At 47.5% G+C, this 71,634-nt stretch overlaps 2 protein-coding genes and 1 long non-coding RNA gene across 9 annotated transcripts in view; 2 read left to right on the top strand and 1 right to left on the bottom strand.

The window, feature by feature from the left end:
* The window catches only part of LOC147093701 (uncharacterized), a 50,538-nt gene extending 48,926 nt beyond the window's left edge, over window positions 1-1,612 (top strand). The window contains exon 3 of one of the 2 annotated variants that reach the window (XR_015074719.1): window positions 1,149-1,612. This is a non-coding gene — a long non-coding RNA (uncharacterized LOC147093701). The remainder of the gene's footprint in view (window positions 1-1,148) is intronic. The other variant, XR_015074718.1, reaches the window with a different exon arrangement.
* Window positions 1,613-8,584: 6,972 nt separating this feature from the next.
* LOC147093700 (uncharacterized) lies at window positions 8,585-30,937 on the top strand. Its single transcript, XM_085974347.1, has 4 exons — window positions 8,585-8,664; window positions 8,769-8,815; window positions 8,917-9,362; window positions 28,945-30,937. Exon 4 carries the CDS (start codon window positions 29,054-29,056, stop codon window positions 30,281-30,283), a length of 1,230 nt encoding a protein of 409 aa, XP_085830473.1. The 5' UTR covers window positions 8,585-8,664; window positions 8,769-8,815; window positions 8,917-9,362; window positions 28,945-29,053; the 3' UTR covers window positions 30,284-30,937.
* Window positions 30,938-37,672: 6,735 nt separating this feature from the next.
* On the bottom strand, window positions 37,673-63,495 carry LOC147093699 (uncharacterized). 6 transcript variants are annotated; one of them, XM_085974343.1, is made up of 3 exons: window positions 63,431-63,488; window positions 42,234-42,643; window positions 37,673-41,962 (listed from the first exon to the last, which is right to left on the bottom strand). In XM_085974343.1, the coding sequence occupies exon 3, from the start codon at window positions 41,778-41,780 to the stop codon at window positions 38,577-38,579; it is 3,204 nt and encodes a 1,067-aa protein (XP_085830469.1). In that variant the 5' UTR covers window positions 41,781-41,962; window positions 42,234-42,643; window positions 63,431-63,488; the 3' UTR covers window positions 37,673-38,576. The 6 variants fall into 6 exon arrangements, with proteins under 6 accessions (XP_085830469.1, XP_085830468.1, XP_085830472.1 ...); XM_085974342.1 differs by lacking the exon at window positions 63,431-63,488 and adding an exon at window positions 54,724-54,806; XM_085974346.1 differs by lacking the exon at window positions 42,234-42,643 and having other exon boundaries at window positions 63,431-63,495.
* Window positions 63,496-71,634: the final 8,139 nt, after the last annotated feature.

Raw genomic sequence — 71,634 nt, 5'->3', positions numbered from 1 at the left:
CTAACTTCCTCAGGATCAACTATTAAGAATGCCGAGCAAATCAATAATCTTTTAAAGGCTCTAGTGTGCCCCACTAAGATTTCAGTTATTAAATGTCAGGCTCATACAGACAGTCAGGATCAGATATCCTTGGGTAACGAGCGATCAGATAGAGCTGCTAAATCAGCCGCTCTGTCAGATACAGGGCCACTGGTCTCAGCCTTTGTTTTGCGTCAACAGAAATCAGATAATGACCCACCTTCTATTAATGATGTTTTAGCCTTTCAGCCACAGGCTAACCCGGACGAAGTGTTAGCTTGGGCAAGGGATTTTTGCTTTAAAACGCCTGAAGGAGTATGGGTTCACCATGACGGCCGCATGGTGGCTCCAAAATCTTTACTTCCATGGATTGCCCGATGCGTTCATGTGTTCACGCATGCGGACAAAGGGGGGATGGCAGACTATATTAATCAAACATGGTATGCACCAGGTATTTCGGCAATTGCAAAACAAATCAGTGAAAGGTGCACCATTTGCCAGGAAATGAATCCAGGCAAGACAGAGAAGGTACAAGCTGCCTCCCACCCAAATCCACCAGGCCCTTTCGTACATTTACAAATGGATTTTATTGAATTACCTCCATGTTTAGGATTTAAGTATGTGTTAGTAATTATAGGTATGTTTTCAAGATGGGTTGAAGCTTTCCCATGTAAAAAGAATGATGCTGTAACAGTAGCAAAGTGCTTGTTAAAAGAAGTCATACCCAGGTTTGGAATACCTATGCAGCTTTCAAGCGACAGAGGATCGCATTTCACTGGAGCAATTATAAAAGAACTATGTAAAGCTTTGCAGATTAACCAGCATTTTCACTGCAGTTATCATCCACAATCCGCAGGACTGGTGGAAAGACATAATGGAGTGCTGAAGAATAAACTTTCTAAACTTTGCAATGAAACTGGACTTAAATGGGTCGAACTATTACCCTTAGCATTGATGATAATGCGAGCAGCAACTAACAGGACAAATGGACTGTCTCCATATGAGATTGTTATGGGACGACCCCTAAGGCTGCCATTCTCAGCACCATTTACGGTGAAACAAATGGACATTCATAAAATGGACGAGACTATGCTAAACTATTGCATTGCATTAACTAAATGTATTTCCAGCTTTCACCAACAGGTAAAAGAAGCTCAAACGAGTCCAGCAGAGGGAAAGTGCCACGACTTGAAACCAGGAGATGACGTCTACGTGAAGGTTTTTAAAAGGAAGAACGGTCTACAACCACGCTTCGAAGGACCATATCAAGTGCTCCTGACTACAAACACAGCCGTAAAAGTCAAGGAAAGATCTTCCTGGATTCACGCATCCCACTGCAAGAAGGCACCGAATAGAGACAATTGAATTTTGAAAGACTCTAACAATGAAGATGTTACTTATATTTTGTATACTAATCAGACTACTGAGTCTAATATGCCAAGGAGATGGGGAAAGATCCCGAAAGAAACGAGAATTACACGTGAATACCTACCTGTATTGATGGTTGACCTTGTCTAAGATCGTCTTTCGTTTTTGTTTATTCTTAGTGTTTGGGCGTGTATTCTTGTAGGGGTTGAATTGTGTTTGATTGGATTTCAGGTTTATGTCTTTGTGAAGTTCTGCAGCTTATGTTAGCCTGCAGTGTTCTAATTTCCCTGCAGGCTAATATAAGCTGCAGAACTTCACAAAGACATAAACCTGAAATCAAATCAAACACAATTCAACCCCTACAAGAATACACGCCCAAACACTAAGAATAAACAAAAACGAAAGACGATCTTAGATAAGGCCAACCATCAGTACAGGTATATCTCGAGGGTGGTTCAAAACAGAAGTCGGTATCCTTGGCTAAAATCTAAATTTGGTATGAGGACCGAAAAAAAAAAAGGGTTAATTTCAGTTATGTTGTCCTTGTAAGGACAAAAGGGAAGAATGTGGAAGTACAGTTTCTCACTTAGACACAAAATGGCTTCCTGGGCATAGACTAAAAACTGAAATGGCCGACAGCATGATTCACTAACCAGTCTCTAGGGGATGAGACAAGTTAGGAATGCTACATTCGTACTCCTTATCTATTATAAGCTTACAAAGAGCCTCATTCACCAAACAATTAGCCAAGGACATGATAAGGTAAACATCGGCCTACAGGTCCAGCTGGTATAGTGAGAGAACAGAAGGAACAGAGGGATCCCATAATAAAGGATTAGTTAATCTTATCCCGAGGTATTTCTGTTTGCTATTCTAACGCAGCCCGGAATACGCTGTTTCAATAATTCGCAAGGTCTGTGCCTTTGTAATCAGGTATGATTCCATACTATGTCATGTAGCATAGAAAGCTTGGTTTGTTTCTATACTGTATAAATATGAACAACTTCTTTATTTCTTTGAAGAGGTCTGATGTAGCCCTTGACTACACAACTCTTCCCTTGCAAGCAAATAAAGCCTGTCTTTAATGATACTTTGTGTTTAAAGAGTCTTACTTGGCAGTCGAGACTTCGACACCCCCAGTCTCTCTCTCTCTCTCTCTTCCCCCCAGTCTCTCTCTCTCACTCCCCCATCTCTCTCTTCCCCCCAGTCTCTCTCTCTCTCTCTTCCCCCCAGTCTCTCTCTCTGTCTTCCCCCCAGTCTCTCCCTCCCCAGTCTCTCTCTCTCTCTCTCCCCCCGAGTCGCTCTCTCTCTCTCCCCCCGTCTCTCTCTCTCTCCCCCGTCTCTCTCTCTCCCCCCATCTCTCTCTCTCTCTCTCTCTCCCCCCCCAGTGTCTCTCTCTCTCCCCCCAATCTCTCTCTCTCTCTCTCCCCCCCAGTCTCTCTCTCTCTTCCCCCCAGTCTCTCTCTCTCTCTTCCCCCCCCGGTCTCTCTCTCTCTCTTCCCCCCCAGTCTCTCTCTCCCCCCCACTCTCTCGCTCTGTCTTCCCCCCAGTCTCTCCCTCCCCAGTCTCTCTCTCTCTCTCCCCCCCGAGTCGCTCTCTCTCTCCCCGTCTCTCTCTCTCTCCCCGTCTCTCTCTCTCCCCCATCTCTCTCTCTCTCTCTCTCTCTCTCCCCCCCCCCCCCCAGTGTCTCTCTCTCTCCCCCCAGTCTCTCTCTCTCTCTCTTCCCCCCAGTCTCTCTCTCTCTCTTCCCCCCCGGTCTCTCTCTCTCTCCCCCCCCCCCGGTCTCTCTCTCCCCCCCCCCAGTCTCTCTCTCTCTCTCTTTCCCCAGTCTCTCTCTCTCTCTCCCCCCCATCTCTCTCTCGCTCTCTCCCCCCCGGTCTCTCTCTCTCTTCCCCCCCCGGTCTCTCTCTCTCTCTTCCCCCCGGTCTCTCTCTCTCTCTTCCCCCCAGTCTCTCTCTCTCTCTCTCCCCCCCTGTCTCTCTCTCTCTCTCTCCCCCCGGTCTCTCTCTCTCTCTCTCTCTCTCTCTTTCCCCCAGCTCTCTCTCTCTCTCCCCCCCTGCCTCTCTCTCTCTCTCCCCCCCCCCAGTCTCTCTCCTCTCTCTCTCCCCCCCCCAGTCTCTCTCTCTCTCTCTCTCTCTTCCCCCCCGGTCTCTCTCTCTCTCTTCCCCCCAGTCTCTCTCTCTCTCTCTCTCCCCCCCTGTCTCTCTCTCTCTCTCTCCCCCCGGTCTCTCTCTCTCTCTCTCTCTCTCTCCTCTTCCCCAGTCTCTCTCTCTCTCTCCCCCCCCTGCCTCTCTCTCTCTCTCCCCCCCCCAGTCTCTCTCTCTCTCTCTCCCCCCCCCAGTCTCTCTCTCTCTCTCTCTCTCTTCCCCCCGGTCTCTCTCTCTCTCTTCCCCCCAGTCTCTCTCTCTCTCTCTCCCCCCCTGTCTCTCTCTCTCTCTCTCCCCCGGTCTCTCTCTCTCTCTCTCCCCCCCCCCAGTCTCTCTCTCTCTCTCCCCCCCATCTCTCTCTCGCTCTCTCCCCCCAGTCTCTCTCTCTCTCTCTCTCTCTCCCCCAGTCTCTCTCTCTCTCTCTCTCCCCCCCAGTCTCTCTCTCTCTCCCCCCCAGTCTCTCTCTCTCTCCCCCCCAGTCTCTCTCTCTCTGCCCCCCAGTCTCTCTCTCTCTCTCTCTCCCCCCCCCCCTGTCTCTCTCTACTCCCCCCAGTCTCTCTCTCTCTCTCTTCAACAACAACATGCCCTCAAAGAACCTCGGCACCGCTTGGCACTCCAGCTAGTTTGTAATAAAACAGTACTAGCAAAATTAATGGGACTAAAAGTCGATAAATCCCAAGGACCGGATGACCTACATCCTAGGGTTTTGAAAGAGGTGGCCATTGGGATAGTGGACGCATTGGCTGTCATCTTCCAAAATTCTATAGCTTCTGGAACGGTTCCTGCAGATTGGAGGATAGCAAATGTAACCCCGCTATTTAAGAAAGGAGGGAGAGAGAAAACGGGGAACTGTAGACCTGTTAGCCTCACATCAGTAGTTGGGAAAATGCAGGAATCTATTACAAAGGATGCAATAACTGGGCACTTAGAAACTAATAGTAAGATTGGGCAGAGTCAAACTGGATTTATGAAAGGGAAATCCTGTTGACAAACCTATTGGAGTTCTTTGAGGATGTAACTAGTGAGTAGACAAAGGGGAACTGGTAGATGTGATGTTTTTGGATTTTCAGAAGGCCTTCAATAAGGTCCCACACAGAGGTTGGTGAACAAAATTAGGGCACTTTGAATTGGGGGGTAATATACTAGCATGATTGAGAACTGGTTAACAGACAAAAAACAAAGAGTAGGGATAAACGGATCTTTTTCAGGATGACAGGCTGTGACTAGTGGGGTACCACGGGGATTGGTGCTTGGGCCCCAGCTATTCACAATCTATATAAATGATTTGGATGAGGGGACTAAATGTAACATTTCAAAATTTGCTGATGATACAAAGCTAGGTGGCAGTGTCAGTTGTGACAGAGGATGTGAAGAGGCTTCAAGGGGATCTCGACAGGCTCAGTGAGTGGGCGAGAACATGGCAGATGGAATATAATGTGGATAAATTTGAAGTTATTCACTTTGGTAGAAAAAACAGAAAGGCAGAATATTTCCTAAATGGTGAACAATTGGGGAATGCAGATGATCAAAGGGACCTGGGTGTCCTTGTACATTAGTCACTGAAAGTGAATGTGCAGGTGCAGCAAGCCATTAGGAAGGCAAATGGTATGCTGGCCTTCATTACAAGAGGATTTGAGTACAGGAGTAAAGAAGTCTTACTCCAATTATATAGGGCCTTGGTGAGACCACACCTGGAGTACTGTGTACAATTTTGGTCTCCTTACCTAAGGAAGGATATACTTGCCATAGAGGGAGTGCAACGAAGGTTCATGAGATTGATTCCTGGGATGGCAGGACTGTCGCATGAGAAGAGATTGAGTAAACTAGGCCTGTATTCTCTTGAATTCAGAAGAATGAGAGGGGATCTCATTGAAGCATACAAAATTATTACAGGGATAGGGATGGATGCTGGGAGAATGTTTCCCTTGGCTGGTGTGTCTAGAACCAGGGGCCAGAGCCTCAGGATAAAGGGTAGGCCATTCAGGACTGAGGTGAGAAGACATTTCTTCACACAGATGGTGGTGAATCTTTGGAATTCTCTACCCCAGAGGGCTGTGGAGGCTCAGTCATTGGGTATATTCAAAACAGAAGTCAATAGATTTCTGACTAGTAAGGGCATCAAGGGATATGGTGATACGGGCCGGTGAATGGAGTTGAGGCAGAAGATCAGCCATGATCTCATTGAATGTCGGAGCAGGCTCGAAGGGCCGAATGGCCTACTCCTGCTCCTGTTTCTTATGTTCTTAAACCCTTATAAATCACTGGTTACGCACCAGCTGGAGTATTGTGTCCAGTTCTGGGAACCACACTTTAGGAAGGATGTCAAGGCCTTGGAGAGGGTGTAGAGGAGATTTACCAGGATGGTTCCAGGGATGAGGGACTTCAGTTATGTGGAAAGACTGGAGAAGCTGGGATTGTTATCCTTAGAGCAGAAGGTTAAGTAGAGATTTAATAGAGGCGTTCAAAATCATGAAGGGTTTCGATAGAGTAAATAAAGAGAAACCGTTTCCAGCGGCAGGAGGGTCGGTAACCAGAGGACACAGAGATAAGGTCATTGACAAAAGAACCAGAGGCGAGGTGAGGAGAATGTTTATTACGCAGCGAGTTGTTGTGATCTGGAATGCGCTGCCTGAAAGGGCGGTGGAAGCAGATTCAATAGTAACTTTCAAAAGAGAATTGGATCGATACTTTAAGGGGAAAAATTTGCAGGGATATGAGGGGAGTGGGATTAATTGGAGAGCTCCTTCAAAGACTCCAAGGGTTAAGTTACGAGGAGGGATTACACAAACTAGGGTTGTATTCCCTAGAATTTAGAAGGTTAAGGGGCGATCTGATCGAAGTTTGAGAGATATTAAGGGGAACAGATAGGGTAGATAGAGAGAAACTATTTCCTCTGGTTAGGGATTCTAGGACTGGGGGCAGAGTCTAAAAATTAGAGCCAGACCTTTCAGGAGTGAAATTAGGAAACACTTCTACACACAAAGGGTGGTAGAAGTTTCGAACTCTCTTCCGCAAACGGCAATTGATGCTCGATCAATTGTTAATTTTAAATCGGAGACTGAGTGATTTTTGTTAACCAAAGGTATTAAGGGATATGGGCCAAAGGCGGGTGTATGGAGTGAGGTTGCAGACCAGCCATGATCTTATTGAATGGCGGAGCAGGCTCGAGGGACTGAATGGCCTCCTCCTGCACTGTATAGAAACATAGAAGATAGGAGCAGGAGTAAGCCATTCGGCCCCTCGAGCCTGCTCCACCATTCAATGAGATCATGGCTGATCATCCAAACTCAGTACCCGGTCCCTGCCTTCTCCCCATATCCCTTGATCCCTTTAGCCTTAAGAAATATATCTAACTCCTTCTTGAATATATTTAATGAATTGGCCTCTACTGCCTTCTGTGGTAGAGAATTCCACAGGTTCACCACTCTCTGGGTGAAGAAATTCCTCCTCATTTCTGTCCTAAATGGCTTACCCCTTATCCTTAGACCGTGACCCCAGGTTCTGGATTTCCCGACCATCGGGAACATCCTTCCTGCATTTAGTCTGTCCAGTCCTGTCAGAATTTTATAAGTTTCAATGAGATCCCCTCTCATTCTTCTAAATTCCAGCGAGTACAAGCCCAAATCGACCCAATCTCTCCTCATACGTCATTCCTGCCATCCCAGGTATCAGTCTGGCGAATCTTCGCTGCACTCCCTCCATGGCAAGAACATCCTTCCTCAGATAAGGTGACCAAAACTGCACACAATACTCAAGGTGCGGTCTCACCAAGGCCCTGTACAACTGCAGCAAGACATCCTTGTTCCTGTACTCAAACCCTCTCGCTACAAAGGCCAACATACCATTTGCCTTCTTAACCGCCTGCTGCACCTTCATGCTTACCTTCAGCGACTGGTGCACAAGAACACCCAGGTCTCGTTGCACTTCCCCTTCTCCCAATCTATTGCCGTTCAGATAATAATCCGACTTCCTGTTTTTGCCACCAAAGTGGATAACCTCGCATTTATCCACATTATACTGCATCTGCCCAATCCTCCAACCTGTCCAAATCATACTGGAGTTTCTCGGCATCCTCCTCACAGCACACACGCCCACCCAGCTTTGTGTCATCTGCAAACTTGGAGATATTACATCTAGTTCTCTCGTCTAGATCATTAATATATATTGTGAGTAGCAGGGGTCCAAGGACCGATCCCTGCGATATCGCTCTATAATTCTTTAAAATAGGCTTTGCTGACTCAGGAAACCTTACTTGCTTTGCTGTTTTTTGGCTGACTAAAATAAAAGTTTTTTTTTGGCTGCATGCAGGTATTTAATTGAGTTAGTTCAGGCTTGCTGTCAGTCCTGGCCCTGGTCCCGCCCCTTCCTGCACGTCATTGGCTGAGACCGCTGTCAATCGACACCACGAGGGGGAGGGGAGGGTGATTGACAGATGACGATTGCTAGAAGCGCCTGCCCGCGCTGTGATTGGTGCAGGGGAAGGGAAGTGGGCGTGTCCGGGCGCGGCCCACGTGGGGGAGGCAAAGGCTGGCTGGAGCGCATGCGCAGCCCGCCTCGCACCGTTCGGAAGCTTTTCAAATTTTTTTTTCCGAAACAAATTGAAAACTCATTAATTCCCCCAACCTCCTCCCCTCTAAAGTGCGATCATTATTATTCTTGTTTTTCCTCATTTGTGTGGGGTATCTTTTTTTTACCTTTCGGTGGCGTGCGCCGATCCAACCGACCCCTGGGCGTTGCGTGCTAGCGTCAGCGCGTAAGCGGAGGGGGGGGGTTTGTATTGACGCGAGGCACTCACCAATCAGGAGCGCGCAAAACGCTGGGAGAACCGGGCGGGCTGACGGTCCTCCAAGCAATGGCGGCGCGAGAGGGGAGCGGGACCTCGGTGGGCTGCGCGCGCCGATCCAACCGACCACTGGGCGTTGCATGCATGCGTCAGCTCGTAAGCGGTGGGGGGTTGATTGACGCGAGCCGCCCGCCAATCAGGAGCGCGGAAAACGCTGGGAGGGCCGGACGGGCTGACGGTCCTCCAAGCAATGGCGGCGAGGGAGGGGGGCGGGACCTCGGTAGGCTGCAGGCCGCGTTCCTGCTTTCATTTCCTATTTATTTTATTTCCTTTCCAGTTTGAAAAAGGGTTAGTCCCGAAACGTCACTCTAATTTCTCTCCACGGATGTTGCCTGGCCTGCTGAATTTTTCCAGCATTTTCTGTTGTTATTTCCTGCTTTCATTGTCTGCAGGAGCTGTTAAAGGGAAGGGGAGGAGGAGGTGGATAAAAACCCAGCTTGTGAGTGTTTATTCCTTTGCATTACCTTTATTGCAAGGCTATTCATCAATTGAATTCATTTAAAAATAAGTGAACCTTTTCTCTTTTTCCCTTTTATCCAGAACAAAGAGCCCTGGTGCTGTGAACATTTTGGTGGGCAGCCACTTTTAAAGAGACAAAGACCAGCATCTTCCTCCTCTCTCTCTCTCTCTCTCTCTCTCTTGTGAGTATTTGTGGTGGGTGGGGGGGTGAGTCAAAGGGGACTGCGGCCCCTTTTCAACAAAAACAATTGCTTGGCCATTTAAAGGGGAAAGGGTGCCCCCCCAGGTATTTAAAGGGGCAGTGCCTCTCTCTGTATCATGTAAGAGCAGGGAGGTTCTGCTTGAACTGTACAAAAACACCAGTTAGGCCACCGGCTAGTCGGCTGCGTGCAGTTCTGCTCGCCCCATTGCAGGAAAGATGTGAATGCTCAAGACAGGAGATTTACGAGGATGTCCAAAAGATGTAATAGCAGAGCACTTGGAAAACAGTGACCGGATCGGACAAAGTCAACATGGATTTACAAAAGGTAAATCGTGCTTGACTAATCTACTGGAATTTTTTGAGGATGTAACTGGTAAAATAGATAAGGGAGAACCAGTGGATGTGGTGTATTTGGACTTTCAAAAGGCTTTTGATAAAGTCATGCATAAGAGATTAGCGTGTAAAGTTAAGGCACATGGGATTGGGGGCAAGGTATTGACTTGGATAGAGAACTGGTTGGCAGACATAAAGCAAAGAGTTGGAATAAACGGGTCTTTTTCCGAGTGGCAGGCAGTGACTAGTGGGGCACCGCAGGGATCGGTCCTTGGACCTCAGCTATTCACAATATTTATTAATGATCCGGACGAGGGAACTAGATGTAATATCTCCAAGTTTGCAGACGACACAAAGCTGGGTGGGCATGTGTGCTGTGAGGAGGATGCCGAGAAACTCCAGTATGATTTGGATAGGTTGGGTGATTGGGCAGAAGCATGGCAGATGCAATATAACGTGGATAAATGCGAGGTTATCCACTTTGGTGTCAAAAACAGGAAGGCAGATTATTATCTGAATGGCAATAGATTGGGAGAAGGGGAAGTGCAACGAGACCTGGGTGTCCTTGTGCACCAGTCGCTGAAGGTAAGCATGCAGGTGCAGCAGGCGGTTAAGAAGGCAAATGGTATGTTGGCCTTCGTAGCGAGAGGGTTTGAGTACAGGAACAAGGATGTCTTGCTGCAGTTGTACAGGGCCTTGGTGAGACCACATCTTGAGTATTGTGTGCAGTTTTGGTCACCTTATCTGAGGAAGGATGTTCTTGCCATGGAAGGAGTGCAGCGAAGATTCACCAGGCTGATACCTGGGATGGCAGGAATGACGTATGAGGAGAGATTGGGTTGATTGGGCTTGTACTCGCTGGAGTTTAGAAGAATGAGAGGGGATCTCATTGAAACTTATAAAATTCTAAGAGGACTACACCGACTAGATGCAGGAAGGATGTTCCCGATGGTCGGGGAGTCCAGAACCGGGGGTCACAGTTTAAGGATAAGGCGTAAGCCATTTAGGTCTGAGATGAGGAGGAATTTCTTCACCCAGAGAGTGGTGAACCTGTGGAATTCTCTACCACAGAAGGCAGTGGAGGCCAATTCATTAAATATATTCAAGAAGGAGTTAGATATATTTCTTAAGGCTAAAGGGATCAAGGGATATGGAGAGAAGGCAGGGACAGGGTACTGAATTTGGATGATCAGCCATGATCTCGTTGAATGGCGGAGCAGGCTCGAGGGGCCGAATGGCCTACTCCTGCTCCTATCTTCTATGTTTCCATGTGTCCCCAGGTATTTAAAGGGGCAGTGCCTCTCTTTCTGTATCATGTAAGAGCAGGGAGTTTCTGCTTGAACTGTACAAAAACACCAGTTAGGCCACCGCGTGCAGTTCTGGTCGTCCCCATTGCAGGAAAGATGTGACTGCTCGAGACGGGAGATTTACGAGGATGTTGCCAGGACTAGAGAATTTCAGCTGCAAGGAAAGATTGAATACATTCTCTGGGTGAAGAAATTCCTCCTCCATTTCTGTCCTAAATGGCTTACCCCTTATCTTTAGACTGTGACCCCTGGTTCTGGACGCCCCGACCATTGGGAACATCCTTCCTGCATCTAGTCTGTCCAGTCCTGTCAGAATTTTATAAGTTTCAATGAGATCCCCTCTCATTCTTCTAAACTTCAGCGAGTATAAGCCCAATCAACCCAATCTCTCCTCATACGTCATTCCTGCCATCCCAGGTATCAGCCTGGTGAATCTTCGCTGCACTCCCTCCATGGCAAGAACATCCTTCCTCAGATAAGGCGACCAAAACCGCACACAATACTCAAGGTGCGGTCTCACCAAGGCCCTGTACAACTGCAGCAAGACATCCTTGTTCCTGTACTCGAACCCTCTCTATTAGTCTGTCTATATCCTCTTGAAGTCTATCTCTATCATCCTCACTGTTCACTATACTTCCAAGTTTTGTGTCATCTGCAAATTTTGAAATAGTGCCCTGTACACCCACGTCCAAGTCATTGATATATATCAACAACAACTTGTATTTCTATAGCGCCTTTAACATAGTAAAACGTCCCAAGACGCTTCACAGGAGGATTTTAAGACAAAAAATTTGACACCGAGCCACATAAGGAGAAATTAGGACAGGTGACCTAAAGCTTGGTCAAAGAGGTAGGTTTTAAGGAGCGTCTTCAAGGAGGAAAGAGAGGTAGCGAGGTGGAGAGGTTTAGGGAGGGAATTCCAGAGCTTAGGGCCCCGGCAACAGAAGGCACGGCCACCAATGGTTGAGTGATTATAATCAGGGATGCTCAAGAGGGCAGAATTAGAGGAGCGCAGATATCTTGGGGGATTGTGGGGCTGGAGGAGATTACAGAGATAGGGAGGGGCGAGGCCACAGTGGGATTTGAAAACAAGGATGAGAATTTTGAAATCGAGGCGTTGCTTAACCAGGAGCCAATGTAGGTCAGCGAGCAGGGGTGATGGGTGAACGGGACTTGGTGCGAGTTAGGACACGGGCAGCAGAGTTTTGGATGACCTCAAGTTTACGTGGGATGGAACGTGGGAGGCCAGCCAGGAGTGCGTTGGAATAGTCAAGTCTAGAGGGAACAAAGGCCCGGATGTGGGTTTCAGCAGCGGATGAGCTGAGGCGATGTTACGGAGCGATGTTACCGAGGTGGAAGTAGGCGGTCTTTGTTATGCTGTGGATATGTGGTCAGAAGCTCATTTCAGGGTCAAATATGACACCAAGGTTGCGAACAGTGTGGTTCAGCCGCAGACAGATGTTAGAGAGAGGGATGGAGTCAGTGGCTAGGGAATGGAGTTTGTGGTGGGGACCGAAAACAATGGCTTCGGTCTTCCCAATATTTAATTGGAGAAAATATTTGCTCATCCAGAACATATCAAGAAAAGCAGTGGTCCTAGAACCAACACCTGGGGAACGCCACTGTGTACCTTCCTCCAGTCCGAAAAACAACCGTTCACCACTACTCTCTCTTTCCTGTCACTAGGCCAATTTCATATCCATGCTGCCACTGTCCCTTTTAGTAATGGGCTTGCCAGAAAAGTTGAAGCCCATGGCTGTGGCACTTTATCAAATGCCTTTTGGAAGTCCAGGTACACCACATCATAGAAACATAGAAGATAGGAGCAGGAGTAGGCCATTCGGCCCCTTGAGCCTGCTCCGGCACTCAATGAGGTCATGGCTGTTTATCCAATTTCAGTACCCTGTCCCTGCTTTCTCCCCATACCCCTTGATCCTTTTAGCCTTAAGAAATATATCTAACTCCTTCTTGAATATATTTAATGAATTGGCCTCAACTGCCTTCTGTGGTCGAGAATTCCACAGGTTCACCACTCTCTGGGTGAAGAAATTCCTCCTCATCTCTGTCCTAAATGGCTTATGCCTTATCCTTAAACTGTGACCCCTGGTTCTGGATTCCCCCGCCATCGGGAACATCCTTCCTGCATCTAGTCTGTCTCGTCCTGCTATAATTTTATGAGTTTCAATGAGATCCCCCCTCATTCTTCTAAACTCCAGCGTGTATAAGCCCAATCGACCCAATCTCTCCTCATATGTCATTCCTGCCATCCCAGGTTTCAGTCTGGTGAATCTTAGCTGCACTCCCTCCATGGGAAGAACATCCTTGTTCAGATAAGGCGACCAAAACTGCACACAATACTCAAGGTGTGTTCTCACCAAGGCCCTGTACAACTGCAGCAAGACTTCCTTGTTCCTGTACTCAAACCCTTTCGCTATGAAGGCCAACATACCATTTGCCTTCTTAACCGCCTGCTGCACCTGCATGCTTACCTTCAGCGACTGGTGCACAAGGACACCCAGGTCTTGTTGAACTTGCCCTTTTCCCAATCTATTGCCATTCAGATAATAATCTGTCTTCCTGTTTTTGCCACCAAAGTGGATAATCTCACATTTATCCACATTGGGCAGATGCATGGCAAATGCAGTATAATCACCCAACCTTTCCAAGTCATACTGGAGTTTCTTGGCATCCTCCTCACAGCACACACGCCCACTTAGCTTTGTGTCGTCTGCAAACTTGGAGATATTACATCTAGTTCCCTCGTCTAGATCATTAATATATATTGTGAATAGCTGGGGTCCAAGGACCGATCGCTGCGGTACCCCACTAGTCACTGCCTGCCACTCGGAAAAAGACCCATTCATTCCAACTCTTTGCTTCCTGTCTGCCAACCAGTTCTCTATCCAAGACAGTACCTTGCCCCCAATCCCGTGTGCTTTAACTTTGCACGCTAATCTCTTATGCGGGATGTTATCGAAAGCCTTCTGAAAGTCCAAATACACCACATCCACTGGTTCTCCCTTATCTATTCTACCAGTTACATCCTCAAAAAATTCCAGTAGATTAGTCAAGCACGATTTACCTTTTGTAAATCCATGTTGACTTTGTCCGATCCTGTCACTGTTTTCCAAGTGCTCTGCTATTACATCTTTTATAATGGACTCTAGCATTTCCCCCACTACCGATGTCAGACTTACATCAACCGCATTGTCCTCATCAACCCTCTCCGTTACATCATCAAAAAACTCAATCAAGTTGGTTAAACACGATTTGCCTTTAACAAATCCGTGCTGGCTTCCCTTAATTAATTCACACTTATCCAAGTGACTGTTAATTTTGTCCCGGATTATCGTTTCTAAACGCTTCCCCACTACCAAGGTTAAACTGACTGGCCTGTAGTTGCTGGGTTTATCCTTACACCCTTTCTTGAACAAGGGTGTAACATTTGCAATTCTCCAGTCCTCTGGCACCACCCCCGTATCCAAGGAGGATTGGAAGATTATGGTCGGTACCTCTGCAATTTCCACCTTTTACTTCCCTCAGCATCCTAGGATGCATCCCATCCAGTCATGGTCACTTATCTACTTTAAGTACAGCCAGCGTTTCTAGTACCTCCTCTTTATCAAAATTTAGCCCATCCAGTATCTCCTCTACCTCCTCCTTCACTATGTCTATGGCAGCATCTTCTTCCTTGGTGAAGTCAGATACAAAGTACTGATTTAGTACCTCAGCCTTACCCTCTGCCTCCATGCGTAGGTCTCCTTTTCGGTCCCTAATCGGTCCCACCCCTCCTCTTACTACCCGTTTACTATTTATATGCTTATAGAAGACTTTCAGATTTCTTTTTATGTTAGCTGCCAGTCTATTCTCATACTCTCTTTGTCCTTATTTCCTTTTTCACTTCCCCTCTGAACTTTCTGTATTCAGCCTGGTTCTCACTTGTGCAAGGGTCAAGGATGTCTCCGAGCGGCTGCAGAACATCTTGGAAGGGGAGGGTGAACAGCCAGTTGTCGTGGTGCATATAGGTACCAACGATGTAGGTAAAAAGCGGGATGAGGTCCTAAAAGTGGAATATAGGGAGTTAGGAGGTCAATTAAAAAACAGGACCTCAAAGGTAGTAATCTCAGGATTGCTACCAGTGCTACGTGCTATTCAGAGTAGAAATAGAAGGATACTTCAGATGAATACGTGGCTAGAGGAATGGTGCCAGGGGGAGGGATTCAAGTTCCTGGGACATTGGAACCGGTTCTGGGGGAGGTGGGACCAGTTCAAACCGGACGGTCTACACCTGGGCAGGGCTGGAACCGATGTCCTAGGGGGTTTGTTTGTTAGTGCTGTGGGGGAGGGTTTAAACTAAAATGGAAGGGGGTTGGGAACCTGAGCAGGGAGACAGAGGCAAGGGAAACAAGGATAAAAGCAAAAGATAGGAAGGAGAAAAACAAAAGTGGCAGCCAGAGAAATCAACGGTTTAAATCAAACGTGGCCACAGTAAATAATAATTCTAATAGGTCTAAGAGCGTTAAAAAAACAAGCCTGAAGGCTTTGTGTCTTAATGCGAGGAGCATTTGTAATAAGGTGGATGAATTGGCTGCACAAATAGAGGTAAATGAATATGATTTGGTTGGGATAATGGAAACGTGGCTCAAGGAAGGCCAAGACTGGGAACTCAACATCCAGGGGTATTCGATATTCAGGAAAGATAGGCAAAAAGGAAAGGGAGGTGGGGTAGCCTTACTGGTTAAAGAAGGGATATTAGCTCTGATGATGTGGAATCTGTATGGGTAGAATTGAGAAATACTAAGGGGAAAAAAACATTAGTGGGAGTGGTATATAGACCTCCAAACAGTAAGGCGGAGGTTAGGGATGGCATTAAAAGGGAAATTAAAGAAGCGTGCAATAAGGACACAGCAGTCATCATGGGTGACTAATCTACATATAGATTGAGCTAACCAAATTGGTAACAATACTGTGGAGGAGGAATTCTTGGAGTGTTTACGGGATGGTTTCCTGGACCAATATGTCGAGGAACCAACCAGAGATCAGGCCATCTTAGACTGGGTATTATGTAACGAGAAAGGATTAATTAGCAATCTTGTTGTACGAGGCCCCTTGGGTCGGAGCGATCATAATATGATCGAATTCTTCATTAAGATGGAGAATGAAGTAGTTGACTCAGAAACAAGGGTCCTCAATTTAAATAAAGGAAACTACGATGGTCTGAGGAGCGAGTTGGGTAGGATTGATTGGGGAATGGCACTCAAAGGGTTGACGGTGGATAGGCAATGGCAAACATTCAAAGACCGAATGGATGAACTACCGAAGTTGTTCATCCCAGTTTGGCATAAAAATAAAACAATAAAGGTGACTCAACCATGGGTAACAAGGGAAATTAGGGATAGCATAAGATCCAAGGAGAGGACATACAAATTGGCCAGAAAAAGCAATAATCCTGAGGATTGGGAGCAGTTCAGGATTCAACAAAGGAGGACAAAGGGATTAATTAAAAAAGGGAAAATAGAATATGAGAGTAAGCTTGCAGGGAACATAAAAACTGACTGTAAAAGCTTTTATAGATATGTGAAGAGTAAAAGATTGGTGAAGTCAAGCGTAGGTCCCTTGCAGTCAGAATCGGGGGAATTTATAATGGGGAACAAAGAAATGGCAGACCAACTAAATACATATTTTGGTTCTGTCTTCACAAAGGAGGACACAAATAACCTCCCAGAAATACCGGGAAACATAGGGTCTGATGAAAGGGTGGAACTGAAAGAAATCAGTATTTGTAGGGAAATGGTGTTAGGAAAATTGATGGGACTGAAGGCCGATATATCCCCAGGGCCTGATAATCTACATCCCAGGGTACTTAAGGAAGTGGCCCTAGAAATAGTAGATGCAATGCTGGTCATCTTCCAGAACTCGATAGACTCTGGAACAGTACCCATGGATTGGAGGGTAGCTAATGTTACCCCACTATTCAAAAAAGGTGGCAGAGAAAAAGCGGGGAATTATAGACCGGTAAGCCTGACATCGGTAGTGGGGAAAATGCTAGAGTCCATGATAAAAGATGTAATAGCAGAGCACTTGGAAAACGGTGACAGGATCGGACAAAGTCAACATGGATTTACAAAAGGTAAATCATGCTTGACTAATCTACTGGAATTTTTTGAGGATGTAACTGGTAAAATAGATAAGGGAGAACCAGTGGATGTGGTGTATTTGGACTTTCAGAAGGCTTTCGATAAGGTCCCGCATAAGAGATTAGCGTGCAAAATTAAGGCACATGGGATTGGGGGCAAGGTATTGACTTGGATAGAGAACTGGTTGGCGGACAGAAAGCAAAGAGTTGGAATAAACGGGTCGTTTTCCATGTGGCAGGCAGTGACTAGTGGGGTACCGATCGGTCCTAGGACCCCAGCTGTTCACAATATATATTAATGATCTGGATGAGGGAATTGGATGTAATATCTCCAAATTTGCAGACGACACAAAGCTGGGTTGGAGGGTATGCTGCGAGGAGGATGTCATGAAACTCCAGTACGATTTGGACAGGTTAGGTGATTGGGCAGAAACATGGCAAATGCACTATAATGTGGATAAATGTGAGGTTATCCACTTTGGTGGCAAAAACAGGAAGGCACATTATTATTTGAATGGCAATAGATTGGGAGAAGGGGAAGTGCAAAGAGACCTGGGTGTTCTTGTGCACCAGTCGCTGAAGGTAAGCATGCAGGTGCAGCAGACGGTTAAGAAGGCAAATGGTATGTTGGCCTTCGTAGCAAGAGGGTTCGAGTACAGGAACAAGGATGTCTTGCTACAGTTGTACAGGGCCTTGGTGAGACCGCACCTTGAGTATTGTGTGCAGTATTGGTCGCCTTATCTGAGGAAGGACGTTCTTGCCATGGAAGGAGTGCAGCGGAGATTCACCAGGCTGATACCTGGGACGGCAGGAATGACGTATGAGGAGAGATTGTGTCGATTGGGCTTATACTCACTGGCGTTTAGAAGATTGAGAGGGGATCTCATCGAAACCTATAAAATTCTGTCAGGCCTAGACAGACTAGATGCTGGAAGGATGTTCCCGATGGTCGGGGAGTCCAGAACCAGGGGTCATAGTCTAAGGATAAGGGGTAGGACATTTAGGACTGAAATGAGGAGGAATTTCTTCACCCAGAGAGTGGTGAACCTGTGGAATTCTCTGCCACAGAGGGCGGTGGAGGCCAGTTCATTAAATATATTCAAGAAAGAGTTGGATATATTTCTTAAGGCTTAAGGGATCAAGGGATATGGGGAGAAGGCAGGGACAGGATACTGAATTTGAATGATCAGCCATGATCTCATTGAATGGCGGAGCAGGATCGAAGGGCCGAATGGCCTACTCCTGCTCCTATCTTCTATGTATTCTCAACCTGACATCTGTCATACGCCCCCTTTTTTCTGCTTTCTTACTCTATGCCTTTTGTCACCCAGGGAGCTCTGGTTTTATTTGCCCTACCTTTCCCCGTCGTGGGAATGTACCTCGACTGTACCTGAATCATCTCATCTTTAAAGGCAGCCTATTGTTCGATTACAGTTTTGCCTGACAATCATTGATTCCAATTTACCCGGGCCAGCTCTGTTCTCATCCCACTGAAATTGCCCCCCCTCCTCCAGTTAAGTATTTTGACTCTAGATTGCTCCCTGTCCTTTTCCAGAGCTAACCTAAACCTTATGATATTATGATCACTCTTCCCTAAATATTCCCCTACTGAAACTTGATTCACCTGATGCACCTCATTCCCCAGAACCAGATCCAGCAATGCCTCCTTCCTCGTTGGGCCGGAAACGTACTGATCAAGAAAGTTCTCCTGAACACACTTCAGAAATTCTTCCCACTGTCTGCCCTTTACACTATTACTATCCCAGTCTATATTAGGATAATTGAAGTCCCCCATTATCACTATTCTATTGTTCTTGCATCTCTCTGTAATTTCCCTGCAAATGTGCTCCTCCATATTGTCCCCACTAGTCGGTAGCCTATAGAATACACCTAGTAGTGTAATGGCACCTCTATTGTTTCTTAACTCAAACCAAATAGATTCTGTCCTTGATCTCTCCAGGACATCCTCTCTCTCCAGCACTGTAATATTCTCCTTCTTCCTTCTTAGGCAGTCCCTCGGAACCGAGGATGACTTGTTTCCACATTAAAAATGAGTTCTCAGGTGACTGATGAGTCCAGTGTGGGACCGACAGTCTCTGTCACAGGTGGGGCAGACGGTGGTTGAAGGGGCGGGTGGGTGGGGTGCTTGGGTTGACGTGCGCTGCCTGCGCTTGGCTTCCGGCGAAGAGACTCGGTGTTCGGCGCCTTCCCGGATGCTTCTCCTCCACTTTGTGCGGTCTTGGGCCAGGGATTCCCAGGTGTCGGTGGGGATGCTGCACCTTTTCAAGGAGGCTTTTTCAAGGAGCACTGTAATATACTCCTTTAATCAATACTGCCACACCACCACAACCTTTCTTTCCTTCCCTATCTTTCCTGAACACCTGATATCCAGGAATTTTTAATACCTAATCCTGCCCTTTTTTGAGCCAGGTCTCCGTTATCACCACATCACATTCCCATGTGGCTATTAGTGCCTGCAGCTCACCAACCTTACTTACTACACTTTGTGCGTTTAAATACATGCACTGTAAAATTCTTGTATTGTAGGAATTGTCAAATTCCTAACGAAAGTACTGAGATCGAGACTATCAGCTAACCAAATGAGGTTTAATGCAAACTGGTAAAAGTTTCAAACAAAAACGCAGGAGAAACTCTAAACAGGTCTGTACTCAAACTGGTTCCACGAGGACAGAGAGAGACCGCCTCCCCCCTCTGATGTCATCACGTTTCCCGCCATTGGGAACGTCACGTGACCTGCGTGATGACGTCATCGCGCTGGATCGACATTTTACCGAACCTGCGCTATTTATACAAAGCAAACAATTAAAGGTAACGAACCCGTGTTAAAAGCAATTATATACATTACTGCAAGAGTCTCTTGGTGGCTCTGCCACAGTATTCTCTTAGACTGACCCCACCTAATACCGTACTATTTCTTACTCTAGTGCTCTTTGTATCTCCCACTCTTTTGTGCACCATGTTTGTCCTGGCTAATGCTACATCACAGAATCACAAAAACCCCACAGTGCAGATAGAGGCCATTTCGGCCCATCGAGCCTGCACCGACACATATCCCACCCGATCCCTGTAACCCCTACACCAACACATATCTCACCCTATCCCCGTAACCCCACGTATTTAATCCCCCTAACACTAAGGGTCAATTTATCATAGCCATCCTGGTGCCCATCCCCCTGCTCAATTGGTTTAAACCCTCCCCAACAGCACCAGCAAACCCCCCAGTGAGGATATTGGTCCCGGCTCTGTTGAGGTGTAACCCGTGTAGGGGGTTTCTCTTGCTTGCTCTGGTCTCCTGCCAGGCTTCTTGCAATAATTACCCGTGAGTGGTTCGACCCACTTGCCCCTACGGTTCTAGACCTTGGACTTAGGTGCAGGGAGCTGTAGTGCAGAAAAACTCAATAGACCAGGTCGAATAGCACGAAATGGATGCCTTTATTGAACAGTTTGCAGCATTATAAAATACATGTCATATGCACAGATTAAAGCAACGACAAGCATGCACACATCTATAAACTTAACTCTATAGAAATGGGGAACACACGGCACATCGTGAAAGGGGTAACACATTACAATTACCCTTAACCCCCTCCCCTAAACCTAACTAAGTTTCGATTTGAGGGACCCGGGACCATGCTCACCACTTTAAGAATTGCGAAAAGGGCTTTGCAGCCTTTCGACACAGCTTTCCGTCGTCACGTGGGTTTGGAAGCTTCTGGCGCAGCTTGTTTTCCTCTTGGTTCTCCTGCGATGTAGGCAGCCGGCACAGCCTTGGTGAGCGCTCGCCACGGATGGATCCGTTTCCGATGTGATTTTTAAGAACTGGATGCACACGGATGAATCCGTTACCGATGTGATGTTGAAGAACTGGATCCTGGGCTCCGGGACCTGAGTGTCTTCTTCTCCGGCCTGGGTCGTCGATGATCTCCCGACAAAAGTACCCGGGCCTCCCTCGTCTTCTTCCCGTCATGGCTGGGCCTTTCCTGGCCGAGCTGGCTTCCAAGCCGAATTCTTCTCGTCGTGGCCGGGCCTTGCCTGGCCGAACACTGAACACGTTCCGAACCGAAGTGCCGTTTAACCGAAGAGTCTGTCCCCAAGCGTCCTTGGACTTTACTCAATTCACAGTTATACTTTTTTGGAACATTCTTATCTCCCGCCAAATCATAGTCCTGTCTTTGTAATAATTTTGGCGGGCAGAACTCTCTGCAGGGGTGTTTTGTCTTCATAACGGGAGTCGGTGATAGCTTAACTGGCCTTCCTGGGCCGATAATGTCTTTGCTTTGTCACCGTAACTTGGTTTGTATATTGATCGGTCTGGAGATTGCCCTGGATGGCTGTTAAACAGCTTCTCTTTGTACAGTGTAATGGGTTTAAGCGTTCGTTCAATTGTCCGCTCATTTCTTGATGGGTCTCATCCTGCCACCCAAATCTGTCCTGTACTTATAATCTAATCAATATTTATGCTCAGTTCCATGAGTTTCAGCTTCCCGAAACTGGTTTTCGCCGGCTTTTAATGCCCTCAATCCACAAGCCTGTCTGGCTTGCAGTAACAGAAATTCAAATGGTCCCAGAAGCTGGTCACGAGGTCTGGCGGCCATTTTTGTGTGCCCTTTTATCAAAGGTTTCTCTGTATAAGCTTCTTTGGTCAATAAAGCTGTTTTATTAACCCTATTTTCCTGCGTGATTATTTAATGAAAATTTCGCGAATCTTACACCCGTCTGACCTGTACAGGTCCCACCTCCATCAGAACCGGTCCCAATGTCCCAGGAATCTAAATCCCTCCCTCCTGCACCATCTCTCCAGCCACGCATTCATCTGCTCTATCCTCCTGTTTCTATCCTCACTCACACCTGGCACCAGGAGTAATCCGGAGATTACTGCCTTTTTGAGGTCCTGCTTTTTAATCTCTCTCTCCTAGCTCCCTAAAATCTGCCTGCAGGACCTCATTCCTCTTTCTGCCTATGTCGTCGGTACCGATATGGGCCGCGACCTCTGACTGTTCACCTGTCCGGTAGCCGTTCAGTGACATCTTTGAGCCTGGCACCAGGGAGGCATCATACCATCCTAGAGTCACATCTGCGACCGCAGAAACACCAGTCTGTTCCCCTAACTATCGAATCCCCTATCGCTATTGCTTTTCCTGATTTCCCCCCACTCCGGTACAGCTGAGCCACCCTTAGTGCCGATAACTTGGCTCTGGCTGTACTCCCCAGAGGAACCCTCACCAGAGCGAGATGCACTCGGGGGGACTCCTGCACTACTTGCCTGGTCCTCCTTTTCCTTCTGGTGGTCACCCATTGTTCGGGAGATGGATGGAGTCAGTGGCCAGGGAGCGGAGTTTGTGGCGGGGACCGAAACATAGAAGATAGGAGCAGGAGTCGGCCATTCGGCCCCTCGAGCCTGCTCCGCCATTTAATAAGATCATGGCTGATCATCCAACTTCAGTACCCGGTCCCTGCTTTCTCCCCATATTCCTTGATCCCTTTAGCTTTAAGAACTATATCTATCTCCTTCTTGAATATATTTAATGAATTGGCCTCCACTGCCTTCTGTGGTAGAGAATTCCACAGGTTCACCACTCTCTGGGTGAAGAAATTCCTCCTCATCTCTGTCCTAAATGGCTTACCCCTTATCCTTAGACTGTGACCCCTGGTTCTGGACTCCCCGACATCGGGAACATCCTTCCTACATCTAGTCTGTCTAGTCCTGTTAGAATTTTATAAGTTTCAATGAGATCCCCTCTCATTCTTCTAAACTCCAGCGAGTATAAGCCCAGTCGACCCAATCTCTCATACGTCATTCCTGCCATCCCAGGTATCAGCCTGGTGAATCTTCGCTGCACTCCCTCCATGGCAAGAACATCCTTCCTCAGATAAAGCGACCAAAACTGCACACAATACTCAAGGTGTGGTCTCACCAAGGCCCTGTACAACTGCAGCAAGACATCCTTGTTCCTGTACTCGAACCCTCTCGCTACAAAGGCCAACATGCCATTTGCCTTCTTAGCCGCCTGCTACACCTTCATGCTTACCTTCAGCGACTGGTGCACAAGGACACCCAGGTCTCGTTGCACTTCCCCTTCTCCCAATCTATTGCCATTCAGATAATAATCTGCCTTCCTGTTTTTGACACCAAAGTGGATAACCTCGCATTTATCCACGTTATATTGCATCTGCCATGCTTCTGCCCAATCACCCAACCTGTCCAAATCATACTGGAGTTTCTCGGCATCCTCCTCACAGCAGACACGCCCACCCAGCTTTGTGTCGTCTGCAAACTTGGAGATATTACCTCTAGTTCCCTCGTCTAGATCATTAATATATATTGTGAACAGCTGGGGTCCTCGGACCGACCCCTGCGGCACCCCACTAGTCACTGCCTGCCACTCAGAAAAAGACCAGTTTATTCCAACTCTTTGCTTCCTGTCTGCCAACCAGTTCTCTATCCAAGTCAAGACCTTGCCCCCAATCCCATGTGCCTTAACTTTGCACGCTAATTTCTTATGCGGGACCTTATCGAAAGCCTTCTGAAAGTCCAAATACACCACATCCACTGGTTCTCCATTATCTATTTTACCAGTTACATCCTCTAAAAATTCCAGTAGATTAGTCAAGCACCATTTACCTTTTGTAAATCCATGTTGACTTTGTCCGATCCTGTCACCGTTTTCCAAGTGCTCTGCTATTACATCTTTTATAATGGACTCTAGCATTTTCCCCACTACCGATGTCAGGCTTACCGGTTTATAATTCCCCGTTTTCTCTCTACCACCTTTTTTGAATAGTGGGGTAACATTAGCTACCCTCCAATCCATGGGAACTGTTCCAGAGTCTATCGGATTTTGGAAGATGACCAGCAATGCATCTACAATTTCTAGGGCCACTTCCTTAAGTACCCTAGGATGTAGATTATCAGGCCCTGGGGATTTATCGGCCTTCAATCCCGTCAATTTCCCTAACACCATTTCCATACAAATACTGATTTCTTTCAATTCCTCCCTCTCATTAGACCCTATGTTCCCCGACATCTCTGGGAGGTTATTTGTGTCCTCCTTTGTGAAGACAGAACCAAAGTATATATTTAATTGGTCTGCCATTTCTTTGTTCCCCATTATAAATTCCCCTGATTCTGACTGCAAGGTACCTATGCTTGACTTCACCAATCTTTTTCTCTTCACATATCTATAGAAGCTTTTAAAGTCCGTTTTTATGTTCCATGAAAGCTTACTCTCATACTCTATTTCCCCCTCTTAATTAATTCCTTTGCTGAATCCTAAACTGCTCCCAATCCTCAGGTTTGCTGCTTTTTCTGGCCAATTTATATCTCCTCTCCTTGGATCTTATGCTATCCCTAATTTCCTTTGTTAGCCACGGTTGATTCACCTTTTTTGTTTTATTTTTATACCAAACAGGGATGAACAAATTCTGCAGTTCATCCATGCGATCTTTAAATGTTTGCCATTGCCTATCCACCGTCAACCCTTTGAGTGGCATTCCCCAATCAATCCTACCCAACTCGCTCCTCAGACCATTATAATTTCCTTTATTTAAATTCAGGACTCTGAGTCAACTACTTCACTCTCCATCTTAATGAAGAATTCGATCATATTATGATCGCTATGCCCCAAGGGGCCTCGCACAACAAGATTGTTAATTATTCCTTTCTCATTACATAATACCCAGTCTAAGATGGCCTGATCTCTAGTTGGTTCCTTGACATATTGGTCCAGGAAACCATCCTGTATACACTCCAGGAATTCCTCCTCCACAGTATTGTTACTAATTTGTTTAGCCCAATCTATATGTAGATTAAAGTCACCCATGATAACTGCTGTGCCCTTATTGCACGTGTCGCTAATTTCCCTTTTAATGCCATTCCCAACCTCCACATTACTGTTTGGGGGTCTGTATACAACTCCCACTAATGTTTTCTGTCCCTTGGTATTTCTCAGTTCTACCCATACAGATTGCACATCATCAGAGCTAATATCCTTCCTTACTGTTGTGTTAATCTCCTCTTTAACCAGCAATGTTACCCCACCTCCTTTTCCTTTTTGCCTGTCTTTCCTCAATATTGAATACCCCTGGATGTTGAGTTCCCAGCCCTGGTCACCCTGGAGCCATGTTTCCGTAATCCCAATCATATCATATCATACGTCAATAGCTTCGGTCTTCGATATTTAATTGGAGAACATTTCTGCTAATCCAGAACCGGATGTCGGACAAGCAGTCTGACCATTCAGAGACAGTGGAGGGGTTGAGAGAAGTGGTAGTGATGTAGAGCTGGGTGTCATCAGCGTACATGTGGAAACTGTGGGGGGGGAAATGGAATTAAACTTCATCTTCAGAAAACAGAGAGACTGTTCAAGAAAGCCTGAAGTCTCTAAAAATGGACAGGTTCACAATACAGAAATCTACACCAACAAGTAGTATTTATATTGCGCCTTTAAAATAGTAAAACGTCACAAGGTGCTTCATAGGAGTATGAGAAGACAAAAAATTTGACACCGAGCCACATAAGGAGATATTAGGGGAGATGGCCAAAAGCTTGGTCACAGAGGTGGGTTTTAAGGAGCATCTTAAAGGAAGAAAGAGAGGCGGAGAGGTTTAGGGAGGGAATTCCAGAGCTCGGGGCCCAGGCAGCTGAAGGCACAGCGGCCAATGGTGGAGCGATTAAAAATCAGGGATGCTCAAGAGGGCAGAATTGGAGGAGCGCAGAGATCTCTTTGGTGGGGGGGGTGGCTGGAGGAGATAGAGATGGGGAGGGGGGTGAGGCCATGGAGGGATTTGCACCAGGATGAGAATTTTGAAACTGATTGTACAAACAGTTCTCCACCCAGATTTCATCCCATCAGCCTGACTGCCTACCCTGACTGTAACTGGTAGAATAGGTAAGGGAGATAAGTGGATGTGGTGTATTTGGACTTTCAGAAGGCTTTCCATAAGGTCCCGCATAAGAGATTAGCGTGCAAAGTTAAAACACATGGGATTGGGGGCAAGGTACTGACTTGGATAGAGAACTGGTTGGCAGACAGGAAGCAAAGAGTTGGAAAAAACGGGTCTTTTTCCGAATGGCAGGCAGTGACCGGTGGAGTACCGCAGGGATCGGTCCTGGGACCCCAGCTATTCACAATATATATAAATGATCTAGACGAGGGAACTAGATGTAATATCTCCAAGTTTGCTGACGACACAAAGCTGGGTGGGCGTGTGTGCTGTGAGGAGGATGCCGAGAAACTCCAGTATGATTTGGACAGGTTGGGTGATTGGGCAGAAGCATGGCAGATGCAATATAACGTGAATAAATGCGAGGTTATCCACTTGGTGGCAAAAACAGGAAGGCAGATTATTATCTGAACGGTAATAGATTGGGAGAAGGGGAAGTGCAACAAGACCTGGGTGTCCTTGTGCACCAGTCGCTGAAGGTAAGCATGCAGGTGCAGCAGGCGGTTAAGAAGGCAAATGGTATGTTGGCCTTCGTAGCGAGAGGGTTCGAGTAAAGGAACAAGGATGTCTTGCTGCAGTTGTACAGGGCCTTGGTGAGACCACATCTTGAGTATTGTGTGCAGTTTTGGTCGCCTTATCTGAGGAAGGATGTTCTTGCCATGGAGGGAGTGCAGCGAAGATTTACCAGACTGATATCTGGGATGGCAGGAATGATATATGAGGAGAGATTGGGTCGATTGGGCTTATACTCGATGGAGTTTAGAAGAATGAGAGGGGATCTCATTGAAACTTATAAAATTCTAAGAGGACTAGACAGACTAGATGTAGGAAGGATGTTCCCGATGGTTGGGAGTCCAGAACCAGGTGTCACAGTCTGAGGATAAGGGGTAAGCCATTTAGGACAGAGATGAGGAGGAATTTCTTCACCCAGAGAGTGGTGAACCTGTGGAATTCTCTACCACAGAAGGCAGTGGAGGCCAATTCATTAAATATATTCAAGAAGGAGTTTGATATATTTCTTAAGGCTAAAGGGATCAAGGGATATGGGGAGAAGGCAGGGACAGGGTACTGAATTTGGATGATCAGCCATGATCTCATTGAATGGCGGAGCATGCTCGAGGGGCAAAATGGCCTACTCCTATCTTCTATGTTTCTGTCCTATGAATGTGCCTCCTTATTGTTGCTTCTGCATGCTAACTTCTGAAAGTTAGCATGCAGGTACAGCAAGTAATTTGGAAAGCAAATGGAATTGCCTTTATTGCAAGGGGTATGGAGTATAAAAGTAGGGAAGTTTTGATGCAACTTTACAGGGTGCTGGTGAGACCACACCTGGAGTACTGCGTACAGTTTTGGTCTCCATATTTAGGGAAGGATATACTTGCATTGGCTGCAGTGCAGAGAAACATAGAAAAATAGGAGCAGGAGTAGGCCATTCAATATGATCCGGGCTGTTCCTCTATCTCAATACCATATTCCCGCTCTCTCCCCATACCCCTTGATGCCTTTTGTGTCTAGAAATCTATCCATTTCCTTCTTAAATATATTCAGTGACTTGGCCTCCACAGCCTTCTGTGGTAGAGAATTCCAAAGGTTCACCACCCTCTGAGTGAAGAAATTTCTCCTCATCTCAGTCCTAAATGTCCTACCCCGTATTCTGAGATTGTGACCCCTCGTTCTAGACCACCCCCCCAGCCAGGGGAAACATCCTCCCTGCATCCAGTCTGTCTAGCCCTGTCAGAATTTTATATGTTCCAATGAGATCCTCTCTCATTCTTCTAAACTCTAGTGAATACAGGCCTAGTCAACTCAATCTCTCCTCATACGACAGTCCTGCCATCCCAGGAATCAGTCTGGTGAACCTTCGCTGCTCTCCCTCTATGGCAAGTATATCATTTCTTAGGTCAGGAGACCAAAACTGCACACAGTACTCCAGGTGTGGTCTCACCAAGGCCCCGTACAACTGTAGTAAGACATCCTTGCTCCTGTACTCAAATCCTCTTGCAATGAAGGCCAACATACCATTTGCCTTCCTAACTGCTTGCTGCACCTGCATGTTTGCTTTCAGTGACTGGTGTACAAGGACACCCAGGTCCCTTTGTACATCAACATTTCCCAATCTATCACCATTTAAATAATATTCTGCCTTTCTGTTTTTCCTACTGAAGTGGATAACTTCACATTTATTCACATTATACTGCATCTGCCTCCTACCATCTGGAAGACGCTACAGATGCATTCGCACCCGTACGACCAGATTTAGGAACAGCTTCTTTCCCAGGGCTGTCATCCTACTGAACTCCACAAATAAACACTAAAGCCTGCACACCTGCCGATGCACTTTATTATGGCCATATTTATGCTAATATATATGTACAAATGTATGTTGAAATGTTTAAGTGTCCTAATCCAAATTGTACACTCTCGGGAGCCGCAAGCCTACATTTCGTTGTACTGCACTTGTGCACTAACAATGACAATAAAAGTTGATTTGATTTGATATTTGCCCACTCACTCAGCTTGTCTAAATTACCTTGAAGCCTCTTTGCATCCTCCTCACAAATCACAATCCCACCTAGTTTCGTGTCATCAGCAAACTTGGAAATATTACATTTGGTTCCCTCATCCAAATCATTGATATATATTGTGAATAGCTGGGGCCCAAGCACTGATCCCTGCGGTACCCCACTAGTCACTGCCTGACACCCCGAAAAAGACCCATTTATTCCTACTCTCTGTTTCCTGTCTGTCAACCAATTTTCAATCCATGCCAGTATATCACCCCCAATCCTATTGCCTTAATTTTGCACACTAACCTCTTATGTGGGACTTTATCAAAGGCCTTCTGAAAATCCAAATACGCCACATCCACTGGTTCTCCCTTATCTATTCTACCAGTGACATCCTCAAAAGGCTCCAGTAGGTTGGTCAAACACTATTTCCCTTTCATAAATCTGTGCTGACTTTGTCTAATCCCGTTGATGTTTTCTAAGTGTCCTGTTATCACAATCTTTATAATAGACTCTTTAGCGTTTTCCCAACTACTGATGGTAGGCTAACCAACTTGTGCAGCAGCTGGGGCCTGAAAATCAGCTTCACTGCCCCTGGGCTGGGAAAGGGCGACATGAGGCAACATTCTCCCTCTTACTCTTTCTACACTCTTTTTACAGGGTTTTAGAAGTAGAGCATTTACAGACAGGAAGCTCAGACCAAAAATCATGTCCGGGTCAGACAGAGTCGCTCGATTCATCAGGACCTGAATATCATTGGCCTTTTCACATGGAAGGAGAGAGCAGCGATCACAGCGCGGACAAACCGCACACGTGTTCCATGTGTGGACTTGGATTCAGCCGATCGCCTGACCTGGCGAGACACGTGCACTGTCACACCGGGGAGAAACTGGGTAAAGGTGGGGACAACAGGATGGGATTCAGTTCCACATCTGTGTCGGAGGTTCGTCGGCACAGTTACACCGGGGACAGTCCGTTCACCTGCTCCGTGTGTGGGAAGGGATTCACTCAGTCATCCCACCTGTTGAGACACCAGCATGTTGTTCACACTGATGAGAGACCGTTTCAATGTTATGACTGTGGGAAGAGCTTCAAAAGTCCTGGGAATCTGATGAATCACCAGCGTGCTGACACTGGAGAGGGGCTGTTTCCCTGCTCCGTGTGTGGGAAGCGATTCTCTCGGTCCAACCATCTGCTGAGACACCAGCTTGTTCACACTGATGAGCGACCCTTTAAATGTTGTGACTGTGGGAGGAGCTTTAATAGTTCCCAAGAGCTGAAGGCACACCACCATCTTCACACCGGGGAGAGGCCATTCACCTGCTCCGTGTGTGGGAAAGGATTCACTCGGTCATCCGACCTGCTGAGACACCAGCGAGTTCACACCAGAGAGAAGCCGTTCACCTGCTCTGTGTGCGGGAAGGGATTCACTCGGTCATCCGACCTGCTGGCTCACCAGCGAGTTCACACCAGGGAGAGGCCGTTCACCTGCTCCATGTGTGGGAAGGGATTCACTCACTCATCCCACCTGCTGACTCACCAGCGAGTTCACACCGGGGAGAGGCCATTCACCTGCTCCGTGTGTGGTAAGGGATTCACTCAGTCATCCTACCTGCTGACTCACCAGCGAGTTCACACGGGGGAGAGGCCGTTCACCTGCTACATGTGTGGGAAGGGATTCACTCAGTCATCCCACCTGCTGACTCACCAGCGAGTTCACACTGGGGAGAGGCCATTCACCTGCTCCGTGTGTGGTAAGGGATTCACTCAGTCATCTGACCTGCTGACTCACCGAGTTCACACGGGGGAGAAGCCGTTCACCTGCTCCATGTGTGAGAAGAGATTCACTCGGTCATCTCACCTGCTGAGACACCAGCGTCTTCACACCGGGGAGAGGCCGTTCACCTGCTCTGTGTGTGGGAAGAGATTCACTCAGTCTTCTGACCTGCTGAGACACCAGCGAGTTCACTCTGCCCTGCCGGCAGCTGGGGCAACGTGAATGTGGAAAATGTTTTATAAATTTTGTACTGCTAGTTAATCTGTCAGCCTGTTGAGCTGATGATTCCCTTCATTTGACCTTTCATGGTATTACATAGAAGGTGCAGCACAGAAACAGGCCATCTGGCCCAACTGCTCTAGCCTCCCTTTCACCCTCATGTGGCTCCCCCTTAAATGCATCTATACTTTTAGCCTCAACCACTCCCTGTGGTAGCGAGTTCCACATTCTCACCACTCTCTGGGTAACCAAGTTTCTCCTGAATTCCCTCCTGGATTTATTAGTGACCATCTTATATTTTGTGGATGTTAAAACCCCAATGACTGAGCTGCATTTTAATATTCTGTACAAATAAATCAGCTTCGTTTGATACATACAATCGATTGAGTCCTTGTTTCTAAGATAAGACGAGAGCCAATTGATGACTTGTTACAGACATTCCCTGTCCTTTCAATATCTGTGTCCAGGAGAGAAGCTTCTGTTACTTTGTGTTTTATTACAATCGAGGTTCTGGAAGTCATTGTGGGGGAATGGAACATTTTAAAATTCTCAGCACCTGGAATCAACATCAAACACTCCCAGGGCAGGTAAAGCACGGGTTAGATACAGAGTAAAGCTCCCTCTACACTGTCCCATCAAACACTCCCAGGGTAGGTACAGCACGGGTAAGATACAGAGTAAAGCTCCCTCTACACTGTCCCATCAAACACTCCCAGGGCAGGTACAGCACGGGTTAGATACAGAGTAAAGCTTCCTCTACACTGTCCCATCAAACACTCCCAGGGCAGGTACAGCACGGGTTAGATACAGAATAAAGCTCCCTCTACACTGTCCCATCAAACACTCCCAGGGCAGGTACAGCACTGATTAGATACAGAGTAAAGCTCCCTCTACACTGCCCCATCAAACACTCCCAGGGCAGGTACAGCACGGGTTAGATACAAAGTACAGCTCCCTCTACACTGCCCCCATCAAACACGCCCAGGACAGGTACAGCACGGGTTAGATACAGAGTAAAGCTCCAGATACACTGTCCCATCAAACACTCCCAGGGCAGGTACCTCAGGGGTTAGATACAGAGTAAAGCTCCCTCTACACTGTCCCATCAAACACTCCCAGGGCAGGTACAGCACGGGTTAGATACAGAGTAAAGCTCCCTCTACACTGTAAAATACCCTGGTCGTGTATACATATATCTGTAGGATTAGGGTTTGGTTTAATCTCATGTGATGAAGGTTTTTCTGCTTTCTGTTGACTTGTGGATTTGTGCTGTGCTAGAAATGATGAAAGGGTTAAATTGTCCATTCCCAGGATGTTTCCGGGTTTGATAATATCCGTTCACAGTTGAGCCGACAGTGCTGCTTGCTTCCTGCTGAAGTCCTGGATGTCTGATCCCTGCCTGTTTGACCACAACTTTGTCAACACAATGGGCGGAAGACAGCGAGAGGAAGTGGGACAATGGGCCCTGGATGATCAACAAGTTGGCATCTGGTGTTTTGTCAGGAAATCACTCATTTCTGGGCCTCTTGTTCACAAACTCTGGTCAGGCCCCAATGAATCATCAGTGGTCGGGAAATTATTGGTAAAAATTCTGAGGGACAGAATTAGTCTCCACTTGGAGAGGCAAGGATTAATCAAGGATAGCCAGCATGGCTTTGCCAGGGGAGATCATGTCTGACCAATTTGATTGAATTTTTCGAGGGGGTGACTAGGTGTGTGGATGAGGGTAATGCAGTTGATGTAGTCTACATGGACTTCAGTAAGGCTTTTGACAAAGTCCCGCATGGGAGACTGGTCAAGTAGGTAAGAGCCCATGGGATCCAGGGCAATTTGGCACATTGGATCCAAAATTGGCTTAGTGGCAGGAGGCAGAGGGTGATGGTCGAAGGTTGTTTTTGTGACTGGAAGCCTGTGTCCAGTCGTGTACCGCAGCTGATGTTAGGCTCACTAGCCAGTAATTCCCTGGTTTATCCCTACTACCCTTCTTGATTGAAACATATAAGATCCTGAGGGGTCTGGACATGGTGAATGTGGAGAGGATGTTTCCTCTAGTGGGAGAATCTAGAACTAGGGGTCATTGTTTAAAAATAAGGGGTCACCCATTTAAGACTGAGATGAGGAGAATTTCTGGTCTCATCCTTGTAAATCTTCTCTGCACCCTCTCCAGTGCCTCTATATCCTTTTTATACTATGGCGACCAGAACTGTACGCTTTACTCTAAGTGTGGTCTAACCAAGGTTCGATACAGGTTTAGCATAACTTCACTACTTTTCAACTCTATCCCTCTAGAAATAAACCCTAGTGCTTGGTTTGCTTTTTTTATGGCCTTGCTAACCTGTGTCGCAACTTTTAGTGATTTGTGTATTTGTACTCCGAGATTCCTTTGTTCCTCTACCCCACCTAGACTCGCACCCTCCAAGTGATAAGTGACCTCCCCATTCTTCCTACCAAAATGTAATACTTCACATTTATCTGTTCAGCCTTGGTCACTCTGTAAAAACTCTGAAATGTTTAAGAATGAAATCAGGGAGTCAAAAAGCTCAGGTGAGGCAGTTTAAAAAGACAGTCCCTGACCAGAGATTGCTGGATGCTGACACTCGGTGCTCACGAGTATAGAATGTCCCATTCCCCAGGCACGGACATCCAGCACCTCGATCACAGCAAAAATTCACAAAACAATGGCAATACAACTTGGAGCAGAGACGGTTAAGTGGAGCTGTGATCGAGGTGCTCAAAATTATTAGGGGTTTTGATCGAGCAAACAAGGAGAAGCTGTTGTCACGGGCAGGAGGGTCGGTAACGAGAGGACACAGATTTCAGGTCATTGGCAAAAGAATTGAGAGAGGAAATGAGGAGACTTTTTTTACACAGCGAATTGTGATGATCTGGAATGCACTGCCTGAATGGGAGGTGGAAGCAGATTCAATAGTAACTTTCAAAAGGGAATTGGAAATATACTAAAAGCAGAAATTTGCAGGGCTGTGGGGAAAGAGCAGGGCAGTGAGACTAATTGCATCGCTCTTTCAGAGAGCCGGCACCAGCACGATGGGCCGAAAGGCATCCTACTGTGCTCTATGATTCTATAACATCAGCTTCTCTCTGCTCACTAGTACTGAGAGAACAGGGAATAATCTTTAAATCCAGCCCAGTTATTGGGGGCTCTTAACATTAACAAGTCCCAGTTGCCTGAATTAACATGGTTCAGTCCTGGATGTGATTAAAGGCATCGGAAACAGTGGAATCGACCCACCGCAGTCACACTGTGGACACTCTGGTGTGTCAGCGGGTGGGATACACCAGGTAATCCCTTTCCACACACTGAGGTTGACTCTAATGATCAGGAGTCCCAGGGTTTCGGATACCAGATAATCAAGCTCACAAGAACACAAATTGTCTCTCCAGGCTTTATTAAGAGCGCTGCATAACGCAGATCGGGTGATAATTCCATCAATCTGGAGAATAGAAGTACAGTGGATTCACGCGCGATCTTCTCGAGTCTGTTCCAACTGACAACGGCTTAAGTGGCCTGTTCTTATACACAAGCTTGGTTACCACTCAGGAAATGGGATTATTTGGACCCGTCTGTTGACTGCCTCCTGAACTCCGGCTAATTCAGGGAATTTAGTCCATCTGTGACCAGACTATAACCACAAGCCCATCTGGTTATCACACCTATACGGTCCGTGAGGTTATCAGATTCACACCCAGACGTTGTGTCTTTACTTGTCTGGCACTTCATCCCATAACACGGGTAGAGGGGCTCAGTAATATTTCATTCATCAGAAAAAGACAAAGTACAACAGCATACTGGTCAGCTTAACAGAATCTCATCATATTTATGGGGCCATAAATATAATAGTCATTAATAAATCCAGGAGGGAATTCAGGAGGAATGTCTTTACCCAGAGAGTGATGAGAATGTGGAACTCGCTCTCACAAGGAGTAGTTGAGACCAATGGCATATATGTATTTAAGGAGAAGCCTTAAAAAGCATTAGGAGTATATGTCGGAGGAGGCTCGCGTGGATCATCAACCCCGGCATGGACCAGTTGGGCCGAATGGCCTGTTTCTGTGCTGTACATTCGATGTAATAACCTGAACAGTCCACCGGCGCACTCGAGGCCTTCCGTGACAGGTGGTTACCGGAGGGACTGGCATGCATCATCCCCACCGAAAATAGAATTTTACTTTAATTTAAGTTTCCTTTAAACTTTTTTTGTTATGTTTGAGGTTTTATTGGTTCCGATTGTTGACTTTTTTAATAGGCAATTGCCTGTGATAAGGAGAAAAACAAAAATAACATTAACAGTCAAATCAAGGGAATCATCAGCACAACAGATTGAAAGATTAAACAGCAGCACAAGAATTTATAAAACATTCATCCATTCCACGTTCATGTCACCCCAGCTGTCTCCAGGGCCCTGCGTTACAGAACAGTGTGAACTCGCTGGTGTCTCAGCAGGTCATTCGAGTTTTTAAAGCTCTCCCCACAGTCAGAACATGTAAACGCTCTCTCATCAGTGTGAACAAGCTGGTGTGCCAGCAGGTTGGTGGACTGCAAGAATCCCTTCCCACAAACAGAGCAGGTGAACTGCCTCTCCCCGGTGTGAACTCGCTGGTGTCTGGTCAGAGCCCCGGAGATTTTAAAACTCTTCCCACAGTCAAAACATTTGAAGGGTCTCTCATCAGTGTGAACATGCTGGTGTGTCAGCAAGTTGGATGAATCAGAGAATCCCTTTCCACACACAGAGCAGGGAAATGGTCCCTCTCCGATGTGAACTCGCTGGTGTCTGGTCAGATCCCCAGAGCTTTTAAAGCTCTTCCCACAGTCAGAACATGTAAACGGTCTCTCATCAGTGTGAACTTGCTGGTGATGCTTCAGGTCCCCGGAGTATTTAAAGCTCTTCCCACAGTCAGAACATTTAAATGGTTTCTCATCAGTGTGAACAAGCTGGTGTCTCAGCAGGTGGAATGAAGAAACAAATCCCTTCCCACACACGGAGCAGGTGAACAGACTGTGCCCAGTGTGACTGCGCCGATGAACATCTGACGCAGACAGGGAACTGAATCCCTTCCTGCCATCCCCAACTTTACCCAGTTTCTCCCCAGTGTGACGGTGCACGTGTCTCGCCAAGGCAGGCAATCGGCTGAAGGCGAGTCCACACACGGAACACGTGTGCGGTCTGTCGGCGCTGCGATCATTGCTCTCCTTCCATGTGCAAAGGCCGATGATATTCAGGTCCTGATGAATCGAGCGACTCTGTCTGATCCTGACGTGATGTTTGGTCTGAGCTTCCTGCCTGTAAATGCTCCACTTCTAAAACCTTGTAAAAGGAGTGTAGAAAGTAGTAAGAGGGAGAATGTTGCCTCATGTCCCCCTTTCCCAGCCCAGGGGCATTGAAGCTGATTTTCAGGCTCCAGTTGCTGTCCCCAGGTGAGAGCAGCTCAGTCAGCACAGAGCTGGGGCTGGAATCTGGGAGAGGGGCCGCAGGCAGCACAGAGCTGGGGCTGGAATCTGGGAGAGGGGCCGCAGGCAGCACAGAGCTGGGGCTGGAATCTGGGAGAGGGGCCGCAGGCAGCACAGAGCTGGGGCTGGAATCTGGGAGAGGGGCCGCAGGCAGCACACAGCTGGGGCTGGAATCTGGGAGAGGGGCCGCAGGCAGCACAGAGCTGGGGCTGGAATCTGGGAGAGGGGCCGCAGGCAGCACAGAGCTGGGGCTGGAAGCTGGGAGAGGGGCCGCAGGCAGCACAGAGCTGGGGCTGGAATCTGGGAGAGGGGCCGCAGGCAGCACACAGCTGGGGCTCGAATCTGGGAGAGGGGCCGCAGGCAGCACAGAGCTGGGGCTGGAAGCTGGGAGAGGGGCCGCAGGCAGCACAGAGCTGGGGCTGGAATCTGGGAGTGGGGCCGCAGGCAGCACAGAGCTGGGGCTGGAATCTGGGAGAGGGGCCGCAGGCAGTGGGCTTGGCAAAAAGGCAATCACTGATTGAATAATAAACAGGGGTAAGGGGACACTAACCTCACATCATATATATCTATAGCTTAAGTAGACACATTTTAAGCCAAACGATGGGACCGATGTCTGCAATTCCTGTGCCATGCGGGAACTCCGGGACGCTTCACGTGTCCTGGTGAACCACAGGTGCAGGAAGTGCCTCCAGTGGCTGGAACTCGAGCTCAGGGTCTCTGAGCTTGGGGAGTGGCTGGAGTCACTGCTGGGCAGACGGGAGGCTGAGAGTTTCCTGGAGCGCACGTTCCAGGAGGTGGTCACCCCGCAGCCGCAGAAAGTTCGTGGGAATTGGGATGGCAGGAATGACGCATGAGGAGAGATTGGGTCGATTGGGCTTATACTTGCTGGAGTTTAGAAGAATGAGAGGGGATCTCATTGAAACTTATAAAATTCTAACAGGACTAGACAGACTAGATGCAGGAAGAATGATCCCGATGGCGAGGGAGTCCAGAACCAAGGGGTCACAGTCTAAGGGGTAAGCCATTTAGGACAGAGATGAGGAGGAATTTCTTCACCCAGAGAGTGGTGAACCTGTGGAATTCTCTACCACAGAAGGCAGTTGAGGCCAATTCATTAAATATATTCAAGAAGGAGTCAGATATATTTCTTAAGGCTAAAGGGATCAAGGGATATGGGGAGAAAGCAGGGACAGGGTACTGAGTTTGGATGATCAGCCATGATCTCATTGAATGGCGGAGCAGGCTAAAGGGGCCGAATGGCTACTCCTGCTCCTATCTTCTATGTTTCTATATAATTTAACTGGGTGGCCACCCAGCAGGGTTTGAGGAGGCAAGGCAGTGCAGGAATCCCCCGGGAGTGCGGCGCTCTGAAACCGGTTTTCAGTGCTGAATCCCGGTGAGGGTGATGACACCTCGGGGGGAGAGTGCAGTCTAGAGTGCATCCACTGCACAGTGGGGCAAGGCCAATTTCAGTGGGATGAGAATGGATCTAGCCCGGGTAAATTGGAATCAAAGATTGGCAGAAAAAACTGTAGAGGAACAATGGGCTGCCTTTAAAGAGGAAATAATTCAGGTACAGTCGAGGTACATTCCCACTAAGGGGAAATGTAGGGCAACTAAAGTCAGAGCTCCCTGGATGACAAAAAAGATAGATAGCAAGATGAAGCAGAAAAAGAGCATGTATGACAGACGTCAGGTCGAGAATACATCTGAGAATCAGGCTAAATATAGAAAGTTCAGAGCAAAAGAGAAAAAAAATACGAGGGGCAAAGAGAGGGTATGAGAATAGAATGGCAGCTAACATAAAAGGTAATCCAAAAGTCTTCTATAGGTATTCTGCCCTCGCAACGCGATCCTATGCAGAGCTAGACAGACAGCGAACAACTTGATATCTTCCCATAAAAATCACAAGGCTTGATTTTTCTTGTAAAACTTTACTGAAAGATTCTTATTGTAAAACTGTAATACAATACAGAAATGGAAGCACACATTAGTATACAAACGCATAACTGATATGTATACACAAATTTAGGTACGCCTGGGCAACACAGTACATTTGGCAACGAATATACATTTAGCAAGCTGGAAGGCATTCTTTTAAATTAGCCCTGTACATAGTGTATCAAATACGGCTACTAGTTAACCAGCTAGACAGAGAAAAGTTACAACTAAACATTTTCTACAACATACAGTGTACGCTAATCATCTATAGCACTCTAAAATACTTACAGACAAACAATTTCCAAGACTCAAGCATGGGGACAATACAACTGAGGAGCACCGTGGCACAGGTCCTGTTCCGGCGGAGGCTCCACGAGGAATGAGCTCGCAGTCCCGTGGGGAGCGTGATGACCTCATCACGCTCGGGGTTGTGACATCATCACGTTTGCCGGTCGTTGTGTCGCTGGCCGTTGGGGCCTAAGTCGGGAGCGGGAGCTGGAGGCCAGGCTGAGCCGGTGCTTGCCGCGGGAGCGGAAGCTAGCGGCGCTCCCGGCGGCTGATCGATGCGGCCGAAGACGCTAGGCCGGGCTGTGCCGGCGGCCTTTCTGGAGGGCCGAGTCGGGCCGGCAGCCACCTCACGCACGTCACGTCGTATGTGACGTGACGTCAGCATGCTAAGGCGCGTCTTAAAGGGGCAATGGCCCTAAAAGGTGAGTTAAAGGGGCAACGGCTCTAACAGGTAAGTTATACATATATAAGTAGGTTATGTATATACAGTAAGGTTAAGTTAGAGGGAGAGACAGCACACTCCCCGCTTGGTACAATCCCATTTGTACCACTACAGACACAAAATAAACCTGAAGAGAACGTCCTTCGGCAGCGACATACTCAGAGTCCGTTCTCTGGCTTTCTTCGGAAAGGAGGACTACGATCTCTGAGACTGGCCTCGGAAACACTTTGACAGTCCCCTTCTTGATGATCTTCACCTCCACCTTGCGGACCCTCTTGTCCCTGCTCGGCAGAGTTTTGACGACCAGTCCCACTGGCCATTCGTTTGTGTGCTTGGCTGTCTTTCAGCAAGACGGCATCTCTCACTTTGACATTCGGCTTGTCTTCTGTCCATTTCCTACGGCTCTGTAGGGTGGACAAATACTCTCCTCTCCATCTCTTCCAAGGAGTGTCTGCAAGACACTGTACTTGTTTCCATAGCTTCCCGTGCAGCTCGGCCATGTCGAAGTTTCCAGAGGGAGCTGAAATAGAACGCATCTTTTGAGTCAGGAGCATCGCTGGGGTGAGGACTGCAGGCATGTCTGGGTCGGTGGACACCGGCACCAGGGTTCTCCTGAGCGAGCAGAGGCGCCCCGCAGCCTGCTCCCCGCTACTCGGAAGACGGCGTCCAGGAGAGCGAAACGGCATGGGTGCCACCCAGCTGCGTCCATCGTCCTTGGACCTTTCAAACGCTGAGCATCCTAGGCCATCTGTGCTCACGGTGGGGCCTGCCTCTTCCTCACAGACAGAGGCGGTTGACCTATGATGCTGCGTCATGTCATCGTAGTCCTCCTTTACCTGGATCCTGTTTGGGCATGGGCTGAGACAGGATGTGCGACCGTTGTGCAACACGTTTGCTTTGTAGACGCTGACATCCGCTGGTTTGTGGACTGTTCCCAGGCAAACTCCACCCACGAGGACCCATCCCAAGTCAAGCCGCTGCGCATAAGGAGCATCGTGGGGCCCGTTGATATGCTCATGCACCTTGTGCACCCTTAAGATGTCTCTTCCCAAGAGCAGGAGGATTGGAGCGTCCGGGTCCACAGCTGGAATCTTGTTGGCAATTGGCTGTAGGTGGGGCTGATGGCATGCGACATCTGGGGAGGGGATTTCCGTCCTATCCTCTGGCATCATGTCGCACTCAATCAAGGTGGGGAGGGGAAGCTGTAGTTTCCCATCCATGGACTCGATCATGAAGTTCCCAACTCTCCTACCCGTAGTCTCTGTTGTCCCTGCACAGGTTTTTAGCATGTACAGAGCGGCGCTGGCCTTGACTTCGAAGAGATTGAAGAATTCTGTCTTCGCTGGAGAGTTGTTACTTTGCTCATCGAGCACTGCATACATTTTGATTGCCTTCTCCTTTCTCCCTGCAGGATATGCTTTAACCAAGCAGATTTTGGAGCATGAGCGTGGGCTGCTTGCATTTCCACAAACCTCTGTACACTTGGAGGTGACTGAAGATGTGCTTTGCTCCCCGCTATCCTCTTTGTCGACCGCGGTTGACGGAGGAGGACCTGGATGCAGGGCTGCGATGTGTTTTTCGCTGTTGCACTCAAAGCACTTGATTGTCGCCTTGCAGTCTTTTGCCATGTGCATAGTCGACCCACAGCACCTGAAGCAGATGTGGTTCTTTTTCAGGTATGATGTGCGCTCATCAATAGGCTTGTCTGTAAAGCTTCGACACTTTTTGAGTGGGTGGGGCTTCTTGTGTATTGGACACTGACGATCTGGGTCATCCACTTCATTCCCAGCAGAACTGGATTGGTTGACTGAGGGGTCGGCTGGAACATCTGTTTTGTGCACACTCACAGAGGCTTTATTGCTGTACTTTGTGGATTTCTCTGTTCTCGAAGGAGCGTAACTGCTGGAGGTGGAGAAAGTGAAACTTGGATCATTCCTCACCTTTGCCTGTTGTTGGACGAACCTGGAGAAGAGAGAGAAGGGGGGAAATGCCATTCCATTGTCCTCCTTGTACTTGGATCCCTTAGATATCAATTTCTCTTGAAGGTTGTGGGGGAGCTTTTCCACTATTGGGTTTACCCCACGAGCTGTATCCAAATACGAGAGGCCGGTCAGGTAACCTTCTCCCTTGGCACACTCCAGTTCGAGGAGAATGTCGCCCAGTTCTCGGAGCTCGACATTATCTTTGTTGGTTAGCTTCGGAAAGTCCTCAATCTTCTTGAGCAGTGCGTGTTCGATGGCTTCTGGTGTCCCATAACAATCTTCGAGACGTGGCCAAACCAGGTTGAGGCCTGCTGTGGGATTGCTGACGAGCGCTGAGCGAATTCTCTTCGCCTGTTTGGACGACTCAGCTCCGAGCCACTTTGTCATCAGGTCTAGTTCTTCTCTGGCTGACAGATTCAAGTCCTTGGTGGTACTCAGGAAGGACGCTTTCCATGACCAATAATTTTCGGGACGGTCATCAAATTCTTGGAGGCCTGAACTTAACAATTCTCGGCGAGTAAGGTACCTAGCGAGGTCTTGTGCACCTTGTGGCTCGGGTGAGGAATGCTTGGCTGGATTGGTCGGGTGTTGTGGAGGTCTCTGCAGGTAAGTCTTACTTGTTTCTTCTCTTTTAAGCTCAGTGTCTCCGTAAACAGGCTGTTTGTTGCTGTGGTGAGTAGCTGGTCCTACGTCGGGGTACCTGGATCTTCCCTTGAAGAACAATTCGGAGTATTGTTGGACATACTCACTTGTACGTTGCACTGGACTGAGGGGCTGTTCCAGATCATATGCTTCATGGCTGGGCTCCCCACGTTCGCTCTCCTTACCTTCTTCATAAGCTGCGGCTTCGGCTTTAGCGGCAGCGGCAGCTCTCTGGCTTTGGAGAATGTGGAGAATGGCAGCGAGGTCAGCTCTCTGCTTCGTAGCACTAGCGTCGAGGTCAGCTTTCTGCTTCATCACACTAGCTTCTTTTTCAGCAAGGGCCAATTGAGCCTGGGCAGCTTCTGCCTTGGCACGTGCTTTGGCGGCTGCAGAAGCTGTCGATGACGACGGTCTGCTGGACTGCCGAGATGATCTAGTGGATACTTTAGAAGACTGTGCTGTCTGCTTCATCACACTAGCATCGAGGTCGGCTCTCTGCTTCATAAGGTCAGCTTCTTTTTCAGCAAAGGACAATTGGGCCTGGGTAGCTTTTGCCTTGGCACGTGCTTTGGCGGCTGCAGAAGCTGTCGATGATGACGGTCTGCTGGACCGCCGAGATGACCTAGAGAATACTTTAGAGGACTGTGACTTGGCAGCGTTTGCTCGGAAAGGCTCATACTTCTCGATTGGCTGGTCGACGTCCTCTATGGTATATTGTCTTCCTGAGCATAGACTCATGGTAGCTGAGTGGTATCTTCTTGTGCTTGAGCCCGCTGTGCTGTTGTCTTTTTACTATTCTGCCCTCGCAACGCGATCCTATGCAGAGCTAGACAGGTAGCGAACAACTTGATATCTTCCCATAAAAATCACAAGGCTTGACTTTTCTTGTAAAACTTTACTGAAAGATTCTTATTGTAAAACTGTAATACAACACAGAAATGGAAGCACACATTAGTATACAAACGCATAACTGATATGTATACACAAATTTAGGTACGCCTGGGCAACACAGTACATTTGGCAATGAATATACATTTAGCAAGCTGGAAGGCATTCTCTTTAAATTAGCCCTGTACATAGTGTATCGAATACGGCTACTAGTTAACCAGCTAGACAGAGAAAAGTTGCAACTAAACATTTTCTACAACATACAGTGTACGCTAATCATCTATAGCATTCTAAAATACTTACAGACAAACAATTTCCAAGACTCAAGCATGGGGACAATACAACTGAGGAGCACCATGGCGCAGGTCCTGTTCCGGCGGAGGCTCCACGAGGAATGAGCTCGCAGTCCCGTGGGGAGCGTGATGACCTCATCACGCTCGGGGTTGTGACGTCATCACGTTTGCCGGTCGTTGTATCGCTGGCCGTTGGGGCCTAAGTCGGGAGCGGGAGCTGGAGGCCAGGCTGAGCCGGTGCTTGCCGCGGGAGCGGAAGATAGCGGCGCTCCCGGCGGCTGATCGATGCGGCCGAAGACGCTAGGCCGGGCTGTGCCGGCGACCTTTCTGGAGGGCCGAGTCGGGCCGGCAGCCGCCTCACGCACGTCACGTCGTACGTGACGTCAGCACGCTAAGGCGCGTCTTAAAGGGGCAATGGCCCTAAAAGGTGAGTTAAAGGGGCAACGGCCCTAACAGGTAAGTTATACATATATAAGTAGGTTATGTACATACTGTAAGGTTAAGTTAGAGGGAGAGACAGCACAATAGGCATATAAATAATAAACAGGTAGTAAGAGGAGGGGTTCGATTAGGGACCAAAAAGGAGACCTACGCATGGAGGCAGAGGGTAAGGCTGAGGAACTAAATCAGTACTTTGCATCTGTCTTCACCAAGGAAGAAGATGCTGCCATAGACATAGTGAAGGAGGAAGTAGACGAGATACTGGATGGGAGAAAAATTGATAAAGACAAGGTACTAGAAAGGCTGGCTGTACTTAAAGTAAATAAGTCACCAGGACCGGATGGGAAGCATCCTAGTACGCTGAGGGAAGTGAAGGAAGAAATAGCAGAGCTACTGGCCATAACCTTCCAAATCCTCATTAGAAACTGGGGTGGTTCCAGAGGACCGGAGGATTGCAAATGTCACACCCTTGTTCAAAAAAGGGTGTAAGGACAAACCCCGCAACCACGGGCCAGTCAGTTTGGCCTCGGTAGTGGGGAAGCTTTTAGAAACAAAAATCAGGGACAAAATTAACAGTGTGGATTAATTAAGGAAAGCCAGCACGGATTTGTTAAAGGCAAATCGTGTTTAACCAACTTGGAGTTTTTTGATGAGGTAACAGAGAGGGTTGATGAGGGCACTGCGGTTGACGTGGTGTGCATGGATTTCCAAGGCGTTCGACAAAGTGCCACATAATAGGCTTACCAGCAAAGTTGAAGCCCATGGAGCAAAAGGGACAGTGGCTGCATGGATAGGGAATTGGCTAAGTGACAGGAAACAGTGAGTAGTGGTGAATGGTTGTTTTTCAGACTGGAGGAAGGTACACAGTGGTGTTCCCAGGGGTCGGTTCTAGGACCACTGCTTTTCTTGATATATATTAATGACTTGGATGTGGGTGTACAAGGCACAATTTCAAAATTTGCAGATGACACAGAACTTGGAAGTATAGTGAACAGTGAGGAAGATAGTGATAGACTTCAAGAGGATATAGACAGGCTGGTGGAATGGGCGGACATGTGACAGATTAAATTTAATGCAGAAAAATGTGAAGTGATACAAGAATGAGGAGAGGAAATCTAAACTAAAGGGTACAATCCTAAAGTGGGTGCATGAACAGAGAGACCGAGGGGTATATGTGCACAAATCATTGAAGGTGGCAGGGCAGGTTGAGAAAGCAGTTAAAAAAGCTTACAGGAACCTGGGTTTCATGAATAGAGGTATAGAGTACAGAAGTGTTGAAATTATGCTGAACCTGTATAAAACACTAGTTCAGCCTCAACTGGAATATTGTGTCCAATTCTGGACACCACACTTTAGGATGGATGTGAAGGCCTTAGAGAGCGTGCAGAAAAGATTTACGAGAATGATTCCAGGGATGAGGGACTTCAGTTACATTGATAGACTGGAGAAGCTGGTGTTGTTCTCCTTGAAGCAGAGAAGATTGAGAGGAGATTTGATAGAGGTGTTCAAAATCAGGAGGGGTCTGGACAGAGTAGATGGAGAGAAACTCTTGCAATTGGCAGAGGGGTCGAGAACCAGAGGACACAGATTTAAGGTGATTGACAAAAGAACCAAAGGCGACATGAGGAAAAACTTTTTACGCAGCGAGTGGTTAGGATCTGGAAATAGTTGAGGCTTGTAATAAGGGAACATCTATAATTATGGGGGATTTTAACTATCATATTAATTGGACAAATCAAATTGGGCAGGGCTGCCTTGAGGATGAGTTCATTGAGTGTATTAGGGATGGGTTTCTTGAGCAGTAACTGAACCGACCAGGGGGCAAGCAACCTTAGATCTGGTCCTGTGTAACGAGACAGGATTAATTAAAAATGTCCTAGTAAAGGATCACCTTGGAATGAGTGACCATAACATGGTTGAATTCCATATTCAATTAGAGGGTGAGAAGGTTGGATCTCAAACAAGCGTGCTAAGCTTGAATAAAGGAGACTATGAAGGTATGAGAGCGGAATTGAGTAGAGTGGATTGGGAAAATAGATTAAAGGGTAAGACGATACATGATCAGTGATGTACATTTAAGGAGTTTTTTTACAACTTCCAAAAAATATATATTCCACTGAGAAGAAAAGGGTGTAAAAGAAAAGACAGCCATCCGTGGCTAAGTAAAGAAATTAAGGATAGTATTCAACTAAAAACAAGGGCATATAAGGTAGCCAAATCTAGTGGGAGGATACAGGATTGGGAAAACTTTAAAAGACAGCAAAAAATAACAAAAAGATTGATTAAGAAAGGGAAGATAGATTATGAAAGTAAATTAGCAAAAAATATAAAAACAGATAGTAAGAGTTTTTATAGTTATATAAAAAGAAAAAGGGTGGCTAAAGTAAATGCTGGTCCCTGAGAGGATGAGACCGGGAAATTAATGGTGGGAAATATGGAGATGGCAAAAACACTGAATGAATATTTTATATCAGTCTTTACAGCAGAAGACACTAAGAATATCCCAACACTGGACAAACAGGGGGCTAAAGGGGGGGAGGAGCTAAACACGATCAAAATCACTAAGGAAGTGGTACACGGTAAAATAATGGGACTCAAGGCGAATAAGTCACCTGGACCTGATGGCTTACATCCTAGGGTCTTGAGGGAAGTGGCAGTAGGGATTGTGGATGCATTGGTAATAATTTTCCCAAACACCCTGGACTCGGCAAATGTCCCGGCAGACTGGAAAACTGCTAATGTAACACCCTTATTTAAAAAGGGCAGTAGACAGAAGGCTGGAAACTATAGATCGGTTAGCCTAACATCTGTGGTAGGTAAAATTTTGGAGTCCATTATTAAGGAGACAGTAACAGGACATTTGGATAATCATAATTTAATAGGACAAAGTCAGCATGGTTTTATGAAGGGGAGGTCATGTTTGACAAATTTGCTGGAGTTCTTTGAGGAAGTAACATATAGGGTGGATAAAGATGAACCAGTGGACGTAGTGTATTTAGACTTCCAAAAGGCATTTGACAAGGTGCTACACAAAAGATTATTGCTTAAGATAAAAAATCACGGGATTGAGGGGGATCAGCCAGTTGTCGTGGTACATGTAGGTACCAACGATGTAGGTAAAAAGAGGGAGGAGGTCCTACAAGCTGAATTTAGGGAGTTAGGAGCTAAATTGAAAAGTAGGACCTCAAAGGTAGTAATCTCTGGATTGCTACCAGTGCCACGAGCTAATAAGTTTAGAGAGAGTAAGATAGATAAGCTAAATACGTGGCTTGAGCAGTGGTGCAAGGGAGAGGGATTTAAATTCCTGAGGCATTGGAACCAGTTCTTGGGGAGGAGTGACCTGTACCAAGGGGACGGTCTACACCTGAACTGTGAGGGAGCCGATGTCCTCGGGGTAATATTTTCTAGGGCGGTTCGGGAGGATTTAAACTAATTTGGCAGGGGGATGGGAACCTAGGTAGTGGAAAAGAGGGAAGTCATATGAAGTCAGAAATAGATGGTAGAAAGGTGAGAAGCAATAAGCAAAGGAGAGAAACACAAAGGGCCAAACTAATTCATAATGAGAGTGTGAAAAAAGCAAGCCTGAAGGCTTTGTATCTTAATGCTAGAAGCATTAGGAACAAGGTGGATGAATTAGTTGTGGAAATAGAGGTAAACAAGTATGATTTGATTGGGATTACAGAAACGTGGCTGCAGGGTGGGCAAGGCTGGGAACTTAACATCCAGGGATATACAATATTTAGGAAGGATCGGCAAAAAGGTAGGGGAGGTGGGGTAGCATTGCTGGTAAAGGAGGGGATTAATGCAATGGAAAGGAAGGATATTAACTCGGATGAAACGGAATCTGTATGGGTAGAAATGAGAAATAGCAAGGGGAGGAAAACGTTAGTGGGTGTGATATATAGGCCTCCAAATAGTAATATGGAGGTGAGGGAAGGCATAAAAAGGGAAATTAGAGAAGCGTGCGATAAGAGCACAGCTGTCATCATGGGTGACTTTAATTTACATATTGATTGGACTACCCAAATTAGTAAAAATTCTGAGGAGGAGGAATTCCTGGAATGTTTTCGGGACGGTTATCTGGACCAATATGTCGAGGAGCCGACTCGAGATCAGGCCATTTTAGACTGGGTATTGTGCAATGAGAAGGGACTTATCAGCAATCTTCTTGTACGAGGCCCCTTGGGTCAGAGCGATCATAATATGATCGAGCTCTCAGTCGACATGGAGAGTGAGGAAATTGAATCAGAGACTAAGGTCCAGAACTTAAATAAAGGGAATTACGAGGGTATGAGACGGGAATTGGGTAAGATTGATTGGGTGGTGTTTCTGGGGGGATTGACAGTGGATAGACAATGGCAAGCATTCAAAGATAGAATGGAAGAATTCCAGAACATGTTTATACCGGTTTGGCATAAAAATAAACCTAAAAAGGTGACTCAACCGTGGATAACGAGGGAAATTAGGGACAGCATAAAATCAAAAAAAGGGCATATCAACTGGCAAAAAAAAGCACCAGACCGGAAGATTGGGGGCAGTACAGGATACAGCAAAAGAGGACAAAGGGATTAATCAGGAAGGGGAAAATAGAATACGAAAGTAAACTTGCAGCAAACATAAAGACAGACTGCAAAAGCTTTTATCGGTATATCAGGAGGAAAAGACTGGTAAAATCCCAAGTCGGTCCCTTGCAGTCCGATTCGGGAGAATATATAATGGAGAATAAGGAAATGGCAGACCAATTAAACTCATACTTTGGTTCTGTATTCACAAAGGAGGACACAAATAACCTCCCAGGAATATCGGCAAACATAGGGACTAATGAGAGGGAGGAGCTGACAGAAATTAGTATCTCTAGGGATATGGTGTTGGGTAAGTTGAGGGGACTGAAGGCCGACAAATCCCCGGGGCCTGATAAACTACATCCTAGGGTACTTAAGGAGGTGGCCCTGGAGATAGCAGATGCTCTAAGGATCATCTTCCGGAACTCCATTGACTCGGGAACAGTACCCGTGGATTGGAGGCTAGCTAATGTTACCCCAATATTTAAAAAGGGGGGTAGAGAGAAAGCAGGGAATTATAGACCAGTAAGCCTTACATCGGTTGTGGGCAAAATGCTAGAGTCCATTATTAAGGATAAAATAGCGGAGCACTTGACAAATGGGGAAAGGATCGGACAGAGTCAACATGGATTTACAAAGGGTAAATCGTGTTTGACTAATCTGCTGGAATTTTTTGAGGAGGTAACTGGTAGAATAGATGGGGGAGAGCCAGTGGATGTGGTGTACCTTGACTTCCAGAAAGCCTTCGATAAGGTTCCACACAAAAGATTATCATGCAAAATTAAGGCTCATGGGATTGGGGGCAAAGTATTAACGTGGATAGAGAACTGGCTGGCGGATAGAAAACAGAGAGTTGGAATAAACGGCTCGTTTTCGGAGTGGCAGGCAGTGACCAGCGGGGTGCCGCAAGGATCTGTCCTGGGACCCCAGCTGTTCACAATATATATAAATGATCTGGATCAGGGAATTGGATGCAATATTTCCAAATTCGCTGACGACACTAAACTAGGAGGAGGGGTGGGCTCTGATGAGGATGTCAGGAGGCTACAGTGTGATTTGGACAGGTTGGGGGAATGGGCGGATACGTGGCAGATGCACTATAATGTGGATAAATGCGAGGTTATCCACTTTGGGGGTAAAAACAGGAGGGTAGATTATTATCTAAATGGCAATAGATTGGGAGATGGGGAAGTGCAGAGGGACCTGGGTGTTCTTGTGCACCAGTCACTGAAGGAGAGCATGCAGGTGCAACAGGCGATTAAGAAGGCAAATGGTATGTTGGCCTTCATATCAAGGGGGTTCGAGTATAGGAATAGGGATACCTTACTACAGCTGTACAAGGTGCTGGTGAGACCGCATCTGGAGTATTGTGTACAGTTTTGGTCGCCCCATCTGCGGAAGGATGTTCTTGTCATGGAAAGAGTGCAACGGCGATTCACCAGGCTGATACCTGGAATGGCGGGAATGACCTACGAAGAGAGATTAAATAGTTTGGGCTTGTACTCACTGGAGTTTAGAAGATTGAGAGGGGATCTCATCGAAACATATAAAATTATGGCAGGCCTGGACAGGCTGAATTCAGAGAGAATGTTTCCAATGGCCGGGGAGCACAGAACCAGGGGCCACAGTCTAAAAATAGCGGGCAAATCATTTAAAACAGAGATGAGGAAGAATTTCTTCACTCAAAGAGTGGTGAGCCTGTGGAATTCCCTGCCACAGAGGGCTGTGAAGGCTAATTCAATAAATATTTTCAAGAGAGAATTGGATATATTTCTGAAGGCTAAGGGGATTAAGGGTTACGGAGAAAAGGCGGGGACGGGGTACTGAACTGGTAAGATCAGCTATGATCTCAGACGAAGATCAGCCATGATCTCATTGAATGGCGGAGCAGGCTCGAAGGGCCGAATGGCCTACTCCTGTTCCTATCTCTATGTATCTATGTATATTCTGGCATGGATAGAGGATTGGCTATCTAACAGAAGGCAGAGAGTTGGGATAAATGGTTCATTCTCAGACTGGCAATCAGTAACTAGTGGTGTTCCGCAGGGGTCAGTGCTGGGTCCCCAACTCTTTACAATCGATATTAACGATTTGGAGGAGGGGACCGAGTGTAACATATCAAAGTTTGCAGATGATACTAAGATGGGAGGGAAAGTAGTGAGTGAGGAGGACATAAAAAACCTGCAAGGGGACATCGACAGGCTAAGTAAGTGGGCAGAGATTTGGCAGATGGAATACAATACTGGAAAGTGTGAGGTTATGCACTTTGGCAGGAAAAATCATCGAGCAAGTTATTATCTTAATGGCAAGAAATTAAAAGTACTGAAGTACAAAGGGATCTGGGGGCCCTGGTGCACGAAACTCAAAAGGTTAGTATGCAGGTGCAGCAAGTGATTAAGAAGGCCAATGGAATGTTGGCTTTCATTGCTAGGGGGATAGAATATAAAAATAGGGAGGTATTGCTTCAGTTGTACAAGGTATTGGTGAGACCGCACCTGGAATACTGCGTACAATTTTGGTGTCCATACTTAAGAAAGGACATACTTGCTCTCGAGTCAGTACAAAGAAGGTTCACTCGGTTAATCCCGGGGATGAGTGGATGGACATATGAGGAGAGGTTGAGTAGATTGGGACTCTACTCATTGGAGTTCAGAAGAATGAGAGGCGATCTTATTGAAACATATAAGATTGTGAAGGGTTTGGATCAGGTGGATGCGGGGAGGATGTTCCCGATGATGGGTGAAACTGGAACTAGGGGGCATAGTCTTAGAATTAGGGGCTGCTCGTTCAAAACTGAGATGAGGAGGAACTACTTCACTCAGAGGGTGGTAGGTCCATGGAATATGCTGCCCCAAAAAGCTGTAGAAGCTACATCATTACATAAATTTAAAACAGAAATAAGACAGTTTCCAAGAAGGGAATTAAGGGTTACAGGGAGCGGGCAGGAATTTGGATATGAGTTTAGGTTCGGATCGGTCATGGCCCTGTGGGTAGCGGAGCGGGCCCAGGGGCCGTGTAGCCTGATCCTGCTCCTATTTCGTGTGTCTAATTCTGTTAGATTCAGGAGATGGTTCTGTGATAGTAGATTGGCGGTTAGGATCAGATCAGCCATGATCTTATTGAATTTCGGAGCAGGCTCGAGGGGCCGATTGGCCTACTCCTGCTCCTATTTCTTATGTGCTTATGGAATGCACTGCCTGAAAGGGTGGTGGAGGCAGATTCAATCACTGCTTTCAAAAGGGAATTGGATAAGCCCCTGAAAGAGAAATATTGCAGGACTTCAGATTCTTGGGGCAGGAGGGACCAGTTCTGGGGCAGGAGGGACCTGTACAAGGTGGACGGGTTACACCACAACAGAGCTGGGACCAATGTCCTCATGGGACGATTAACTAGTGCTGTGGGGGGAGGGTTTAAATTAATTAGACAGGGGGATGGGCACCAGGATGAAACATTAGAGAGGAGAAACAAGGTGAAGAGAGGACTGGGAGAGACAAGTAGCACTAGAGGGACAGATTTGCTGGTCATCTTCCAAAATTTGATAGACTCTATAACAGTTCCCATGTATTGGAGAGTAGCTAATGTTACCCCACTATTCAAAAAAGGTGGTAGAGAGAAAACGGGAAATTATGGACCGGTAAGCCTGACATCGGTAGTGGGGAAAATGCTAGAGTCCATTATAAAAGATGTAATAGCAGAGCACTTGGAAAACGGTGACAGGATTGGACAAAGTCAACATGGATTTACAAAAGATAAATCGTGCTAGACTAATCTACTGGAATGTTTTGAGGATGTAACTGATAAAATAGATAAGGGAGAACCAGTGGATGTGGTGTATTTGGATTTTCAGAAGGCTTTCGATAAGGTCCAGCATAAGAGATTAGCGTGTAAAGTTAAGGCACATGGGATTGGGGGCAAGGTACTGACTTGGATAAAGAACTGGTTGGCAGACAGGAAGCAAAGAGTTGGAATAAACGGCTCTTTTTCCGAGTGGCAGGCAGTAACTAGTGGGGTACCGGAGGGGTCGGTCCTAGGACCCCAGCTATTCACAATATATATTAATGATCTAGACGAGGGAACTAGATGTAATATCTCCAAGTTTGCAGACGACACAAAGCTCGGTGGGTGTGTGTGCTGTCAGAAGGATGCCGAGAAACTCCAGTATGATTTGGATAGGTTGGAGGATTGGGCAGATGCACTATAATGTGGATAAATGTGAGGTTATCCACTTTGGTGGCAAAAACAGGAAGGCAGATTATTATCTGAACGGCAATAGATTGGGAGAAGGGGAAGTGCAATGAGACCTGGGTGTCCTTGTGCACCAGTCGCTGAAGGTAAGCATGCAGGTGCAGCAGGCGGTTAAGAAGGCAAATGGTATGTTGGCCTTGATAGCGAGAGGATTCGAGTACAAGAACAAGGATGTCTTGCTGCAGTTGTACAGGGCCTTGGTGAGACCACACCTTGAGTATTGTGTGCAGTTTTGGTCGCCTTATCTGAGGAAGGATGTTCTTGCCATGGAGGGAGTGCAGCGAAGATTTACCAGACTGATACCTGGGATGGCAGGAATGATGTATGAGGAGAGATTGGGTCCATTGGGCTTGTACTTGCTGGAGTTTAGAAGAATGAGGGGGGATCTCATTGAAACTTATAAAATTCTAACAGGACTGGACAGACTGGATGCAGGAAGGATGCTCCCGATGGCCGGGGAGTCCAGAACCAGGGGTCATAGTCTAAGGAAAAGGAGTAAGCCATTTAGGACTGAGATGAGGAGGAATTTCTTCACCCAGAGAGTGGTGAACCTGTGGAATTCTCTACCACAGAAGGCAGTGGAGGCCAATTCATTAAATATATTCAAGAAGGAGTTGGTTATATTTCTTAAGGCTAAAGGGATATGGGGAGAAGGCAGTGACAGTGTACCAAAATTGGATAATCAGCCATGATCTCATTGAATGGTGGACCAGGCTCGAGGGGCCGAATGGCCTACTCCTGCTCCTATCTTCTATGTTTCTATGAACCCCAGCACCAGGCCCCTATGGGGAATAGTTATGCAGATCTAGCCGCAAAAGTAACTGCGGAATAAATGCAACCAGAGGACGCGTTCAAAAATGAAATAAATATGGTCATGATAGTCATTGGGTTACAGGAAGTGAATATAATGGAGCTGCAAGAAAATACTAGTAAAGAGCAAAAGGAGAAATGGAGACAAGCTGGCGCGCAATTACAAGATGGAATTTGGAAATGGGGCCCACGTAACCAGGGTGGCAGCACCGGAATGTTGTAGACAACAACTGATGGCGCTATACGATGGTGTAACACATACTGGCAGAAGTAACATGTTGCACCTACTGACACAGTACTGGTGGTGGCCAAAGATAGGTCAGGAAGTAGTGAAATATTGCCACCGCTGTATAATATGCACAAGAATAATGTAGGACAGAGATGTCGAGTTAGAGTAGCAAACCAACCCAGGCCCCAAGGACCCTGGGAAAACTTACAAATTGACTTCACCGGCCCCTTAGCGCAGGACCGGGGGAAGAAATATTGCCTGGTAATAATTGACCAATTTACCAGGTGGGTGGAAGCCTTTGCCACCCGAGACTGCTCTGCAAAAACAGTTGCACTAATATTGGCTACCGAGGTTATACCCGGTTGGGGAGTGCCTCTGCAAATTGACTCAGACAACGGCACCCATTTCACCAGCAAAATAATGAAAGAAATCTGTAAGCTGCTACATGTGACACAAAAATACCACATACCATATCACCCCCAGAGCTCGGGGATGGTAGAAAAAATGAATAGGACACTGAAAAATGCACTGACAAAAGCCATCCAAGAAACAGGGAAGCGATGGTCGGAATTATTACCCAGCATATTAATGAGGCTGTGAGCCACCCCAGGACGAATGACCAGACTGACCCCCCATGAATTAATTACAGGACGAGCTATGAGACTACCAGAGGATTTGGCTGGAGGGGTGGGAGAACCAGGACCAGTGCAAGATAGATTAAGGCGATACTTAGTACAACTAAATCAAGAGGTACAAGCACTAAATAAAGAAGTAAGGAACCAACAACAGATTAAACATCTAGAAAGGCAGAATGCTGGACTTAAACCAGCCGAGTTGCCCAGAATAGGTCAACAAGTAATGACGCAAGTTATCGGAAGAAAGGGAATGGGCCCCGTTGGATGGGGCCATGTACTGTATTAATGACAAGTGATACGTGTGTTTGTCTACAGGAACCGATGGGTATGCGATGGAAGCAATGGACCCAAGTGAAACCATTTAACACTAAAGACCCCCATTCTACCCTCTCCTCTAGGGTAAAGAGCTCGGAAGACGACCAGACCACTGTTTAAATTACAGATAAACATGGATCCAGTCGACCCTTTATATCAGAGGGTCCGTCTCGGGGAGAAGAAGCTCTCCCGGTTTACCCTCACACCTGAGAACTCATTTTTAATGTGGAAGCAAGTCATCCTCGGTTCCAAGGGACTGCCTAAGAAGAAAGAAGAAGATATAATTGGAGTAAGAGTTCTGTAATCCTGTATTCAAATCCTCTTGTAATGAAGGCCAGCATACCATTTGCCTTCTTTACTGCCTTTCACGACCACCGGACGTCCCAAAGCGCTTTACAGCCAATGAAGTACTTTTGAAGTGTATTCACTGTTGTAATGTGGGAAACGCGGCAGCCAATTTGCACACAGCAAGCTCCCACAAACAGCAATGTGATAATGACCAGACAATGTTTTTTCGTCATGTTGATTGAGGGATAAATGTTGGGCTCAAAACACCGGGGATAACTTCTTCGAAATAGCACCACGGGATCTTTTACGTCCACCTGAGTGGGCAGACGGGGGCCTCGGTTTAACGTCTCATCCATAGGACGGCACCTCCGACACTGCAGCGCTCCTTCATTACTGCCCCTCCGACAATATGGCTCTCCCTCAGTACTGCCCCCCCCGACAGTGCGGCGCTCCCTCAGCACCGCACTGGAGTGTCAGCCTCGCTTGATATGCTCAAATTCCTGGAGAGGGATTTGAACCCACAACCTTCTGACTCTGCTATCCACTGAGCCACAGCTGACTCCAGTCTTTTACACAGTTTCATCATAACTTCCTTGCTTTTGCACTCTACCCCTCTCCTAAAGCAGGAGAGTTATGATGAATTGTTAAACAGTTTTTTTGCCGAGTGACCAAGGCTGTCTGTAGGAAACAATTTTGCATTTCAAAGAAGCTTGTATTGTGAAGCTTGTGCCCCATTGCCAGGCCCGCGGCCTGCGGCTCCTCTCCCAGATTCCAGCCCCAGCTCTGTGCTGCCTGCGGCCCCTCTCCCAGATTCCAGCCCCAGCTCTGTTCTAACTGTGGCCCCTCTCCCAGATTCCAGCCCCAGCTCTGTGCTGCCTGTGGCCCCTCTCCCAGATTCCAGCCCCAGCTCTGTGCTGCCTGTGGCCCCTCTCCCAGATTCCAGCCCCAGCTCTGTGCTGCCTGAGCTGCTCTCACCTGGGGTCAGCGAGTCACAATCGGGCCCAGCTCTCCTGAGCTGGAGAGGAGGACCGCCTCCTTGCCGCGCCGCCATTGGTTGGAGGCCCCCCTCGTCCTATTGGTCAGAGCTCCCGTCAGTCACAGGCCGGGTCGGGCCTCCATCCACCTGATTGGGCCTCTTCTTCTGAAGACGTCACAATCGGGCCCCAGCCTCAGCGCTGGGGCGGAAGGTCCTGCCCCCTAGCCGCGCCGCCATTGGTTGGAGGATCAGGCCGCCCAGCTCAGTCCTCCCAGCTCAGCCCTTTTCCTATTGGTCAGCACTCCCGTCAATCAGAATCACATTGCTCCAGCTCAATCCGCCACTCCGCGCGGATCAATCCGCTCCGCTCGGCATCCGCGGAGGTCCCGCCCGCCCCGACTCCCAGGTTTGGTTTTTCTCGTATTTTACTTTATAAACTCGCTCTCCGCTACCCCCCTCACCCCGATTTAAATCGATTCCCCAACACTTGACTTTACCCCGGCCGCTGATTCCGCCTTTTCCCCGGGCCCGGCCTTCCGTCTACTCCCACGAGGCCCCGCACAGGCGCACTGGCAGCCTGGTGGTGTGGTGAGGGGGCCGAATGAGCATGCGCGGCCCCGCCTCACCACATTTAAAGGGACACCCCACCCCCTCCACATTTAACGAGACCCCCAACCTCCCCCTCCACATTTAACGGGACCCCCTCCCCCTTCACATTTAAAGGGACCCCTCCCCCCTCCACATTTAAAGGGACACCCACCCCCTCCACATTTAATGGGACACCCACCCCCTCCACATTTAATGGGACACCCACCCCCTCCACATTTAAAGGGACACACACCCCCTCCACATTTAATGGGACACCCACCCCCTCCACATTTAATGGGACACCCACCCCCTCCACATTTAAAGGGACACCCACCCCCTCCACATTTAAAAGGACAACCACCACTTCCACATTTAAAGGGACAACCACCCCCTCCACATTTAAAGGGAAACCCACCCATCCATATTTAATGGGACACCCACCTCCTCTACATTTAAAGGGACTCCCTCCCCCTCTCTCATGTGTTCTTCAGATTAAACAAAGAAGAAACATAGAAGATAGGAAGAGGAGTCGGCCATTCGGCCCCTCGAGCCTGCTCCGCCATTCAATGAGATCATGGCTGATCATCCAAATTCAGTACTCTGTCCCTGCTGTCTCCCCATATCCCTTGATCCCTTTAGCCTCAATAAATATATCTAACTCCTTCTTGAATATATTTAATGAATTGGCCTACTGCCTACGGCCTCTGTCCTAAATGACTTACCCCTTATCCTTAGACTTAGAGATGAGGAGGAATTTCTTCACCCAGAGAGTGTTGAACCTGTGGAATTCTCTACCACACAAGGCAGTTGAGGCCAATTCATTAAATGTATTCAAGAAGGAGTTAGATATATTTCTTAAGGCTAAAGGTATCAAGGGATATGGGGAGAAGACAGGGACAGGGTACTGAATTTGGATGATCAGTCATGATCTCAATTAATGGCGGAGCAGGCTCGAGGGGCCGAATGGCCTACTCCTGCTCCTATCTTCAATGTTTCTATGCGACCCCTGGTTCTGGAATCCATGAACATCGGTAACATGCTTCCTGCATCTAGTCTGTGTAGCCCTGTTAGAATTTTATACGTTTCAATGAGATCCCCTCTCATTCTTCTAAACTCCAGCGAGTACAAGCCCAATCGACCCAATCTCTCTTCATACGTCATTCCTGCCATCCCAGGTATCAGTCTGGTGAACCTTCGCTGCACTCCTTCCATGGCAAGAACATCCTCAGATAAGGCGACCAAAACTGCACTCAATACTCAAGGTGTGGTCTCACCACAGGCCCTGTACAACTGCAGCAAGACATCCTTGTTCCTGTACTCAAACCCTCTCGCTACGAAGGTCAACATACCATTTGCATTCTTAACCGCCTGCTGCACCTGCATGCTTACTTTCAGCGACTGATGCACAAGGACGCCCAGGTCTCGTTGCACTTCCCCTTCTCCCAATCTATTGCCATTCAGATAATAATCTGCCTTCCTGCTTTTGACACCAAAGTGGATAACCTCGCATTTATCCACATTATATTGCATCTTCCATGCTTCTGCCCAATCACCCAACCTGACCAAATAATACTGGAGTTTCTTGGTATCCTCCTCACAGCACACACGCCCACCGAGCTTTGTGTCGTCTGCAAACTTGGAGATATTACATCTAGTTCCCTCATCCAGATCATTAATATATATTGTGAATAGCTGGGGTCCAAGGACCGATCCCTGCGGTACCCCACTAGTCATTGCCTGCCACTCAGAAAAAGAGCCGTTTATTCCAACTCTTTGCTTTCTGTCTGCCAACCAGTTCTCTATCCAAGTCAATACATTACCCCCAATCCCATGTGCCTTAATTTTGCACGCTAATCTCTTATGTGGGACCTTATCGAAAGCCTTTTGAAAATCCAAATACACCACATCCACTGGTTCTCCCTCATCTATTTTACCAGTTACATCCTCAAAAAATTCCAGTAGTTTAGTCAACCACAATTTACCTTTTGTAAATCCATGTTGACTTTGTCAAATCCGGTCACTTTTTTCCAAGTGTTCTGCTATTACATCTTTTATAATGGACTCTAGCATTTTCCCCACTACCAATGTCAGGCTTACCGGTCTGTAATTCCTCGTTTTCTCTCTACCACTCTTTTTGAACAGTGGGGTAACATTAGCTACCCGCCAATCCATGGGTACTGTTCCAGAGTCTATCGAATTTTGGAAGATGACCCGCAATGCATCTTCTATTTCTAGGGCCACTTCCTTAAGCACGCTAGTATGTAGGTTATCAGGCCCTGGGGATTTATCAGCCCTCAATCCCATCAATTTCCCTAACACCATTTCCCTACAAATACTGATTTCTATCAGTTCCTCCCTGTCATTAGACCCTATGTTCCCCAGCATCTTTGGGAGGTTATTTGTGTCCTCCTTTGTGAAGACAGAACCAAAGTATGTATTTAATTGGTCTGCCATTTCTTTGTTCCCCATTATAAATTCCCCTGATTCTGACTGCAAGGGACCTACGCTTGACTTCAGCAATCTTTTTCTCTTCACATATCTGTAAAAGCTTTTACAGTCAGTTTTTATGTTCCCTGCAAGCTTACTCTCATACTCTATTTTCCCCCTCTTAATTAATCCCTTAACCCACCTTTGTTGAATCCTAACCTGCTCCCAATCCTCAGGTTTACTGCTTTTTCTGGCCAATTTATATGTCCTCTCCTTGGATCTTATGCTATTCCTAAATTCCCTTGTTAGCCACGGTTGAGTCACCTTTTTTGTTTTATTTTTATGCCAAACTGGGATGAACAAATTCTGTAGTTCCTCCATGCGATCTTTGAATGTTTGCCATTGCCTATCCACTGTCAACCCTTTGAGTGACATTCCCCTATCAATCCTACCCAACTCGCACCTCATACCATCGTAGTTTCCTTTATTTAAATTCAGGACCCTAGTCTCTGAGTCAACTACTTCACTCTCCATTTTAATGAAGAATTCTATCATATTATGATCGCTCCGACCCAAGGGGCCTCGCACTTCAAGATTGCTAATTAATCCTTTCTCATTACATAATACCCAGTGTAAGATGGCCTGATCTTTAGTTGGTTCCTCGACATATTGGTCCAGGAAACCATCCCGTATACACTTCAGTAATTCCTCCTCCACAGTACTGTTACTCATTTGGTTAGCCCAATCTATATGTAGATTAAAGTCACCCATGATAACTGCTGTGCCCTTATTGCATGCATCTCTAATTTCCCATTTAATTCCATCCCCAACCTCCGCATTACTGTTTGGAGGTCTGTATACCACTCCCACTAACGTTTTCTGTCCCTTGGTATTTCTCAGTTCTACCCATACAGATTCCACATCATCGGAGCTAATATCCTTCCTTTCAATTGTGTTAATCCCCTCTTTAACCAGCAATGCTACCCCACCTTTTTGCCTATCCTTCCTGTATATTGAATACCCCTGGAAGTTGAGTTCCCAGCCTTGGTCACCCTGGAGCCATGTTTCCGTAATCCCAATCATATCATATCCGTTTACCTCGATTTGCGCAGATAATTCATCCACCTTATTACGAATGCTCCTTGCATTAAGACACAAGGCCTTCAGCCTTGTTTCTTTTAACACTCTTACATCTTTTAGAATTATTATTTACTGTGGCCATGTTTGATTTAAAACCTTGATTTCTCTGACTGCTGCCTTTGTTTTTCTCCTTCCTTTCTTTTGCTTCTATCCTGGTTTCCCTTTCCTCCGTCTCCTTGCTCAGGTTCCCAACCCCCTGCCATTTTAGTTTAAACCCTCCCCCAGACCACAAGCAAACACTCCCCCTAGGACAGCGGTCCTGGTCCTGCCAAGGTGCAAACCGTCCGGTCTGTACTGGTCTCACCTCCCCCAGAACTGTTTCGAATGTTCCAGGAATTTGAATCCCTCCCCCTGGCACCATTCCTCTAGCCACGTATTCATCTGAAATATCCTTCTATTTCTACTCTGGCTAGCACGTGGCACTGGTAGCAATCCTGAAATTACTACCTTTGAGGTCCTATTGTTTAATTTACCTCCTAACTCCCTATATTCAGCTTTTAGGACCTCATCCCGTTTTTCACCTATATCGTTGGTACCTATATGCACCATGACAACTGGCTGTTCACCCTCCCCTTCCAAAATGTTCTGCAGCCGTTCTGAGGCATCCTTGACCCTTGCACCAGGGAGGCAACATACCATCCTGGAGTCTCGTTTGCGGCCGCAGAAACACCTATCTATTCCCCTGACAATAGAATCCCCTATTACTATAGCTCCATCCCTCTTTTTCCTCCCGTCCTGTGCAGCAGAACCACCCCTGGTGCCAGGAAGTTGGCTGCTGCTGCCTTCCTCTGATAAGCCATCTCCCTCACCAATATCCAAAGCAGTATATCTGTTTGAGAGGGGGGTGGCCACAGGGGACTCCTGCACTACCTGCCTGCGCCTACTGCTCTGCCTGGTGGTCACCCATTCTCTTCCTGCCTGTGCAGCCTTTACCTGCAGTGTGACCAACTCCCTAAACATGTTATCCACGACCTCCTCAGCTTCTCTAATGCTCCAGTATGTATCCACTCGCAGCTCCAGCTCCGCAATGCGGTCTGTCAGTAGCTGCAGCTGGATACACTTCCCGCACACATGGTCATCAGGGAAACAGGAAGTGTCCCAGATTTCCCACACAGCGCAGGAGGAGCATACCACGGGGCCGAGCTCTCCTGCCATGACTTACCCTTTAATTAATTCAAATTAAATTAATTCAAATCAATCCCACCAATTACACAACAATTAAATGATATACTCAAGGGCCCTTGTTTACCAGCAGTCCCTGCTACACCACAGACACCCGATAAACTAAAAACCACAAAATTTAAGTTTGTAAAAAAGGAGAAAGAAAGAAATACTCACCAACCAATCACGTACCTGCTTTCTGGTGACGTTACAGTTCGATTACTTTTTACTTCTCTCTCACGCTCTCGGAGCTCTGAGTTTGGTGGGGCCTACCTACTCCGCCGCCTCGCTTTATATCACTGCCGCCTCGCTCCAGACAGGTCCGCCCCCGCTGTGGGGCCTACCTGCTCCGCCGCCTCACTTTATATCACTGCCGCCTCGCTCCACACAGGTCTGCCCCCACTGTGGGGCCTACCTGCTCTGCCGCCTCGCTCTTTATATCACCACCTCGCTCCTCACAGGTCCGCCCCCGCTGTGGGGCCTACCTGCTCCGCCGCCTCGCTCTTTATATCACCGCCTCGCTCCTCACAGGTCCGCCCCCGCTGTGGGGCCTACCTGCTCCGCCGCCTCGCTCTTTATATCACCACCTCGCTCCTCACAGGTCCGCCCCCGCTGTGGGGCCTACCTGCTCCGCCGCCTCGCTCTTTATATCACCGCCTCGCTCCTCACAGGTCCGCCCCCGCTGTGGGGCCTACCTGCTCCGCCGCCTCGCTTTATATCACTGCCGCCTCGCTCCACACAGGTGCGCCCCCACTGTGGGGCTTACCTGCTCCGCCGCCTCGCTCTTTATATCACCGCCGCCGCTCCTCACAGGTCCGCCCCCGCTGTGGGGCCTACCTGCTCCGCCGCCTCGCTCTTTATATCACCGCCGCCGCTCCTCACAGGTCCGCCGTCACTGTGGGGCCTACCTGCTCCGTCGCCTCGCTCTTTATATCACTGCCACCTCGCTCCTCACAGGTCCGCCCCCGCTGTGGGGCCTACCTGCTCCGCCGCCTCACTTTATATCACTGCCGCCTCGCTCCACACAGGTCCGCCCCCACTGTGGGGCCTACCTGCTCCGCCACCTCGCTCTTTATATCACCGCCGCCGCTCCTCACAGGTCCGCCGCCACTGTGGGGCCTACCTGCTCCGTCGCCTCACTCTTTATATCACTGCCACCTCGCTCCTCACAGGTCCGCCCCCGCTGTGGGGCCTACCTGCTCCGCCGCCTCGCTCTTTATATCACTGCCGCCGCTCCTCACAGGTCCGCCGCCACTGTGGGGCCTACCTGCTCCACCACCTCACTCTTTATATCACTGCCGCCGCTCCTCACAGGTCCGCCGCCACTGTGGTGCCTAACTGCTCCGTCGCCTCGCTCTTTATATCACTGCCACCTCGCTCCTCACAGGTCCACCGCCGCTGTGGGGCCTTCCTGCTCTGCCGCCTCGCTCTTTATATTTAAAAAAAAAAAAATTTATTCATTGATGGGATGTGGGCGTCGCTGGCTAGGCCTGCATTTAGTGCCCATCCCTAATTGCCCTTGAGAAGATGGTGGTGAGCCGTCTTCTTGAACCGCTGCAGTCCATATGGTGTAGGTACACCCACAATGCTGTTAGGAAGGGAGTTCGAGGATTTTGGCCCAGCGACAGTGAAGGAACAGCGATACAGGTCCAAGTCAGGATGGTGTGTGGCTTGGAGGGGAACTTGTAGGTGGTGATGTTCCCATGCATCTGCTGCCCTTGTCCTTCTAAGTGGTAGAGGTCGCAGCTTTGGAAGGTGCTGTTGAAGGAGCTTTGGCAAGTTGCTGCAATGCATCATGTAGATGGTACACACTGCAGCCACAGTGCGCCGGTGGTGGAGGGAGTGAATGTTGAAGGTGGTGGATGGAGTGTCAATCAAGCGGGCTGCTTTATCCTGAATGGTGTCGAGCTTCTTGAGTGTTGTTGGAGCTGCACTCATCCAGGCAAGTGGAGAGTATTCCATCACACTCCTGACTTGTGCCTTGTAGATGGTGGAAAGGCTTTGGGGAGTCAGGAGGTGAGACACTCGCTGCAGAATTCCCAGCCTCTGGCCTGCTCTTGTAGCCACAGTATTTATATGGCTGGTCCAGTTCAGTTTCTGATCAATGGTAACCCCCAGGATGTTGATAGTGGGGGATTCAGCAGGAGATGTCAAGGGGAGATGGTTAGAATCTTGCTTGTTGGAGATGGTCATTGCCTGGCACTTGTGTGGTGCGAATGTTACTTGCATGTCTCAATGTTGTCCAGGTCTTGCTGCATATGGACACGGACTGCGTCAGTATCTGACGAGTCTCGAATGGTGCTGAACAGTGTGCAATCATCAGCGAACATCCCCACTTCTGACCTTATGATGGAGGGAAGGTCATTGATGAAACAGCTGAAGATGGTTAGGCCTAGGACACTGCCCTGGGGAACTCCTGCAGTGATGTCATGTGATTGCGATGAATAACCTCCAACAACCACAGCCAACTTCCTTTGTGCTAGATATGATTCCAACCAATGGAGAGTTTTCCCCCCTTTATATCACCATCCGCCCCCATTGTGGGGCCTACCTGCTCCGCCGCCTCGCTTTTTATATCACCGCCTCGCTCCTCACAGGTCCGCCGCTGCTGTGGGACCTACCTGCTCTGCCTCGCTCTTTATATCACCGCCGCCTCGCTCCACACAGGTCTGCCACCACTGTGGGGCCTACCTGCGCCTCGGATAATAGATACATAGAAGATAGGAGCAGGAGCTGGCCATTCGCCCCCTCGTGTACCTGAAATAAAAAAATTTGCAGGGTTACGGGGAAAGGGTGGGGAGTGGGACTAGCTGAAGTGGTCTTGCAGAGAGCCGGCACGGGCTCGATGGGCCGAATGGCCTCCTTCTGTGCTGTAACCATTCTCTGATTCTATAAAACATTAAGAAAGTTTGTTCCACAGAAGCACGAGGTTTATCTGCTTTTATTGATGAATTTAAAAAGTCTCTATTAAAACCTGAGCCAATGTGTTGTGAGCCAAAGAGCCTTGTGTCCAATGCGGGGAATAAAGGCCCACAGCCTCCCCTGGCCCCGGGCCCTGAACAAGGGACTGGAGAAACTCGCTGCCCTGCGGATCAGACAATCAGCCGGCGCTAGTCCCGCCCCTCGGGCTCCCCGATTGGTTGGAGGAACAGCCGCCGGCTCACTCCTCCAGCCCTGCCCCGCTCACTCCCTATTGGTCGGAAGCTCCCGTCACTCAGCCCGTGGGCCCGGGTCACGTGTCCCCGAGGAGATCACGTGCACCGTCCAACTGAGGCCGCTCGGTCCGGGGCCTCGCCGGGGTTTTTCTATTTCGCTTTATTCTCTCCCGATCCACCCCTCCCCCCACCACCCCGCGCGATTCTCCACCCAATCGGAGCAGAGAAAACTCACTTTGCGTCACCGATCGCGACTCTGGACCCAACACCAAGGCCCCTCCCCGGAATGCCCCGCACCGACTCTGTCCGGCAGGATCCGACCACGCAGGCGCAGCTCCAAGTGGGGGAGGGGGCTGGTCTCCTCTGGGCATGCGCAGTTATTGCCCTTGGTGACCGGGAGGGGTTGCTGTGCCGGACTCGGCCCAAACCGCCGCCCCGCGTGCGCATGCGCGGACTCTCGGCTGTCCCCAGTCGGAGCAGGAGTAGCCATTCGGCCCCTCGAGCCTGCTCCACCATTCAATGAGATCATGGCTGATCATCCACCTCAACTCCATTCACCGGCCCGATCCCCACATCCCTTGATTCCCTTAGAGTCCAAAAATCGATCTCAGCCTTGAATATACCTAATGACTGAGCCTCCACAGCCCTCTGGGGTAGAGAATACCAAAGATTCACCGCCCTCTGTGTGAAGAAATTTCATCTCATCTCAGTCCTGAATGGCCGACCCTTTATCCTGAGGCTGTGGCCCCTGGTTCTAGACTCCCCAGCCAAGGGAAACATTCTCCCAGCATCCACCCTATCAAGCCCTGTAATAATTGAGTATGCTTCAATAAGATCCCCTCTCATTCTTCTGAATTCAAGAGAATGCAGGCCTAGTTTACTCAATCTCTTCTCATACGACAGTCACGCCATCCCAGGAATCAATCTCGTGAACCTTTGTTGCACTCCCTCTGTGGCAAGTATATCCTTCCTTAGGTAAGGAGACCAAAATTGTACCCAGTACTCCAGGTGTGGTCTCACCAAGGCCCTGTACGATTGGAGTAAGGCTTCTTTAGTCCTGTACTCAAATCCTCTTGTAATGTCAATAAATCATCAGCTAGAAGAGGTCGCTGGTGAGATCAGTAAAGAAACAAAGACTTAAGAACATAAGAACATAAGAAATAGGAGCAGGAGTAGGCCAATCGGCCCCTCGAGCCTGCTCCGCCATTCAATAAGATCATGGCTGATCTGATCCTAACCACCAATCTGCTATCACAGAACCATCTCCTGAAACTAACAGAATTAGACACACAAAATAGGAGCAGGATCAGGCTACACGGCCCCTGGGCCCGCTCTGCTACCCACAGGGCCATGACCAATCCGAACCTAGATTCATGTCCAAATTCCTGCCCGCTCCCCGTAACCCTTAATTCCCTTAACTTCTAGGAAACTGTCTATTTCTGTTTTAAATTTATGTAATGATGTAGCTTCTACAGCTTTTTGGGGCAGCATATTCCATGGACCTACCACCCTCTGAGTGAAGTAGTTCCTCCTCATCTCAGTTTTGAAAGAGCAGCCCCTTATTCTAAGACTATGCACCCTAGTTCTAGTTTCACCCATCATCGGGAACAGCCTCCCCGCATCCACCCGATCCAACCCCTTCACAATCTTATATGTTTCAATAAGATTGCCTCTCATTCTTCTGAACTCCAATGAGTAGAGTCCCAATCTACTCAACCTCTCCTCATATGTCCATCCCCTCATCCCCGGGATTAACCGAGTGAACCTTCTTTGTACTGACTCGAGAGCAAGTATGTCCTTTCTTAAGTATGGACACCAAAACTGTACGCAGTATTCCAGGTGCGGTCTCACCAATACCTTGTACAACTGAAGCAATACCTCCCTATTTTTATATTCTATCCCCCTAGCAATGAAAGCCAACATTCCATTGGCCTTCTTAATCACTTGCTGCACATGCATACTAACCTTTTGAGTTTCGTGCACCAGGACCCCCAGATCCCTTTGTACTTCAGTACTTTCCAGTTTCTTGCCATTAAGATAATAACTTGCTCTACGATTTTTCCTGCCAAAGTGCATAACCTCACACTTTCCAGTATTGTATTCCATCTGCCAAATCTCTGCCCACTTACTTAGCCTGTCGATGTCCCCTTGCAGGTTTTTTATGTCCTCCTCACTCACGACTTTCCCTCCCATCTTAGTATCATCTGCAAACTTTGATATGTTACACTCGGTCCCCTCCTCCAAATCGTTAATATAGATTGTAAAGAGTTGGGGACCCAGCGCTGACCCCTGCAGAGCACCACTTGTTACTGATTGCCAGCCTGAGAATGAACCATTTATCCCAACTCTCTGCCTTCTGTTAGATAGCCAATCCTCTATCCATGCCAGAATATTACCCCCAATCCCGTGATTTTTTATCTTAAGCAATAATCTTTTGTGTGGCACCTTGTCAAATGCCTTTTGGAAGTCGAAATACACTACGTCCACTGGTTTCCCTTTATCCACCCTATATGTTACTTCCTCAAAGAACTCCAGCAAATTTGTCAAACATGACTTCCCCTTCATAAAACCATGTTGACTTTGTCCTATTAAATTATGATTATCCAAATGTCCTGTTACTGTCTCCTTAATAATGAACTCCAAAATGTTACCTACCACAGATGTTAGGCTAACCGGTCTATAGTTTCCAGCCTTCTGTCTACTGCCCTTTTTAAATAAGGGTGTTACATTAGCAGTTTTCCAGTCTGCCGGGACCTTTGCTGAGTCCAGGGAGTTTTGGAAAATTATTACCAATGCATCCACAATCCCTACCGCCACTTCCCTCAAGACCCTAGGATGTAAGCCATCAGGTCCAGGTGATTTATCTGCCTTGAGTCCCATTATTTTACCGTGTACCACTTCCTTAGTGCTTTTGATCGTGTTTAGCTCCTCCCCGCCTTTAGCCCCCTGTTTGTCCAGTGTTGGGATATTCTTAGTGTCTTCTGCTGTAAAGACTGATATAAAATATTCATTCAGTGTTTTTGCCATCTCCATATTTCCCACCATTAATTTCCCGGTCTCATCCTCTAAGGGACCAACATTTACTTTAGCCATCCTTTTTCTTTTTATATAACTATAAAAACTCTTTCTATCTGTTTTTATATTTTTTGCTAATTTAGTTTCATAATCTATCTTCCCTTTCTTAATCAATCATTTTGTTGTTTTTTGCTGTCTTTATATAGCACCTTTCACCATCACCGGACATCCCAAAGTGTTTTACAGTCAATGAAGTACTTTTGAAGTGTAGTCACTGTTGTAATGTAAGAAACACGGCAGTCAGTTAGCGCACAGCAAGCTCCAACAAACAGCAATGTGATAATTACCAGATAATCTATCTTTTTATGTTGAATGAGAGATAAACATTGGCTAGGACACTGGGGATAATTACCCTGCTCTATACCACATTACAACAGTGACTGCTTCATTGTAGTACTTCATTGGCTGTAAAGCACTTCAAGACATCTGGTGGTCATGAAAGCACTATACAAATGCAAGTCTTTCTCTCAGAGATGCCAGGAACATAGGGTCTGATGAAAGGGTGGAACTGAAAGAAATCAGTATTTGTAGGGAAATGGTGTTAGAAAAATTGATGGGACTGAAGGCCGATAAATCCCCACGGCCTGATAATCTACATCCTAGGGTACTTAAGGAAGTGGCCCTAGAAATAGTAGATGCATTGCTGATCATCTTCCAGAACTCGATAGACTCTGGAACAGTACCCATGGATTGGAGGGTAGCTAATGTTACCCCACTATTCAAAAAAGGTGGTAGAGAAAAAGCGGGGAATTATAGACCGGTAAGCCTGACATCGGTAGTGGGGAAAATGCTAGAGTCCATTATAAAAGATGTAATAGCAGAGCACTTGGAAAGCAGTGACAGGATCGGACAAAGTCAACATGGATTTACAAAAGGTAAATCATGCTTGACTAATCTACTGGAATTTTTTGAGGATGTAACTGGTAAAATAGATAAGGGAGAACCAGTGGATGTGCTGTATTTGGACTTACAGAAGGCTTTCAATAAGGTCCCGCATAAGAGATTAGCGTGCAAAATTAAGGCACATGGGATTGGGGGCAAAGTATTGACTTGGATAGAGAACTGGTTGGCGGACAGAAAGCAAAGAGTTGGAATAAATGGGTTGTTTTCCGAGTGGCAGGCAGTGACTAGTGGGGTACCGCAAGGATCGGTCCTAGGACCCCAGCTGTTCACAATATATATTAGTGATCTGGACGAGGGAATTGGATGTAATGTCTCCAAATTTGCAGATGACACAAGGCTGGGTGGGAGGGTATGCTGTGATGATAGAACGGATTCTTTTACCCTCAGTCTGGTTCAGTAATCACTGAGTCAAATGCAACTGGAGAATTCAAACGATTTATTTTCCGCGGAGTCTTACTCTGAAATGTCGGCACCGACTCCTGCAAGAGTCTGACGAACCCAACAGAGCAAGCAATTTGTCATACAGTGTGCTACATTATTATACTTGCATTTGAGAAGACATTAACACCTCGTACATTCCTGCACCAATCCTAAGCTGTGCACGTATACATTTAATTTGATTTCCTGGCCTGGCAGTTTGAAATAAAGAAGTCACATTTAACTGAATGGGTTACAGCTAAGTAAACATCCTGGTAATGTGTTCATGATCACCTAAACATTATGGTAATGCGTTTGCAATCATGGTAATGCGTTTTCTGATCGCCTATTGCCTGTATAACTTCTGCACGCTGCCTTACATTGTTCCTACCAGCAAGGTGTGACATTGTGGGCGCCAGTCATATTAGCAGCCAAAGATCAGTTTAGCCTTTTTATTTTACTTCTTGCTGCCTTCACAGTTTCTTGTTTCTATTTCCTTGACCTTGGTATTCTCATTCCCTCCTTTTATCATTCTATGATAACCAACCGTTAAAGTGTGTTGGAGATCTCATTCATGTCTCTTTGTGAGGATACCTTCTACCCTCGAATAGTCGAAGCTGCTTATAGGGGGCAGTCCATTTCTTTTCCTTTCCTGGTTGGACTTCGGATAATAGCTTTGTCCTTTGGTATCGGTAGTTCTGTTGCATGGTCCTACAGTAACAGACTTGGTCACCTGGCGTTGACAGAAGTAATCAAATTTACACTTGGTCCAATGGCATGGCAATGTTCCTCTGTGTATGTATCTCAGCATTAGCGAGCGGTGGGGCTGTCTAATAAGCCCAATGTAGGTGTCCCAGTTGATCACGTTCCATTTCCCGAACCCGCCTGGGTTATCATCATTGCACCGAAGCACGTCTCCATGGCATCGGTGGTGTACCCGCTTGGGTTGGTTCCGCCGGCATGTTCTCCTTCTGGGCTGTTGAGTTATTCCAAGGGTGATCAGGACACTGATAGAGAGGATCCACAGCGACGTCTGCATGGCTGGTCGGCGCGGTACATCTGTTTAGGGAGAGATTTCTTGGGAGCAAGAGAGGTTAGCATTCTTTAAGTTGCAGGCATAGCATTACTGACAATTTTACAGTGGTGGAGGTGAACCCAAGCACTCTTTCCCTCTACTTTGGCAGCAGCTGGGGTGGTGAGTAGGACTTGATAGGGTCCTTCCCAACGAGGTTCCAATCCTTTTCGCGTCCAATTCTTGATTAATACATACACTCCGGGCTCGACCTGGGACGGACTGACTATAGGAGGGAGGTCAATGTAAGCAGCGCATACCCGGGAGTGCAAACTTTTCAATGCCCTGGTTAACGACAAAATATAGTTAGTCATTTCTGCCGTCATGTGGTGAAAGTGGACAGTCTTTGGGACTTCCTGGTTCCACGGGGTTTTGAGAGGTCTGCCATATATGATTTCAGCAGGGCTTAATCTTGCTGCACCAGCCAGGGTAGTGCGTATTTGGAACAAGGCCACGGGGAGTAGTTTGAGCAATGTAGTTCCCGTCTCGGCCTGTAATTTGGCAAGTTTATTTTTCAAGGTCTGATTAGCCCGCTCGACCAGTCCGGTGGCCTGTGGCCTGTAGGCACAATGTAGCTGCTGTTGGATGCCCATTTGAGTGCAGAACTCCTTGTTTACCAGACCCACGAAGTGAGGGCCGTTGTCTGAACTTAATCGGTTTGGAATTCCCTACCTTGGTATAATTTCTCTCATTAAAACTTTTACAACAGTGGAGGCTTTGTTATCCGTAGTCGGGTAGGCCTCAATCCACTTACTAAATACATCAACAATAACCATAACACTGACACCTTTCTAATTCAATGTAGTCCATCTGGAGGGTCTCAAAGGGACCCGTGGGTAACGGCGTCCTACCCGTTTCACAATGTATGCCTTTTCCCGGGTTATGCTGCTGACAAATGAGGCAACGACTGCTAATACCTTGAGCCAGAGCTTGTAATCTAGGATGCCACCATGTAGCTAATAACGTGTCACTAGTTGCTCTGGCACCACAATGAGATGCAAAGTGTATACATTCAATAACCCATAATGCTAGCTCATCTGACATACAAGTTTGCTCGGCGGAGGTGACCCATAATTTAGACACACAATCATATGTACAACCGAGCTGTTTCCACAGTCCCTTATCACGGTCAGGAGCGTCCTCCTGTAACTTATTGACGTCTTGGATGGTTGGCATTGGCTTTTCCGAGGGAGACTTGCTTTTATTTGAGCTTTTAGTCTGGCTCATCATTCTAGTCACAACCACTCGTTGTTCCTGGGACGCTTCCCTAGCTCCCTGGTCAGCGCATCTATTCCCTATATCTACTGGGGTTTGTCCTGCTGTGTGTGCAGAGCACTTTATCATGGAGATCTGTTTTGGTAGCATGAGGGCTTGTAGCAAATCAGATACTAATTTCTGATGGGGTATCTGTGTTCCTGCAGAGGTTAGGAACCCTCTGTTTTTCCATAATTGTCCGAAATCATGAACCACTCCGAAGGCATATCTTGAGTCTGTATAAACATTAACCTTTAAGTCCTTCCCTAAGATACAAGCTCGTATTAATACGAACAGTTCTGCTTGTTGGGTGGAAAACGGAAACTCAAAGGCAGCAGACTCCAAAGTGTTACCGTCTGATTTATGATTGCATATCCAGAAAGTCTTTTCCCAAGGGGACTGACGGACGCACTTCCATCTACATACATGGTTGTGTCAGGACTCTGCATTGGGGCATCAGATAGATACTCCCTGACGGAGGTATCTTGATTAAAAATAGACAATCATGTCCTGGGTCTGTTTGTTCGAGGGGTGGTTCTGTGAGAAAACATGCTGGTTGATAGTAGTACAATGCTTCTTAATTGAAATGCGCATAACAGGTCTCTGGCCATGAGATTGCAATCCAGCCCATTTGTGATCACGAATTGGTGTTTTATGAACTCATTTCGTAGGGGCGGTCGGTCCGTTGGGGTGGCTGATATATCTGTACCCCTGTCCATCAACCCACCCTGGGACACATTGCTGGGGTTCCATCTGAAATCCCATTACATCTTGGGTGGGCTTTGGCTCTTCCTTTTTCATCACATACTCAGTCTTGACTTTGAACTGGGGCTGACTCTCCTGGCTCTTATTTTCTTTCCAATAATATTCCACTGCCCTGGCCATCTGGCTGGGACTATTCTCTGACCAGTCCATATTGTTAGTCTTAATTGCTTCAGACACCGAGGTTGGTAGACAATTTATCAGGATAGCACAGTATTGCGGCGAGTTTGCTCCATTCTGGTAATTAGCATCTCCTGACTGACTCCGATACACCTCAGAGAATCTCTCTAGAAATTCCTCTGCTCCCTCGCCCTTTCGTGGTTTAGTATCCAACACCTTGGATATATCAATGGGTTTCTGCAGGGTGGTGGTTAAAGCAGTGAGTATGGCGCGTTCACGAGCAGCACTCTGTGCTTTTTGAGCCTCTAATGTGGCATGGTCCTCAAAGCCTAGGTTAACCAAAAACCTTGCATGTTCGGCGGGATTCAAGATCTGCTGTACTAACGCCCATAAGTCTCTCGATTCAGCATTATAGACGAGTATAGTAGTCCGGAGGAAATCTACAAACAAGGTAGGGGATTTCTTCCTATCTGGCATCCCGGTTAAGATAGCCATTATCTCGTTAGGTTTCCAGGGGTAGAAGATACCTATGGTCCGGGGGTTATCGGTGGCCACTGGAATATTTGCGTTAAATGTAGGGTTAGGCATTTGTCTCACCGGCAACTGCCGGGGTGTCGGTTTATGTCTGGTGGGTCTCTCGGTATCAGATTCTTATTCCAGGGATGACCAGTCGTCTCCCGAATCTCCCTCATCAGTATCACTATAGTCTGGAGCCTCTAGGGAACTCTGTTCCTGACTGTTTGACTTCTTACTCAGCACCATCTGTCTCTTTCTTCTTCATCTGCGCTTCCCTACTGGACTATCTAAAGGTGGGGGAAGTGGGATTCTCCTTCCGT

The sequence above is a fragment of the Somniosus microcephalus genome, unplaced genomic scaffold, assembly GCF_052327205.1.
Source record: "Somniosus microcephalus isolate GS21.2 unplaced genomic scaffold, FLI_Smic_1.0 unresolved_chr1, whole genome shotgun sequence".
Taxonomy (NCBI): Eukaryota; Metazoa; Chordata; class Chondrichthyes; order Squaliformes; family Somniosidae; genus Somniosus; species Somniosus microcephalus.
This window is presented reverse-complemented; position numbering and strand designations above follow the sequence as displayed.

Bases quoted from the DNA above. Each gene is read 5' to 3' on its own strand.
- LOC147093700 (XM_085974347.1), top strand. From the start codon at position 29,054: ATGGAAGGAGAGAGCAGCGATCACAGCGCGGACAAACCGCACACGTGT.
- LOC147093699 (XM_085974346.1), bottom strand. From the start codon at position 41,780: ATGAGTCTATGCTCAGGAAGACAATATACCATAGAGGACGTCGACCAG.